We start from the raw sequence: 72,089 nt of genomic DNA on the forward strand, positions 1-72,089 counted from the left end.
ATTAATTTTAAAAAAATATAAATAATTGGATCATTTATTTGAGAAAGTCCATTGGATGAATGGCCCTAGAATTAATTAATTGGATTAATTAATTATGGGATTAATATGTTGAAATTAATTAAATTAATTTATTGATTGGATCAATTAATTAGTGATTGGACTTATGTTTATTTAATTGGATTAAATAAATTTTTGGATTTCTATAAAGTTTGAAATTGATTGGATTAATTTGAAATCTATGGATATTGGTTGGACTTGATTTAATTTATTAAATCAAGACTGGTCAAATCGGTCTATGGCTTGAAGTCCAAGTCGATGGATAAATGCAAGTTGACGCAAGTTGGAAAGGAGTTTCAACTCCTCCACATGGATAGGCCATGATGGCTTGGTGGTGCATATAGTGTGTATGTGTATGTATAGTGTGCATGTTTTACTCAACTCTTTGGCTTGCACTAAACCCATAGCCATTAAAATTCACTTATCTTTTTTACATTTTTAGTTTTTCTTGAATTTGATTCAAGTTAAGAACAAGAGAAATTAGTATACACTGATCAGTAGTGTAATACGGTTTTGTTTCTTCCTCGATCTAGCATCTACCTAATAGTAGATCTAGATTTGTTTTTATAAATGTGGTGTGAAAAATTTAGAGGGGTTCTAATTTAGATCCTAAAGTGAACGGAAGATGAAATAAAAGGTAAACAACTCTCGTTGTAGTTCTTCATAAGAAAACGAAAGGTAATGTTTTGATTTAAATTTCTTCAACCTTGTGTTTTCTCCATTAGCCACACTTTCATGCATACTTTATTTGCTGTCATTATGCATTTGCAAACACCGAATGCTCGAGAATTTCAAAGAAAACACCCGTTTGAACCATTTTACTTAATTATGTTATTTTTCGCTTTCGCGGCGTTCTGGGACCATACCGATTCTTTTAGTGGTATCAGAGCCCGGTTCGGTATTGTGGGTTTAGGATTAATATGGTCTTTAGGTGATAAGTATGATCAACATGTTTAATTTGCTTTTGGAAAGCATGTTTTATGGCTTTGATGCATGGTTATGTGTCCAGAGAATATGTATTAATTTTGCTTTTAAATTATGGATATCTATGCATTTTTTTAAAATTAGATTTTTTTTAATGCATGATTTTATTTTAGTTTTTAATTGCAAAAAATAAAAAAAAAAATTTGTACATTGGATGTATGGGGTTTGATATCCATTTTTAGTTGCATTATTATTATATATTTCCTGCATATAATTTGTTATGATATTGGATATCATGTGAAGAGAATTTCAAAGAAAACACCCGTTTGAACCATTTTACTTAATTATGTTATTTTTCGCTTTCGCGGCGTTCTGGGACCATACCGATTCTTTTAGTGGTATCAGAGCCCGGTTCGGTATTGTGGGTTTAGGATTAATATGGTCTTTAGGTGATAAGTATGATCAACATGTTTAATTTGCTTTTGGAAAGCATGTTTTATGGCTTTGATGCATGGTTATGTGTCCAGAGAATATGTATTAATTTTGCTTTTAAATTATGGATATCTATGCATTTTTTTAAAATTAGATTTTTTTTAATGCATGATTTTATTTTAGTTTTTAATTGCAAAAAATAAAAAAAAAAATTTGTACATTGGATGTATGGGGTTTGATATCCATTTTTAGTTGCATTATTATTATATATTTCCTGCATATAATTTGTTATGATATTGGATATCATGTGAATAAATGCATGGAATGTGTTTATTTGATTTGCATGTTTATATTTTATATAAATGTGTTGTAATTGTTTATTGGATAAAAAATGGGAATGATCACAAAGCCCATGACCCATATATATGGTTTCTTTATACTGGGTGAGGCCTACGGGCCTCTTTGTTTCTTTTTTAGTTTTTTATTTCTCTCTTTCATTTTTAGCCTTAGAATAATAAGGTTTTCTTCCTCCCTTTCTATGTACTCCCCCCAACTTCTGATTGGGATTTCTTATTTCAATTATAATGAGTGTAGTAAGGTTGTGAGGATTTTATTTTTGAAATAAAATGTAAGGAAGCATTTCCATGGTGATGGAAGCCCGAATAAGAGGCCCGTTGGATGGAGCCCATGATGGAGAGCCCAAACAAAGAGGAGTTACAAGGCCCATTAAAATGGTAATGGGTTATAACTTTGTAATAGAGTAGGCTACCCTAGATCGACCATAGATGCATTGCAGGCTCAGTGGATGGCATAGGATTAGGCTTCTGATCATCCAATGGGGGCGTGCTGGAATTATTTTTCATATGTTGTATGTTCTAATATTTGAAGTATGATATATTTGGAATGCATTTTTTTATACTCAATGATCAAAACTGGTACATGCAAAAGTTTTATAGGGATGAGGTCTCAGTTAAACTAAATTTAACTCTCACTTGGATGGTTCAAATTAAATATTAGGCCCATAACTTATTAAAAATTCAAATGGTTTAATTAAATCCAAGCTTTCCACCCATAATAATGTGGTTTGCATGCTACTTTCACCCATTCGTGATCTCACAAGTCATGGCACGTCGGAACGGAAGAAAGTTACACTATTGTTGTCAACGAATGGAATATACTCATGTCCCTATCTCACGAGTCATGGGGGGTGGCAATTGAGATATTCGTTTGGTTGATGGGTCAAGCCTAATGCTGAATAGCTTGATTCACTTGAAGTCCTCGGGATTACGTGAAGAAACAAGGTAAAATAACATGGGGATCTCATTGAATGAGAATGGGATAGGTTACCTCCCATAAAACCTTTTTTCAGTGTGAATCGTAAAAGCGGGGCTTAGAGAATTATATTTGTGGACTCCAAACCCACTAGAAAATGATTTTTTGTAAACCCCACTTGAGAGTGGTGGGATTTTTGAAGAAAGTGGGACAGGTTAATGATTGAAGACCAAGTCTTAAACTTAATATTTAATATTACAATAATCTACTAAATTTCTATTTACATTTGATGTAAATGTCTTAGAATCTCTGCAATTATTGAGGCTAATAAATTTAATGAACAAACTACATCGATTGGCTGCAAAATCTTAGGATTGTCCTAGATTTTGAGAATCAAACCTATGTTCTGGATTCCTCGGGCCTTGCCAAAAGGGTCCACATGCGAATAACGTTTGACGTTCGAGAAATGGCATGAGAGTAACTAAAGGATTCGCAATATCATACTGGCGTCAATGACTAATGACATTTAGAAACAGTACAATAAGGTATGATGATGTCCAATCGATAATGCTCTGTATGAGCCAGGTTTATGCGGTTGTGGACCGGCATATTAGATATGTTGTAACAAAAGCATTTCTCGGTGTCAAGATGATTGAAGGGTCTTTTGTATAGAGCATGGGGTTAAGATGCTATCCCTTGTGGAGAAGCTCAAGGCTGATCTTGAAAAAGAGATGTACATTGACATGATCCTTCAATCACTTCCTCCCTCCTTTGACCCGTTTATTGTGGCCTATAACATAATGAGTTTGACAAAGACCTTCATGATTTGATAAATATATTGGTCCATTATGAGGCAACAATTGAAAAGTCTGCACCATCGGTATTGGTAATGGAGGCTTCGACCTTAAAAACGAAAGGCAAAGGGGTCGAACGCTGGATGAGGAAGAAGGGCAAGACATAATCAACTACTACAAGTGCTCAAAGCACTCCTATTGCCCCGCTGGGCATGGAAAAAGGAAGAGGAAAGCGGTTCGACAGTGATAGATTTCCAAAGATGTTTGCATTAATAGCCGTGAAAAGAGGTAATGGAAGAGGGAGTGTCCTAAACTCCTTTATAATCAAGGTATAATTTGTTATCGAGCCTTAACATAACTACTATTATACTTCTTGGATATTGGATACCAACTGTAAAGCTCATATCTACAAATGATTTGTAGGTGACGAAAAGGAGTAAAAGGCTGAGAGAATGGTCCTGAAACATAGCAATGGCAGGGTTGTTGCTACTGTCGTTATAGGACTAGATAAGCTTAGCTATTATTAATCATGTTAGGAGAAATTTGATAAGATATAATCATGTAACCTAACAAGATCAAATTATATTTTTCTATTGTTGGACAATTTGGATTACATGATGTTGATCTAGGATAGTTATTTCATTTGACAAAGAATGGTTATTCTTGTCTGATAGGTTGTTCACGTAATTATTTCAACACTATCTCGTAATTGAATTATGAGTGCTAAAAAAAAATGGTAAAAATGGATAATCAAGATAAATTCATACATTTGGCATTCGAAGCTAGGTCACATTCCTCTAGTTAGCATAAGGAAGTTGGTGAATTCAACGAATCTAGAAATAGATAAGTTGAGTCTACAAGCATGCATGTCCTTCCTGAGCAAGATGAGGACCGAGAAGCACTTTGTAGGACAAAGTCTGCTTGCCAATGGTATATTGGATTGGATCCAATAAGACATCTATGAGTCATTGAATACACAATGTCAGAAGGGCGTTAACAAGTCTAAGGACCTTTCGACGGTTCGGAGAATTAGACTTGAAGTGAGAAGCAAACTAGTTGCAGAATTAAATTCTTCAATTAGATCGAGGTAGTGTGTAGTTAGTGGGGATTCTTGAAGTATTTGACTAGAATGGAATTCTCACTCAGTGGAGTTCTTCTTTGGAGTGCCACAATTGAACGGTGTCTCTGATAAGGGAGGAATCGAACCTTGTTGGACTTAGATCAATTGTTCTTTCACTAAACTACCTTGACCCATGTAGCATGAAAAGCTTGTTTCCACAATGCACTTTAGTATATGGGATGGTCCTGCATACATTAAGAGACTAGTGGGAGGCAAACTATGTTTGTACAAGTTCATTTGTTAACCTAAGGAAAATGAATTTCATTGGATTACTGACGTGAGGTGTAGCTCCTTGAGAATTAAGTGGAGAGACACCTCAGTCAAACGTAGCAAACATCATTTGTAATGAAATTCTTCCACAAACTTACTATATTGCAGCCTCCCGAGGGATGGCTCGAACACCTAAGTTGCTAATAGGTACAGGTTTTTGAGTTTGACCAGTCAATTGAATTATGATCCAAAGATATAAAGAGAAAGGATGTAGGACATCGGGTCGGATGAATGGCATGGAGCCTCCGACATGGAGTGTAAACTAGTTTTGAAACTTTCGATTTCAAAAATATTCATTTAGACAAGATCTTGAAGGGTATGACTCAGGTCGAAAATGAGTTGGAAGTGTTAGAATAGGTGACCAAAAAGCCAATTGGATTGTCCTTTATGTAATTTGTTTCGACAATTTTGGTGTAATTATAACATTGTTTATGAATAAAGTGAGTATTCATTATCTGGTAATTGTACTTGTTGTGCTCACTGATTATGTTTATAGACTTAACATCACAACAAAGCCCACAATGTAGTTGGGCTGCGCATTGGATTGTGGTCATGAAACCAACTTCTGAAGGTTAGGTTTGAAACGTTTTAAGTCGAGAACCTCAAAACTGGGCATCGAGAGTCCTATTAAGACTTGCACTAAAGTTGCATTCATTGGATGATTTTCGTATTTCATCAACAACATACGTTGGACGTCTATGCAATGTTAGTGGATGGTTGACAAGGTTGTCAAACCAACTGAACTGACTCGCGGAAGTCGTCATATGGAAGCTTTGAAAGCTTGGTCCGTATGACTAGATCTTCCTAGCTCTGATAGTACGGGATTAGTCCTTAGACTTACGGAACCATGACAATTGCATGCATGTGATGGTTGTATCTTGGATTTGATGAAAGATGACCATATCTTGGATGTGGTCATTACAAGTCCTGTTCAGTGCAATCAAAATATGTAGTGAGGACGACGGGTTCCAAAATAGAATCCGTCACCTGTCAGTATTTGACAGTTGGGTCTCTTATGCAATTTGAGATGGTTGGAGCTCTTAGAGTCTGTGGCCACAATGATTGGTTGAGTAGGGAATGGTTTCTACGTCAATCAATGGAGCAAATGCATCTCGAGTTATCGGGCATAGTATCTAGTCCATGGTGGGAACCGATGCCCAATTACGTGCCCTAGACTTAGATCGGGAGATGGATGATGGAAGGACCGTAACTGTACGGTACTCGAGAGCCTAAATGTTCACGCCAACATTCACTTAGTCTCTAGTGCCATGGACCGTTGCTAGACGGCCACCCATGGTGACTGCAATTTTTTATTAATGGTTAGTTAAAAATAAATTAATTAAATTAGATTTAATTAATCATTATGTTGGACACAAACTCAAGTCTAGCTGAGGGTGAACCTAAAAAGTCACACACAAATCACTATGAAATTGGTGGAATTAATTTGGAATTAGTTCAAGATGAAATGAATCAATTTAATTGGATTAAATTAATTCAAGGAGAATATATAAATGAATGGATCATTTATATAGCGATCCATTTGATGGATAGCTCAAGAATTAATCAATTGGATTAATTAATTTTTGGGCTTGACACCTTTAAATTAATTAGATTAATTTATTAGATTTGGCGTAATTAATTGATTGAATCAATTAATTAGTATTTGGGCTTAGATTTGTTTAATTGGATTAAATGAATCAATGGACTTTGGTTGGGCTTGATTTAATTTGATTAAATCGAGCCCGGTGCACATTTGAAGCCCAAGCCCATTTGAGGGTGGTTGGAGCAAGTTAAGAAGGAGTTGAAACTCCCAGCCATGATGAACATGATGGAGGAGTTATTTCATCATGGTTGGAGGTTGTATGAATATGGTTGTATAGGTTACCTTGGAGGCAAACTTAGTGCCCGTTTGGCTGTGTTTTAATTTTCATTTTTAGTTTCTAACAATTTTATTTGTGTAAAAATACTTTATTGGTTTCTATGTGAGAATTGAGAATATGTTTGAATTAGTTATTTCCAAATATAGATATATAGGTGTGAGAATTAAGAATATAGGTATATGTATTTTTTGTTTGATTGAAATTATTATGAGGGTTGACCAAAATCATTGAATATGAGAAATTATAAAATAATCAAAATGCCTCTTACCATTTTCTTTTCGTTTTTCAGTAAATGTTTTTTGTTTTTTTTGCTTCATTTAAGGTACAACAATTTTCTTCACATGATGGGCTAAAGTTCAACATGTGCATTGCTCCTTCCCATACAAATTTGCACAGAATGAAGATAAGAGATACGAGAACACTTTTGTATATAATTAATATGATCGAAAATTAAAACAACAAAAAAATTACCGACTAACAACATTACTAAATTTGAATAGTTAGAAAAATAGACTGATAACCCTCAGAAATCATATGCAAATCACCAACAGAAAATTACGACAACACCCCATATCAATACTACCACCACAAATAAGCACTAAATCATCACGCATTACCGCATAAGGCATATATACATCTAAATTAATCCACAATCGATGGAAAATCAGATGTTTATACTTGGTGATCCAGTAAAAAACCCGCAAGAATTTGAGGATTCGTTCATCTACTTTAAAATGTCAAAATTATCTACATTAATAGTAATTTTGCAATTATCCACTTACAGTAGTTCTGCGAAAATTGAAAATATGATTGGATTATTTATATTAAACCCAAGTATAAAGATGTGAGATTTAAGAATATATTTGGATTAAATATGTTTTTTTTTCTGAAATTAATCATGTGGTTCACGAAATTTGAAGAACATGACCAGTTATAAAAATATGAAATTTCACCTTATCATTTTCTCTTCTTTTGAACAAAAAATGAAAAATTCACCTCATAATTTCACAAAATATAATTCAACTTCATGTCATTGTCAACCCTCACACCATGATCTTTCAATTTCATGTGATTCGAAATTCATAAAGTTGGGGAATGTTGATACATTTCTTCAGTTTTGCATATCTTCATCATTAACTTTACACACATGCCACTACTTCGAATATCTCCTAGGTATAAAAGCTCCAGTTGGATATAAAAGTTGTGATATAACTCTAGTATAACTCTGTCAGAAGTCATTCTAGGATAAAATACAAATAATGGTATATACCAAGATCAAAATGCACTTCTGCCTTATTTCACATTATAATCGAAATTTTTGAGTTATTTTTTTTGTTTCCTTTTGATTCTGCTATTTTTAATGTAAATTCGATAAATCATACTAAGAAGTTTTGTCCCTCTATAATTATAATTCAGAAATTTTATTTTTAAATTTAGAGAGTATGTCCTGTTTCTTGGAATAACTATCATTCGTAAATTAATTTGATAAATTCCTATTTTCCCCCAACCTTTATGTGCAACTAAACAATTTAGGAGAAAGAAAAGCAAGAATATGAAAACGAACATGAACATGAAATTCTTGTACGAATTACGATAGACAATCTAGCAAAATCACTATATATAATAATTTTTTTGTTATATACTTTTAATTGCACACATAAAAATAAATAATATAATATACAAAACTTGTATTACATCTCAATTCGGAGTCCATTATGTCTTGACAGATAAACATAATTTTTTTATGTTGATAATATAAATAAATGAATAATAGGGGAGAATGTAATTGTCAACTAACACTATTTGGTAGTTGTAATTTTACAATCAATTGATGTGATTTTTCTTCACATCAATTTATTGTCAAACATGATGATATATATTTATTTGATGTGAAAATGGTGGTTGGGAGTTATTAGTCATGTGAAGATGGTTATGCATCATCACACGAGTTGTGTTGGTAGTGGAAGCAATTGTTCCCTCTTCAAGCCAGACTGCAGCCACTTCAAATATGCCCGCAATTCATTATAGTTGGTCATGATGTATTTTATTATGTTTTTACTAGCAAGTTCCTACCATTTTGTCTATTTTCCACGCAATCATTGCTTGCTCACTCTCCATAAATACCATCTCCATGCAAACATCCATATGATAGCATGACCTTGCTGTTTTTTTTTTTTTATTTACAATCTTTTGCAAACCTTCTTCAATTTCACCTATTTAATCATGTGGCCGAATGGCTACTACTTCCAATCACAAGTTTTATATAGCTGCAAATGGACACGGAAAATGGAAAACATGCTCATTCAAGCTCTCATGGACCTCAAGAAAGTTGGGATGTTTCAGGCCGCCTCAAACAACATGCACGCCGTACATTCGGCCATTTACGACGTGAACAAGGCTTTCACGCCGCGAATAACGTACAGCTGGGGTAATAGTTGGTTGGACAAACTTCATGAGCGCTTCTACATATTCCAATGAGTGGAAAATCACCCCGGCATCGTTTGGAATCACGACGAGCGCAAGTTGACAGTCGAAGATGGCATGTGGGATCAAAATTGCAAGGTATATGTTTAAGTATTTTAAGTGGTTTGCGTGTATTATTCTTAATGCCAATTTTTTTTATTTATTCTCGAAATTGATAGTCCTAACTGTGCAATGCTAAAAATGAACAGGAGAAAAAGCTAGCCAAATGCTACATCAATGCGTACGAGCCTTTGTGGGATGAACTCTGCCAGCTATTCGATGACGATGAAAACAAGACAATCTGGATCAATGATGAGGAAGAAGATGTTGATGATCCATTCGGTGCAAATCCAGGTTGGGTTGATCCCCCATGCAATGAGCTTGTAACTGTTATTTTTTATTCTGTGTGCGTGCACGTTTCGGATAGCTCGGACGACTCTTTGTCATTAGGTGCGCTTTTCAAAGATCTATACGATTCTGACGCTGAAGCTGAATCTGCTCTCCCGAATCCTCCCAAGAACGACGGCGGAAGCTCGTGAAAATCCTCGACGCCGGACGAGCCACCAAGTGAAGGCTGATGATGCTTGTGTTTATGTTTGCTTCTTTCCATTTTTTGTGTGAATGGTGGACTGTAAAAGCTTTGATGGTGTAAGGGTTTCACTCTTGTAATAGTGATCGGTTTGCTACTAATGGTTATCGTTTATTTTATTTGCTTACGTCTAAAAATGATGTTTGTGTTATTCTTTTTCATTTCGGAACATGTTCATTTACCAATGAAAAAAAATGCATTTATAAATATAAATATACATAAAATATAAATAATTTCTCATAAATTTATATATATACTTTACCTAAGTGTATCCTAATAAAATATGCATTTATTCAAAATTCTGTAGGAATTATTTTATATAATCATGTAGTCAAGATAATTTTTTGTATTATATATAAATATACATAATTTCTCGTATATTTATATATGTAGTTTATATAAGTGTATCCAAATAAAATATCCATTTATTTAAAATTTTGTATGAATCATTTTATACATTCATGTAGTTCGAGTAATTTTTTGTAAAAATATCATTTTCATTTATTTTTAAAAATTATGTACATAAATAAAATGTGCCATACTTACTAGTATTAAAGTAATGATGTGGTACTGCTAACTTCAACCATTACTTTTTTATGGAGAATTTTAATAAAATAAACTCTAAAATTTGACTTTTAAAATTCCTATTACAATAAAATGATAGAAATTATAAGCAGTGACAATATTCAAATTATTACTGTAGTATTTAGGATAAATTATATAGATATTTATAAAATTAAATCTAATTATATAATTTCAAGTATACTATCTATTCAAGAACAACTTTTTACGAGTACATCTCCTGAAATAAGTTGCATCGATGCCCTTTAGACTCTTAGAGGATACATTTTTAATTTTTACAAAGGGCACGAAATATTAATATAATTATATTTAATTCCAGAAAATTTGGATGTAATTTATTCTAAAGATTAAGGAATTTATAATGAAATCTTGGATATAAATTTAGCTAACTATATGAGTATTTGTTTCACTTGTTAAATGAGTTTATTTATTTATTATTTGTTCTTGTGTGTAACTTTTTATTATTGAAAAAATTAAAAGAAAAATATTTGATTGTTACTTCTGATATAAAGACGCAAACATCACCTCCACAGAACAAATTTGTTTCTTCATTTTCTCACTACACTACACTACACTACACTACACTACAGCTATGTGTGTTGGTTATAGACATAATGCATATGTATATATATATATATTATATATAAGTGAAGCAACATTATAAGCAAAACGCAAAAACCCTCTCTCAAAACTAAACGATACACATTCCTCTCTGTTCTTGTGTCTGTGTGTCTTCCCAAACCCACCATTTTTCCCAAACTCATCCAAATTCATTTCTCCTTTCCTCTCTCAATCCGAGCACACCATTTTCCCCAAATCCACAATGTTCGTTTCCCTCTCATCTCTCTCTCTCTCAACCCCAAAAAATAGAGAAGGAAAACCAAGGGAAGAAGACGAAAGACAACAGAGAGGGAGTGAGGGGTTAGGGTTTTGTACCATGGTGGAGGGTGATGTGAAAAAGGGGACTATTAAGTGGTTAAATGGGTTTATTGCCCCGATTCATGGAAGTGGACATGTCTACGTTCACCAATCAGTTATAAATTTAGGATTAAATGCAATTTTGGTCCTCTAACTATAGCCACATCCCATTTTAGTCCTTTATCTATCTAGGGTTTGATTTTGGTCCTCTATGTAATTAAATTGCTCAATTTTAGTCCTATTTTGGCCGGAAAATTACCCAAACCGCCGGAAAATTCCACGTGGAGCCTATGTGGAATTTTCCGGCGATTTGGGTAATTTTTCGGCCAAAATAGGACTAAAATTGAGCAATTTAATTACATAGAGGACCAAAACAAACCGTACATAGATAAAGGACTAAAATGGGATGTGGAAATAGTTAGAGGACGAAAAATGCATTTAATCCTAAAATTTAAGGGTTTTCGCAGCCTCGTTGAAGGAGAGACGGTGGAGTTGGTGGTGGCGGATGGCGAGTCTAGGCGGTGAAAGTGACGAGCCCTCATGGTGCCCCTATGCACACCCCGGTAGAAGCAGCAGAGGAGTTGGGTACAACACAAAAATTCAAGAAAGAAAACCTCGCTGGTAAAAACCCTCAAAACCATTGTTCTCTTCCTACCATTTTATACGAAGCTCCCATCAAACCCACATACACACTCACATGTCTCGATTTTTTAGTTTTTATTTTTATTAGGGTTTTGAAAAAGCAAAGCAGCAGAGAAGAAGGTCAAGAAACAAGGAAAAGAAATTAATTCGACTACTTCTTTTTTTGTATCTATGTAAGTATCTTCTTAGCTTCTTAATTATATTTATGAAATTATTTTATTTTTATGGTGTTATTCAGCTTGCAACATTTTTGGTGGATGCCAACTTTTGTGGATCTATGGTTGCATGTCATTGGTTGTGGATTTTTTGTTTGAATCTGTGAATTTTTTAGCATGAGGAATGATAATTTTGATCAGAAAGAAAGAAACTGATATCAGTTTTCGAGCAAGCATGTGAAAGTCAATTGGTCAATGTTTGGATAAGTTTAATATTTTTGGAGAAAATTGTTATGTATGTTAGTGATATGGTGTAATATTTGTGCTTTTTCTCCACTCTCATCCTATTTATGTGTACTTTTCTTTGGAGTAGGAGATGTAGAATGTTGCATGTTAGTTGGAGTTGGATGCAGGGTATTTGGTAGATTTCTCTAAATCATAAAGTATCGGATAATTTTAGAGGATGATTTTATGTTTGATGTTCAGAGTACAATAATAGTAGTAATAGTATGCTGAAATTTTGCCTACAATAGTAGACATACTACCCGCATATGATTTTAATATTCCCTTCTCTAAATATGAGATGCCAGTTGATATGTAGAATGCAAATCTTATGTACCCAAGTAGACAATTGCAATCCCTGGGTTTTTGGCATCTTACTGTCACGACAAATGAGTTAGCTTCGTTAGTCAGTCGCTGGGGGAATGGAATCTCTGATCCACTTCCAGCGTAATCTATAGTTTGGTCTTATGTAAACGGTACATGTGATATTCCTGTATGTATGAACTTAGTCTGTTTGGGTAAGATTGAAAGTGATGAGCTTTTCCTTAAGTATTGTTTATGATAAAGGATCTGAAACAATGAAAAAATTAACAAGGCTTTTGAATTATTGTCAATTAGTTAAAGTCCCAATTTTATTAATTAGTCATTTAGTTAATTTATTATTTTTTTGTATATTATAAGTTGAACTTGGATAAGTTAATTATGTTTTCATCAATTAATTTACAATTTATCTTCTTTATAATTCGCCTAAATTTTATTAACAAAATTTGAATAGTATGTTAATATATTATTAAACTCATACTTATTTTGTTCTTAGTAATTTTCTTCAATATGAATATGATTGTCATTTAGTTTATAAAAGTAATACTTATTCATTTATTCCCAATTGATATATCTCTTTGTATATATATTATGAGTTTTTTACTTTTTTTTAATATTGATGCACTTTAATTTAAGAACAAAATGTATTTGTATTATCTATATAAAAACATCTCTTTCATTTGACTTCAACATAATTAAAATTTTATTAGATATTAATTATTAATTAATTTAATCCGTGCAAGGGGACTTTCTAGTTTATATATATGTCAAGGTTTATTTATATAGAATTTCTATTTTTTCACTAAACAACCCAACTTTAGACTCTTTGCTTTCCTATTCTTGCTGCTTATTGCAAAAACTCTGGACATGTTTTGCTTCACTATCAATATTCCTCACATTTTATCCTACTTCAAAAGCACAAGTCTTTGCGAACACTACCCTGAATGACTCACACCTTGAGACTCACAGTCTTGACTCTTGAAACATATAAACTATTAATATCAGCAATTTACATCTACATTATTAATTAGGGTTAATTACACTTAAATCTCCTATGAAAATGTGAAACTACACTTCTCCAATCCCCTCCCCAACCCCCCACCCCCCCCAAAAAAAAAAGAGTTCCAAAACTACACTTGCACCCCTAAAAAATTCAAATTTTACACCTAAACCCCTTAGTTATAGTTTGGAAAACAAAATGTTGTTCCTTTAATACAGATCACGTTGGACTGTTGGAACAAAGCTTGTTAAAAATTCACTAGATTGTTATATCTTATATGGTCCCTAATATGCAAGTAAATTTGTTAGCAAATTTTCTTTCCTAGTTCTCCTTTTCGAATAAATTTCTTTTGGTCATGTAGATTTCTGCAGTTGCTAGAATCCGAACTGCCTTGGCATATGCTACCCACACATTCTTCCAGGAGCATGGTTTCGTTTATGTGCATACTCCTATTACCACAACTAGTGATTGTGAGGGTGGAGATGTTTCAAGTTACAATAATAATAAGTGACGCAGAAAAATTAGAGGAGCTAAAAGAGAACCCTCTTCCTTGAGAATCTGACATAAAGGCTGCTGAGCTTGTTGTCAAGGAGAAAGGAGAAGCAGTAGCCAAGCTAAAGTTTGGTAAAGTAAGTAAGGAGGAAATTGTTTCCGCTGTTGCTGAGCTTACTAAGGCTAAAGAGAACCTCTCAAAGCTACATGAAAGGTACAAGTTGGCTGAGAGATAGAAGCTTGGTGGTGGCATTCTCAAGAGGGATGGAAAAATTGATTATGCTGAAGACGTTTTCTCTAGGAAAGCATTTTTTAACTATTGAAACATATGCATTTGCTCTAGTAGTGTGTATACCATCGGGCCAACATTTCGAGCAGAACAATCTCATACTCCCAAGATAGCTTGCTGAATTTTGGATGGTGGTGCACCTGAGATAGCATTTGCTGATATAAAGGTGTGCTAAGTGTAAGCTTTTCTGTGTAGTCGTACATAATTTTGGATACACATGAAAAAGAAAGCAATTCAACTTTTTGTCTATCATGCTACATATTCCACTCCTTGAGAAATACATAGAAATGATCTTATAGGGACAAATGCATGCACACTGAAAACTTTTGTGTGCACTGTAATGACTAATTGTGTAAAAAATCTATCTCGATGCAACATATCCTCATTTTGCTGCTAATATTTTCCTATCCTTTTGGATAGGATAAGTTGATCAAAATCTACTTGTTTTGTAACTATACCAACAGATTCTTTTTCCTCATCTATAGCTACAGTTAAACGGCCAGATTACTAATCCATATTTCTTTAAAAATGACACTGAACAACCATTGTGTTGCTATCCCAGAAACTTGCAATTGGCTATTGTTTTTCTTTTTTAAATTCTTCCAAGTATGCTCTAGCATAGCAGATAATTGAGTTGACACTTTTGTAGGATAATATGAACTATGCGGAAGCATATGTCAGGTTTCTTTGCCAGTGGTTGCTTGACTATTGCTATGGCGATATGGAGATCATGACCAAATTTATTGATAAAGCTGCCCTCCGATGACTTGAAATGGTTGCAAAATCCAAGTTTCACAGAGTCGCTTACTGTGAGGCAGTTGCCATTCTTGAGGAAGCAGCGAAAGTGAGGAAATTTGAGAATAAAGTAGAATGGGGGGTAAATTTAGCTTCTGAACATGAAAGGTAATTTGCCATATCTTCTATCCATCATCTTCAATTCATCAACTCATTCCTTATACGTGATTGATTTTCTCCCAAATTATGATAACAAATATTGTCTATAACCATCCAAAAGCAAGCATAGCCAAAACTATGAAGGTCAATGAAGAAAATAAAACTGTTGCTGCAATGGATGTGCTTGTACCTAAGGTAGGCTCTTATTCTTCTCTCTCCTTTTCTCCCCTTCTCTCTATAATACATTATTTTTCCAAGTAGATTGAAATCTTATGGGTAATTCTTTGATAAAGCTTGTTATGAATTTTCAATAATTTGACCACTTGTGCTTGCTAGATGGGGAACTTATTGGTGGTAGCCAAAGAGAAGAGAATTACGAGGTTCTCAAGCAAAGGTAAGAAAAACTTCGTTAACACAATATCTTGATTTCTGATAGACACTCTGCAAACTCCCTACATGAAGTTTAGGGTTCTGTCATATTGGAAACAATAGTAATTTTATATAGCTAGATTCTTCTTGTGAAACTACAGGAAATTCCATAGAGCTAGCCTCCTTTGTTTCTCTTGTCCTTCTTACGAACAAACTTGTGTAGTCTTTTCACCTTGATTTTTTATTTTTGTTTTAGGGTTTTAAAAAACCAAAGCACCAGAGAAGAAGGTCAAGAAACAAGGAAAGAAGTTAATCGACGACTTCTCTATTTATATCTATGTAAGTATCTTTTTAGCTCCTTAATTTGTTTATATTTATGTAATTGTTTTATTTTTATGGTGTTATTCAAATCGAAATATTTTTGGTGGATGTGAACTTTTGTGGATCTGTGGTTGCATGTGGTTGTTTGCAGATTTTTTGTTTCCACCGTGTGAATCTTTTAGCATGAGGAATGATAATTTTGATAAAAAATAAGAAAACTAATATCAGTTTTCGAGAAAGCATGTGAAAGTCAATCAGTCAATTTTTGGATAATTTTAATATTTTAACAGTTCACTAGATTGTTATATTTTACATGATCTCTAATATGAAAGTATAATTGTTAGCAAAGTTTCTTTCCCTTAATGCACCTATCTCTAATTCTCTTTATTGGAATAATATTTTCTTTTGGGTGTCTGCTGTGTGTTGTGTATTTGTAATGATTCATTCTCTTCTTAGTTATATGATAGCCTTCTTACTTATCTCTTTAATGCAATTCTTTTAAGCATTGCATTGGTGTTTCGCATTTACGTACAGACGTCTTGTGACTCTTGCCATATACATGCATTTGACAGTTGGCTTGTATTTGAATGTTTTTCAACCACATAGGTGAGCAAACTTGTAGACTTGTATAAGGAAAGTTCGGAGGAATAGTTGCAGAAGGCGGTAGAGCTTGAGGAGTCATCAAAGCCTTAGAAGTAAGCCTCTTTGTAATTTATTTTATTCAAAATTGCCGAAAGACCCACAATACACGTCCTCTTATGAACATGCAGTAGTTTTGGTTGAGGAATTGCAAACTTATTTATTTTTCTTCATGCATGGTAGCCACTAATGGAATGTGTATGAGGTGGCAACGAGGCAGAATACTACAGCTGTGTTGGGATGGCTAGGGCTTTGAAAACAATAACACACATGATGATCAAAGAAAGTAGAAAGTCTTTGCAAAGTGATAATGGTGGTAAAATGTTTTCTTGGCTCCCACTCTTCATTTATTTCATTAGACATGTTTCCTTATGTGCGTTTGTAATTTTATCTTGAAATCTTGATATTCATCATTTTTCACTATGGTGCAGTACTTTTCTTTATATCTAACAAGTTTGTTCTTTTGAAAAATATTCTTGGATGGTTTTTCGATGGTTTCCAATTGATTTACTGTTGTGGGTGCTTCTCATCTTTTTGATTCAGATGTACTTCAGTGTAATCTCATTCAAGTAAGCAATATGTATAGCTCTTTATGGTATATCGAGTTTGGTTAGACATATTTGATTGTTGGAATGTCAGTATGAACGTATGATAGTTTAGCATTTTGGGGTGTCAATATGATAGTTTAGCATTTTGGGGTTAGACTCTTGGTTCAATTGAAACTACATGGAACTTATCATATGCCAATTTTGATGTGAAAGAACCCAATAAACCATTTCAAATGTAAGAATTCTACCTTTTTGTCGTCTGTTATACTATCAAACTACTTCCATTTTATGCTCTTTTCTCAGATACTATCAAACTAGTTTTTTTTTTCTTCGGGTTTATTTAGAATGAAAGTTGATAATTTGACGAATAAATGTGGTTTAGGAAGCATAAGATTGAGACATGAATGTGCTCTTGCGTTATGTGATTGTTGCTTTGAGTAAATGTGGAGTAGTTGAGGCCTAATTTCATGCATTTTAAATTGCTGGAAAAAGAGTTGGAATATCTTTGCTTCCACTCAATCATAGGAGTTCTTCTGAAATCATAACTTTTTGTCAAAACGCCACCCAATTGATCCTTATAAGCCTAACATGGGACATGCATCATTTTGAAAAATTGAAAGGCCCTTCCCCGAAGAAATTCCTTTTAGCATGAATTGAAAAAAAAAAGAATAGCAAAAAAAGGAAAATTACATCTGCTCCGCTGGTTTAGGTCACTTAGTAACTGGGTAACTTCATCACAAATGTTGTTATTCACGTAAAATAGTGACTAGAGCCATGAGCATGTAAAGCACTTTAGGTAAAACATTTTTTGGTTGAGTAACCGGGTGCCTTCACCACAAGTGTTGTCATTCGCGTCAAAAGATCAAAATACGGCCTAAAGAACGCAAGTCACGGGCAAAAATAAAGGAAAAAAGAAAGGACATAAAAGCCGTGACAAAACAAAAGGGGAAGAAAAAATAAAAAAAAAATCATTAGTGGCCAAAAGAAAGAAAGAACAACAAAAATCGTCCCAACTTAGGCATAAATAAGGAGATAAAGGGTATTGTCTTGAAGCGACGAATATGGTGACATTTAGAAACCTATGATTTTGTGGAAGCTTGATTGTTCTACTCTCTACTTGGCGAGACAATGTTGTGATGTGATTGGCCTCTTACTCTCGCTACGATAAGTTAGCATTTGCATAACGTGTTGCATTTGTGTTTTGAGATTATCTACGCATAGGTTACATTTGTTATTGTGAATTATTGGCACAAAGTTGAGAACATATTTTTTTGCAGTGTCAGACTTTTGCTTGAGGAAAAGCATTGGTTTAAGTTTGGGGAGTTTGATAAGCATAGCGTTTACATATTTATAATAGGGAATAATAGTATTTTATTTTGTCTGGGAGGCAATAACTTCAAAAAAATTGCAAGAGTCTTTTCCTTATATCTTTAATTTATTTAAAAATTGTCACATTTCTTGATGGCTATCTGAAAAATCCTATGTAAAAGCCTTTATTTTGACATGCTTTGCCTTATCTAACCACTATTTTTCGTTCAGAAGTGATAGATTCTAGACATGATATTATTTTACCAATGACACTGGCAATAATTATAGTAACAAATGTTTAAATGCTATATTGTTATAGTTCTCTTTTATTTTATGGATTATTCCTTTTAGATGGACATATCAGCAGGGTGCAAGTTCAGTATATAGCAGTGGTGCTGCTTACAAGGATCCTTCTCCCCCAAGGGTAAAACTTTAAACTGCAAATTGTGCTTGAGTTTAAAAGTTACAGAAGCCATTCGTGCTGCATATAGACAAGTATATAAATTGTTCAACACTAATCTTTCCTGGCCTATGAATGTGGTTTATCCAGGTACATGGGGCTGGAAATCATGGTTAACTTCCATATCCTTTTTGTCTTCCATCTCTCTTTTAAACTCTTCGAACGAGGTTTATCCAGGTATGCGAGGTTGGCAATCATGGTTAACTAACAAATCATTTTTGTCTTCCTTCTTTCTTTGAACTCTTCTAATGAGAACTTTATAAGTTAATTTCTTTCAGTTACATTTTCTACACTTTACACAAAGTCATATAAATATGCACAATGTGATATTCTTTACGGAGTTTTGTATTTATCATCCATCTCAGATTCTGTTGGAGAACTTCAGTATTTGTAAAGTCTATACAGGAATCATTCTGAAGCATAATATTATGTAAAGGGTTTAATGGTTTTAAAGGTCATGACCTATTGCATATTGTTGTTGTGGGGAAATAAACCAATGTACTTTGTAATAATTGCAAATCACAATTTAATTATTCGGTGCTGGTAATGATGACCACAATCACATCATACATGGAAAGTCTCCTAACACAATCCTTGGTCCAGGTATTTTCTTCTTATTTCACTCAGAAATATGGTCTCTTGAAAATTTATAATTTTACAGGCATACCTTTTCTTGTAAAATTATTGGCTACCTTTTCTAAACTAGTTCGAAGTTCATATTTCATTGAAAATTTGATTGGAATCCTGAATCAATAATGTGTAGGAATCAGGTTTATCTCATGTAACGAGCATTAGCTACTTCTTCTACTTGTGATATTCTATGATTGTTGTATGCCCATAAAGCTGAAAATAACCTTATGGTTATGCAACCATCCCATGAGACTTCATAGCTCCAAAGTTTATGGTGTGAATAATTAAAATGCCTCTTGTTTTGTATATAATATTTAAATAATTAGAATTGGAAAGGCCATTAAAGATTAATTATACAGTCATTTTGCAGAATACTAGTGTTAGGTACTCCTAGTGTCTAATTAGAATTTTTCTGTGCATCATTCAATTTATTGTTTTCAAACTTTCTAATTTTTTTTTCAGTTACTTTTTATTTAAAAATTTTTCTTATGATGATTTGTGGTTTTAATAACTAATATTTAGATGCTTATAATATGGAAGTTGTTATATCCCGAAAGGATAGCGACTCCTATAAATAGGACGCCGGAGCTAGGCCAGGTCATCGGTCCACCCAGAATATGGGGCATGCTTCATATTCTTGGGGAAAGGATCCATCTATTATGGACATTCCTCAAAATCCTCAGAGTCATGCAATTTTGGAATTCTTTCAAAAGGGACGGTTATTGAAGCAGATTAACTCTACGCTTATCTCCTTGATTCTTAAGGTACACAATCCCTTATCTGTTGGTGATTTTCGTCCTATTTCATGTTGTAACATTCTATACGAAGTGATTACTAAGATTCCTGTGAAGCATCTTAGATTGGTACTTGAAAAACTATTTAATCCGGTGCAAAATGCCTTTTTTTTGGGGTGCAAAATTAGGGACAATATCTTACTTGCATAGGAATTACTGACGGGATATAATCAGCAGCATACTCCACCTAGATGTGTGATGAAAGTTGATTTGGGAAAGGCATATGATATGGTGGAGTGCGATTTTCTCTTAGCGACGTTGGAGCTATTCAACTTTTCAAAGATAGTTATTGGATGGATTAGGGAGTGTCTTATGACCACATCCTTCTCGATAGCCCTCAATGGGAGAATCCATGACTTCTTTCCAGGGGCTCATGGTCTACAGCAGGGGGACCCCATGTCCCCTTACTTATTCGCTTTGGTGATGGAAATCTTTGGGTTGATACTCCACCTGCGAATTGAGAGTGACAACGACTTCCTCTATCATCGGCGATGTGGTGAGACAAGACTTGTTCAACTTTTGTTTGCAAATGACTTACTTCTTTTCCGCCGCGCTGATGAGGGTTCCATTCGATTGTTAAGGAGGGATTGAAGTATTTTTGCTACATTATCTAGTCTTAATAGTAATGTAGTAAAAAGTTAGATTATTCTCTCAAAATCGGTTCAGCGTGTTCGAGACAAGATTCTTGGTATTCTTGGATTTCAGGAGGGGACTCCCGGTGACTTACCTTGGTTTTTCTCCAATATCTTCCAGGCTTACTATCTCTATATAAGGCTGGGATGGAGTCCAGTTGTCCTTTGCAGTAAGGATCCAACTTCTCAAATCAGTCCTCAAGGCACTTCAAATATATTGGGCGATGGAATTTATTTTGCCGAGAGGGATCATTAAAGAAATAGAGAAGAGGTTCAGGGGCTTTCTTTAGAAAGGAACCTCGACCATGGGTTATCCCAAAATTGCATGGAAGTAGGTGTGTCATCCAACAGCAGAAGGAGGCCAAGGACTTATGGATATAACGGCCCTAAATCGAACCCTTATAAGCCGACATATCTAGAGGATTGCTACTAAATCACCTGGATATATTTGGGTTACTTGAATTTATGTGATGAGGCTACGGGGCAAATCTATTTGGACGGTGGACCCCACGATAGGCGCATGGGGTCGGCGGAAAATGCTCTTTGCAATAGTTTGAAGCCACATATACATTATGGGGTTGGAGGGAGGGATGATATCCATGTGGCATGATCCTGGCATCCTATGGGGGCTCTTATCGTGAGTTTCCCCAATAGCCCAGCTCATACCCACACTAACGAGGATGCTCTATTACATACGGTCATTCAGAATGGGAAATGGAATTGGCCTCTTACCAGGTCATCCAGAAGGTCTATGATTTATATTGTACACCTACCCAGGTTCGCACCATGGTGTTGCTAGGGCAAAGCCTATCGCCATAGTAGAAGAATGGCAATGAGCAGCGCCTTTAGCGCCTCTCACCATGGGGCACGCCATTCTACGCCATTAACTACTACGGCTCACACCGTAAACTTTGGAGCTATCCTCATGGGATGGTTGCATAGCCAACAGATAATTTTTAGTTTATGGGCATACAATCATAGAATTTCACAACTACAAGAGTAGCTAATGCTCGTTACATGAGATAAACCTGATTCCTACACATTATTCATTATTGATTCAGGATTACTTCATTTGCCAAGCAAATTATCATTGAAATATGAACTTTGATTTAGTTTAGAAAAAGTAGCCAATAATTTACAAGAAAAGGAATTCTTATAAAATTATAAATTTTCAAGAGATCATTTCCGAAATGAACAAGAAAATACCTGAACCAAGGTTTGTGCTAGGAAACTTTGCATGATGTGATTCTGGTCATCATTACCAGCACCCCAATAGTTAAATTTGCTGCAGTCAGTTGACAATAAATAATGAGTAGTTGCTTCTGTCGATCGGACAATAGCAATACAAGCAAGTCACAAAACCCCACAAGTGACACACAAAAATAGACCCTGGAAAATCTCTTTATTTCAGAATCTACCTGCTTTGCATAAGGAGCCCTAGAAGGAACCTCACTACTACACGAAGAAGAAACTGATTTTCTAATCATAGCATCTCCCCTAGCTTGTTTTATTCCCTGCTTTCCATCAAGCAGAAACACATCACGAGCATGATAGCTTGCAGTCTTCAACTCAAGATCAGGAATTGGGTAATAACCTAGATTTGGTTGTCGATTGGAATCCACCATTAGATGTTCCTTTAGTGCAGTTTCCTTTAAGGGTTCTGGTTCACAGAGGGGTTGGTTCAGAGGCTGAGGAGTAGGTCAGACTAGCAGGTCTTCTTCAGTATTTTTGAGTAGAGGCGGGCCTACTTCGATTAGTTCAGTGGAAGATCTATTCCCTCTTGTGCTAATTACGGTAGGAGACATATTGGTGAATGTTTGGGAGCTCAACCAATTGTATGTTATTGTTGCCATCATCCAGGACACATTAGGAGGGATTGTCCTACATGTAGGGATAATTCCAGAGGATCTTAAACTTCAGAGTTTAGCAGTGTGGGAGAAAACTCACAACGGGTAGGTACGAGCAGAGGATGAGGTAGAGGTGGTCGAGGTAGCGGGAATCTTTCCATGACGTCAACAGGACAAAGTAGTCAGCCTCAACCACAAGCCAGGGTGTATGCAATCACAAAAGAACAAGCTCCTACGGCACCCGAGGTATTACTGGTTCCTTCTCTATTTGCTATTCTAGTGCACATGTATTGATTGATCCAGGATCTACTTGTTCATTTATATCACGTGATTTTGCATCTCATGTACATGCTAAAATAGAACCATTTGTACATGATTTATATGTGTCTATGCCTGCTGGTGGATTTGTATTAGTGAATACGGTGGTGAGATCTTGTCCAATAGTGGTGGAGGGTGTTACTTTATATGCAGATCTGGTTGTAATAGACCTTAGGGAGTTTGATGTCATTCTGGGGATGGACAGGTTAGCTAGTTATCATGCTTTAGTTGATTGTCAAGCAAAAGAGGTGATGGTTGAAATCAATGGGCAGATGAAGACGTTATAGTGGGGGAAAGAAGAGTGATACCTAACTTCTTAATTTCTGCTGTGACCGCCTTTAATCTAATTAATGAAGGGTGTGAGGTGTATTTAGCCAGTGTGCACGATACCATGAAAGTTAGTCCGGGTGTACTAGACATTCCAATGGTGAGGGAATTTTCTGATGTTTTTCCTAATGAATTACCTGGACTACCACCTCATCGAGAAGTAAACTTTGAAATAGATGATACTATTCCTGGGGCGGCACCTATTTCAATTGCACCGTATAGAATGGCTCCGTCAGAATTGAAAGAATTAAAGAAGCAGTTAGAAGAGCTATTGGATAAAAGGTTCATCCGACCTAGTATTTCACCGTGGGAAGCACTAGTATTATTCGTAAAGAAGAAGGATGGGAGTATGAGATTATGTGTCGATTATAGACAGCTGAACCGAATCACAATCAAGAACAAGTATCCTCTGCCACGGATTGACGATCTACTTGATCAGCTAAAGGGTGCCACTGTGTTCTCTAAAATTGATTTGAGGTCAGGATATTCGCAACTACGGATTGAGGAAGATTCAATCCCAAAGACAGCTTTCAGGACCAGGTATGGCCACTATGAATTTGTTGTTATGCCATTTGGATTTACGAATGCCCCTGCAGCTTTCATGCCTCTGATGAGAAAAACGTTACAACCATTCCTTGATCAATTTGTCATTGTGTTTATTGATGATATTTTGATATATTCGAGTAGTCCCGAGGAACATGAACAACATTTACGGACAATTTTACAGATACTGAGAGAGAAACAGTGGTACGGTAAATTCAGCAAATGTGAGTTTTGGATGGAGGAAATTGCTTTTTTGGGGCACGTTGTTTCCAAAGAAGGGGTACAACCTGATCTAGTAAAACTTAAGGCTATTTTAGAATGGGAACCACCTAAAAATGTGTCGGAGATCCGGAGTTTTCTAGGATTGGCTGGTTATTATAGAAGATTTGTAAAGGACTTCTCTATAATCGCAAAACCTCTGACGAACTTGTTGAATAAGAATGCACCATTTAATTGGCATGAAAAATGTGCTCAGAGTTTTGAGGAGTTGAAGAAGAGACTCACTTCAGCACCTATCCTTGCTTTGCCGTCTGGGGATGGAGGATATGTGGTATTTACTGACGCTTCACGACAAGGACTTGGGTGTCTTTTGATGCAGCATGGGAGAGTTATAGCTATGCTTCGAGGCAGTTGAGGCCACATGAGATAAACTATCCGACCCAAGATCTGGAGTTAGCAGCCATAGTACATGCATTGAAGATCTGAAGGCATTACTTATACGGGGAGACATTTCAAATATTTACAGATCACAAAAGTCTAAAGTATATCCCAACACAAAAAGAGTTGAATTTGAGACAAAGAAGGTGGATGGAGCTTTTGAAGGATTATGACTGCACCATTGACTATCATCCCGGAAAGGCAAACATTGTAGCAGATGCTTTGAGTAGAAAGACGGTGGACCAACTTGCGGGTCTGATCTGCTATAACATGGAGTATTTGACTGCCCTCAGAGCTATGGATGTACACTTTAGCATTTGTGGTGATATTCTACTGGCTACGACACAAGTGAAGCCCTCCCTTAAGGATAAAATTAAAGATGCACAGGCTAGAGATCCATATCTACAAAGGATGAAAGCTAAGGTGCAAAAAGAAAAGAGCGATCAATTTATAATCCAAGAAGATGGTACATTGTTCAATGGAAAACGTATATCCGTGCCAAACGTAGAGGAGTTGAGAATGGGATTATGCGCGAGGCGCACTGCGCACCGTATGCTATGGATCCTGGCAGTACCAAGATGTATCGGGATTTGAGACCTTATTACTGGTGGTGCACAATGAAGAAAAATGTGGCAGAGTTTGTAGCGAAATGTTTAACTTGTCAGCAGGTAAAAGCAGAAAACCAAGCACCAGCTGGTAAACTTCATCCTTTGACTATACATGAATGGAAGTGGGAAAAGAATACGATGGATTTTGTCATTGGGTTACCACATACGTTCAGAAGACATGATGCTATTTGGGTGATTGTTGATAGACTGACTAAATCTGCACATTTCTTGCCAATCCGTCAAAATGATTCCTTGGATAAGCTTGCCGAATTATATGTTTCAAAGGTTGTGAGATTACATGGCATTCCTACCTCTATAGTTTCTAATAGAGATCCTCGATTTACTTCTCATTTCTGGGGAAGCTTGCAAACGGCTCTAGGTACAAAATTGCATTTCAGTACAGCGTTTCACCCTCAAATCGATGGACAGTCAGAAAGAACGATTCAGACATTAGAAAATTATGATGAGAGCCTGCATAATTGAATTCAGAGGAAATTGGGATGATCATTTACCACTGATGGAATTTGCTTATAATAACAGTTTTCATTCTAGTATTTGTATGGCTCCATATGAAGCTTTGTATGGAAGGACGTGCCGAAGTCCAATCTGTTGGGATATTGAGGGATTTAGCTTGAAGGGCCAGAATTAGTTCAAGAAACAGTCGACAAGATAAAAACAGTTAAAACGTTTTTGAAGGCAGCACAGGATCGGCAGAAGAGTTACGTCGATAAGCATCATAGAGAGATGGAATACGAAGTGCGGGAAAAAGTCTTTCTAAAAGTATCACCATGGAGAGGAATCTTAAGATTCGGGAAGCAGGGAAAAAGTTGAGTCCGAAATATATTGGGCCATATGAAATTTTGGAGCGAATTGGACCACTAGCCTATCGGTTAGCATTACCGACTGAATTATCGCAGATACATGACGTGTTTCACGTATCTATGGTATGACGATACCGATCCTGATCCTAGTCATAATTTGCATGAGCCAGAGATGGAGATATCAGAGGGATTGACATATGTGGAAGAGCCAATGGAAATTTTGAACCGGAGTATAAAGAAATTAAGAAATAAAGAAATACCAATGGTGAAGGTCAAATGGAGTCACCACTCTCTAAGAGAAGCCACTTGGGAAGTTGAGGAGAACATGAGAGAGAAATACCATATTTATTCCCTGAACCGGTAAGTTAGTTAAATTTCGAGAACGAAATTTTTATTAGGAGGGGAGAATTGTGACGCCCTAAAGATTATAATATATAATTGGGGGATTAATTGGTAAATTTTTATGAAACTTAGTTAATTAGTACATAAATTATGGGCCATAATTAGAATATAATAAAACTTGAACGGATTAAATTGGAGTTTGTTATAATAATTTGGGAGCAACTTATATTAATTAAGGAAATTCAGGAGGGACGTAATGGATATTTTGAGAAAAGTCTAATTAATTAAATAAAATTATAATAGTATTATATATATGTAAATAATATCTATATATATTAGTAGGTAATATAATGGACATATATATATTAGTAAGTTATATATATATAAACATGTGAAGAAACAAAGAGAGAGAATTGAGGGCCCCACCTCTCACTGCCTCACTCCCCTCTTTCTTTTCTTGTTATTGTTTTGTTTACACACATAATATACACACACATACAAATTGTGAGAATTTCAATTATCGGCCGAAAATGAAAAATAACAGAGGTACGAAAATTGTCATTTTATTTTCTATTAATTTATATAATTATATAATTTAATTAGTTCTTTTATTAAATATTGTTTATATTGAGCGATGTACTATTTAATCGGAATATTTTACGTGTTTAACTATTTAAAATAATGTCGAATTAAATATCAAATCGGATATAAAAATGATATCGTTGGTTAGTTAGATTATTAAATTTATTAGATTTGAATATTACTATAGCTAATTTATACAATTCCATCGGAATTGTTAACGAAATACGCAATTCTACGTATTGTATGTAATTAAAGTGTATAATAGCAAAAAATTGATAGAAAATTCATAGAAATATTCCGAGAATTATATTTAATAAATGGTATGTTAATAAAGAGGAAAAACGAAGATTTGTACTTCGATAGAAGTGGGATATTAAAGAATTAGTAGAAATTGTACGAATAATATTTAATATTGTATTTAAATAAAAATATGATATTCTCGATATATTAACTGTATGTGGTATAATTCAATATAGGATACGGGGGTAGAGTGAAAAGACCAAACCACTACCTATTGAATAGATAAAGGCGTTGTAAGGTCGAGGTAAGTAAATAATTAGTATTATCTATATATATATCTTTAATTGTGATTTACTGTTATCTGAATTTGCGGTTCATGCTGATATGGATTTATCTGAAAGTATATGAGTGATGGATGATTTGATTTGATTTATGGTATTGTGTGCATGGAATGAGAAAATACGTTGAAATATTATGTTTGTTGTTTGATGTGTTGTGGATGTCTGAAAATGAGAATATATGGATATACTATTTTACGTTACTAGTTGCTTACAAGAATGGTGATATGTGAAATGAGGGAGTGGTGGAAATTGAATATATATTGTGGCGTGAATACCCTTTGATGTGTTGAAAAGCCTATAAGGAGAAATGAAATGAAAAGAGCTTTGATGCGATATGAGAAAGAAATGAAATGAAAAGAGCTTTGATGCGATATGAAAAAGATGTGATGTGAAAAGAGCTATGATGCGAAATAAGAGAGCTATGATGCGAATTGAAGAGCTATGATGCGAAATGAGTTGATGACCCGATTGTCAAGGGGATTCACTTAAATTTATATAACGGTGAGATTGAGTTGACGGAAAAAATACGATATCACCTTCTGCTAAGCAAACTAGGAAAAAAAAAGTTTAATTGATTATTTTATTGTGATATGTGGTGTACTACAATTAATTATGTTGGAATTAAATTGACTATAATCAATGCATGTTGCCTACTTGTCCTGTTTGGGCTGTGTTTCATATACATATATAGATAGGGCTGATTATTTACTTACTGAGTGGTAGGCTCATCCCTTTGTTGACATTTTCTTTCAGGAGTAGACTTTGAGGTGTCTGACTGTTGAAGAATAGGTCTATGCGCTATACTCAGGCAGGTCGGGCCAGTATACTGTTTTCTCCTCTTCGTCAGCTAGAGTACAAATCTTATTTTATTTGTATGAAGAGAACATAGGCGTAGAGATCAACTGTGGTGGATTACCTGTGGTGTTTGATTTGTATATATGTAATGTTGTGGGTTGACTATGTCGTTATGACATTGTGATTACGTATGCATATTGATTAGATGATTATGTGCATTTATATATATAAAGACAGGGATTACTATAAATATGACGTTTAGGGTAGATATAGCCCTTGTAGCGAAGGGGGTGCTACACGAACATTCTTAAAATTTCACGAAACTTGACCTAAACATTCGTCTAGACCTATGCAATTTTGTGGTAAATTTTCTAAGCGTAATAATATCAATAATTTAGTATGAAAGGAAACAATCTTTCTTTAGTAAAACGATGCAAAACAACTATATTTTAAACGTTCTTAGAATTCTACGAAACTTGACCCAAATGTACGTCTAGACCCAAGCATTTGTGTGGTAAGTTTGGTAAGCGTAAAAAGAACTACAAGTTATTATAAAAGGCAAAACAAACTTATTTTAATAAAACCGTGCAAAACAGCTAAATTTTGAAGGTTCTCATAATTCGACGAAACATGACCCAAATGTTGGTCTACACCCAAGCATTTGTATGCCAAATTTTCTAAGTGTAATAATAACTACAAGTTAATATAAAAGTAAAACAAACTTGAATTATTAAAACCATGTACAACAGCTAAATTTTGGACGTTATCAGAATTCGACGAAACATGACCTAAACGTAGGTCTAAACCCTTCTATTTGTGTGGTAAATTGGCTTAGCATAAAAATAACTACAAGTTAGTATAAAAGGGAAACAAACTTTCTCTAGTAAAACCGTGCAAAACAGCCAAATTTTGAACGTTCTCAAAATACCACGAAACTTGACCCAAACTTTAGTCTAGACCCGTGCAATTGTGTTGTAAATTTGCTAAGCGTAATAATAACAACAATTTCGTATGAAAGCGAAACAAACTTTCTTTAGTAAAACGGTGCAAAACAACTATATTTTAAACGTTCTCAGATTTCCACGAAACTTGACCCAAACGTAGGTCTAGACCCAAGCATTTGTGTGGTAAGTTTGCTAAGCATAATAATAACTACAAGTTAGTATTAAAGGAAAAACAAACTTGTTTTAATAAAACTATGCAAAACAGCTAAATTTTGAACGTTCTCATAATTCGACGGAACTTGACCCAAATGTAGGTCTAGACCCAACCATTTATATGGTAAATTTTCTAAGCGTAATAACTTACAAGTTAGTATAAAACGGAAACAAACTTGCATTAATAAAACAGTTCCAAACAGCTAAATTTTTAACGTTCTCGGAATTCGACGAAACTTGATCCAAACGTAAGTCTAGACCCAAGCATTTGTGTGGTAAATTTGCTAAGCGTAAAAATAACTACAAGTTGGTATAAAAGGGAAAACAATCTTGCTTTAATAAAACCGTGCAAAACAAGTTTTTGAACGTTTTCAAAATTCCATGAAACTTGACACAAAAGTTGGTCTAGATCCAAGCATTTGTATGGTAAATTTCCTAAGCGTAATAATAAGTACAAGTTAGTATAAAATGGAAACAAACTTGCTTCAATAAAACCGTATAAAACTATTAAATTTTAAATATTTTCAGAATTCGACGAAACTTGACCCAAACATATGTCTAGACCCAAGCATTTGTGTGGAAAATTTGCTAAGAGTAATAATAACTACAAGTTTGTATAAAAGGGAAACAAACTTGGTTTAATAAAATCGTGTAAAACAACTAAATTTTGAACGTTCTCAAAATTCGACGAAACTTAACCCAAATGTTTGTCTAGACCCAAGCATTTGTGTGGTAAATAAGCTAAGCGTAATAATAACTACAAGTTAGTATAAATGAAAAACAAACATGCTTTCATAAAACCGTGCAAAAACAGCTAAATTTTGAACATTTTCACAATTCGACAAAACTTGACCAAAACATAGGTCTAGACCCAAGCATTTGTATGGTAAATTTGGTAAGCGTAAATTAAACTACAAATTAGTATAAGAGGGAAACAAACTTGCATTAATAAAACCGTTCAAAACAGCTAAATTTTGAAAGTACTCAGAATTCGATAAAGCTTGACCTAAACGTAGGTCTAGACCCAAGCATTTGTGTGGTAAATTTACTAAGCGTAATAATAAATACAAGTTAGTATAAAAGGGAAAACAAACATGCTCTATTAAAACCTTGCAAAATAGCTAAACTTTGAACTTTCTCAGAATTCCAAGAAACTTGACCCAAAAGTTGGTCTAGACCAAACCACTTGTATGGTAATTTGCTAAGCGTAATAATAACTACAAGTTAGTATAAAAGGGAAACAAACTTGCTTTAATAAAATCGTGTAAAACAGCTAAATATTGAACGTTCTCCGAATTCCACGAAATTTGACCCAAACGTAGGTCTAGACCCAAGCATTTGTGTGGCAGATTTGCTAAGCAAAATAATAACTACAAGTTCGTATAAAAGGCAAACAAACTTTCTTTAATAAAATCGTGCAAAACAGCTAAATATTGAACGTTCTCAGAACTCCACAAAACTTGACCCAAACGTAGACCTAAACCCTTGCATTTGTGTGGTGAATTGGCTTAGCATAAAAATAACTACGAGCTATTATAAAAAGGAAACAAACTTCCTTTAGTAAAACCGTGCAAAATAGCCAAATTTTGAACGTTTTCAAAATTCCATGAAATTTGGCCCAAACGTTGGTCTCAATCCATGCATTGGTTTTGTAAATTTGCTAAGCGTAATAATAACTACAAGTTAATATAAAAGGGAAACAAACTTGCTTTAATAAAATGATGTGAAACAGTTAAATTTTGAACACCTCAGAATTCGACGAAATTTGACCCAAATGTAGGTCTCGACCTAAGCATTTGTGTGGTAAATTTGCTAAGTGTAATAATAACTACAAGTTAGTATAAAAGGAAAACAAACTTGCTTTAATAAACACGTACAAAACATCTAAATTTTGAACGATCTCAGAATTCGACTAAATTTAAACCAAACGTTGTTGTAGACCCAAGAATTTGTCTGAGAAATTTGCTAAGCGTAATAATAAGTACAATTTAGTATAAAAAGAAAACAAACATGCTTTAATAAAGACGTACAAAACAGCTAAATTTTGAACGTTCTCGGAATTTGACAAAACTTGACCCAAACGTTGTTCTAGGCCCAAGAATTTGTATGGTAAACTTGCTAAGCGTAATAATAAGTACAAGTTAGTATAATAGGGAAACATACTAGCTTTGATAAAACTATGCAAAACAGCTAAATTTTGAAGGTTCTCAAAATTCTACGAAAGTTGACACAAACGTTGGTCTAGACCCAAGCATTTGTGTGGTAAATTTGCGAAAAGTAATAATAACTACAAGTTAGTATAAAATAGAAACAAACTTGCATTAATGAAACCGTGTAAAACAACTAAATATTGAACGTTCTCAGAATTCAACGAAACTTGATCCAAATGTAGGTCTAGACCCTTGCATTTGTGTGGTAAATTGGCTTAGCATAAAAATGACTACAAGTTAGTATAAAAAGGAAACAAACTTTCTTTAGTAAAACCGTGCAAAATAGCCAAATTTTGAACATTCTCAAAATTCCACGAAATTTGGCCCAAAAAATTGGTCTCAACCCATGCATTGGTTTTGTAAAGTTACTAAGCGTAACAATAACTACAAGTTAGTATAAAAGGAAAACAAACTTGCTTTAATAAAATGATATAAAACAGTTAAATTTTGAACATTATCAGAATTCGACGAAACTTGACCCAAATGTAGGTCTCGACCTAAGCATTTGTGTGGTAAATTTTGCTAAGTGTAATAATAACTACACGTTAGTATAAAAGGAAAACAAACTTGCTTTAATAAACACGTATAAAACAGCTAAATTTTGAACAATCTCAGAATTCGACGAAATTTAAACAAAACGTTGTTGTAGACCCAAGAATTTCTGTGGGAAATTTGCTAAGCGTAATAATAAGTACAAGTTAGTATAAAAGGGAAACAAACTTGCTTTAATAAGGACGTACAAAACAGCTAAATTTTGAACGTTCTCAGAATTCGACGAAACTTGACCCAAACGTTGTTCTAGACCCAAGAATTTGTATGGTAAACTTGCTAAGCGTAATAATATGTACAAGTTAGTATAAAAGGGAAACAAACTTGCTTTAATAAAACTGTGCAAAACAGCTAAATTTTGAAGGTTCTCAAAATTCAACGAAAGTTGACCCAAATGTTGGTCTAGACACAAGCATTTGTGTGGTAAATTTGCGAAGCGTAATAATAACTACAAGTTAGTATAAAAGGAAAACGAAATTGCATTGATAGAACCGTGCAAAACAGCTAAATTTTGAACGTTCTCAAAATTCGACGAAACTTGACCCAAACGTAGGTCAAGACCCAAGCATTTGTGTGGTAAATTTGCTAAGCATAATAAAAACTAGAAGTTAGTATGAAAGGCAAACAAACTTTCTTTAATATAATCGTGCAAAACAGCTAAATATTAAACGTTCTCAGAATTCTACAAAACTTGACCCAAACGTAGATCTAAACCCTTGCATTTGTGTGGTAAATTGGCTTACCATTAAAATAGCTACAAGCTAGTATAAAAAGGAAACAAACTTTCTTTAGTAAAACCGTGCAAAATAGCCAAATTCTAAACGTTCTCAAAATTCCACGAAATTTGGCGCAAACGTTGGTCTCAACCCATGCATTGGTTTTGTATATTTGCTAAGCGTAATAATAACTACAAGTTAGTATAAAAGGGAAACAAATTTGCTTTAATAAAATGATGTGAAACAGTTAAATTTTGAACATTCTCAGAATTCGACGAAATTTGACCCCAAATGTAGGTCTCGACCTAAGCATTTGTGTGGTAAATTTGCTAAGTGTAATAATAACTACACGTTAGTATAAAAACTTGCTTTAATAAACACGTATAAAACAGCTAAATTTGAACATTCTCAAAATTCGACGAAACTTGACCCAAACGTTGTTCTAGGCCCAAGAATTTGTATGGTAAACTTGCTAAGCGTAATAATAATTACAAGTTAGTATAAAAGAGAAACATACTAGCTTTAATAAAACTATGCAAAACATCTAAATTTTGAAGGTTTTCAAAATTCTACGAAAGTTGACCCAAACGTTGGTCTAGACCCAAGCATTTGTGTGGTAAATTTGTGAAGCGTAATAATAACTACAAGTTAGTATAAAATGGAAACAAACTTGCATTAATGAAATCGTGCAAAACAGCTAAATTTTGAATGTTCTCAAAATTCGACGAAACTTGATCCAAATGTAGGTCTAGACCCAAGCATTTGTGTGGTAAATTTACTAAGCATAATAACAACTACAAGTTATTATGAAAGGCAAACAAACTTTGTTTAATAAAAATCGTGCAAAACAACTAAATATTGAACATTCTCAGAATTCCACGAAACTTGACCCAAACGTTGATCTAGACCCATGCATTTATGCGGTAAATTTACTAAGCGTAATAATAACAACAATTTAGTATGAAAAGGAAACAAACTTTCTTTAGTAAAACCGTGCAAAACAGCTAAATTTTGAACGTTCTCAAAATTTCACAAAACTTGACCGAAACGTAGGTCTAGACCCAAGCATTTGTATTGTAAATTTGCTAAGCGAAATTATAACTACAAGTTAGTATAAAACGAAAAATAAACATGCTTTAATAAAACCGTGCAAAACAGCTGAATTCTGAACGTTCTCAGAATTCAACGAAAACTTGACCAATGTAGGTCTAGACCTAAGCATTTGTATGGTAAATTTGCTAAGCGTATTAATAACTACAAGTTAGTATAGAAGTGAAAACAAATTTTTTTTAATAAAACCGTGCAAAACAGCTAAATTTTAAACGTTCTCAGAATTCGACGAAACTTCACCCACACGTTTGTCTAGACCCAAACATTTGTATGGTAAATTTGTTGAGCGTAATAATAACTATAAGTTATTATAAAAGGAAAACAAACTTGCTTTAAAAAAAACCGTGCAAAACAGCTAAATTTTGAACGGTCTCAAAATTCCACGAAACTTGACCCAAACATTGATACCCATGCATTTATGCGGTAAATTTACTAAGCGTAATAATAAGAACAATATTATATGAAAGGCAAGGGAAGCCACCCGTGGTACTTCAAACCTCTCTCTCTCTAAAACCAACCCCGACCTACTGTTGTTTGCCCCACCCACGAGCACTGCCATCTGCATCCACACTCCCCCATCTCACAAACAAGACTTTTGTTTAAAATTGTGAAATCAAGTCACTGGTTAAGCGAACAACGGAGATAGCGGGCTTCACCTCCATTGTCTGCGACTTCACACACTCATCACCGTCGCCGTTCTCAGCAATTGTCACCGGCAATCCTTGCCGGCGACAGCTCTGTAGTGGCCGGCGACCTCCCCTCCTCCGTCAGTGTTCCTTGCCGGCGGCCCACGCGCTCGCACGCGCCATGGACAGCAGCACCTCGCTTCCCTCTTAGCTTAACCCACAACCTCCGATCTCTGCCGCCCAGCACCGGTGACGACTGCTTTGGCCAGCATTCGGATCTTCTCACTCCTGCGCTCATTACCACCCTCCTTTCGCCGGCGATTAGACCTCCGAACAGCCATTACTCGTCTCCAACCTTTTCTGCTACTTTCCGAACCGACACCACCTCTTCTCTCTACCTTCGGTTTCATACCCATCACTCACCACACCAAATGGGTCCGCTTTGAACTGTCTCGGCGGAAACTCTCTCTTGTTAGAAGCTTGTTTGCTCATTCCTGAAAATGACGGAATCTCAAACTGCTGCTCCAACACTCTCCATCCCCAATTCTTCTCAAATTGCAGTCAAAGAGCAACCCCCTAGGATCACCTACGCCAAGGTTGTCGAAAATCCATTGGTGTCGCATTTTCAGCACGACCCAGCGCGAGCTGCAAAGAAAACGTTCCAAGATGATGAAATCCACACGACTGGATCCGACTCTAGCTACAAGGGCGAACCAGGCATTATCTATTCTTCTGAGGAAACGGCTCAACTAGCTTCTAGGTTGAAATTCACGTTGGTCGGTAAGTTTTCCCACGGCCTCCCGAATCTTAATTTTTTGTGTAATAGAATTATTAGACTTGGATTGAAAGGTAATGTGACTGTGGGTTAAGCATGTATTGATTCGACTAGCTAATGAAGAAGATTTTGCTAGAATTTGGCTTAGAGGTGAATGGACATTTGATAGCTTTTATATGAGAGTGTTTAAATGGACTCCTAACTTTGATCCCAAAATTGAATCAGCTATTGCACCGATTTGGATTAGATTACCGAAAATTCCTGTCCATCTATTTGAAAAAAATGCTTAGTTCACCCTTGCGTCTACAATTGGTAAACCTTTAAAAATGGATGAACCAACTGCGGACCTCTCTAGGCCTGACTTAGCTCGTGTTTGTGTCGAACTAGATCTTACAGCTCCTAAAGTGCATGTCGTTTATCTGAATATTGAGGGAAAAACCTATAGACAACAAATCCTCTATGAAAACTGCCCACCTTATTGCTCCTCATGTAATCATCTTGGACATGACATTGCTACTTGCATCGTTAAACTCAATAATGAGAAAAGTCAAGCTGATTTGGAACCAATGCTCCTGAATAAATTATCGAATCAAATGGAGGAGATTAGGGATCTTAGAGAACTTATTAATAACAAAAGAAAGGGAAAGAATATGTTAATTGCTAATGACTCTGCTGCAGCTTTGAACATTAATCAAAATAGTGATCAGCTATACACCGAAAAAACTAGGAAATTATCTTCTGATGATTTTCCTATTAATGCTAATGCTGTTGAATTTCCTACTTCGCATGTACATGTACCTGAATCACTTATCACATCTGAGAGCAACCTAGAGGGTAAGACTGTGGTGGCCAGCCCCAATGACCTCACCTATGAAGATCGTCTGATTGCTGAACTACTTGATAAAGATTGGGATGCTGACAAAACAAGCCAAAACAAAAGGCATCCCACAAACATTGATGATGTGAAAGTTATCAACAATTGAAGTGAACAGCAAGAAATCAGTAGACAATCTCAACACGAACACATTACTGAGGTCCCAAAACCCCAATCCAAGGAATTAACACCACAGGCGTCCGGATCAACCAAAAAGATTCTTCATGGAGAAACTAGCAGACAAAGGAACAGGATGGAGCATTCCCAAAAATAGCCATTCTACGAGGTACAGACAGCTCCCTTAGATAGTGAAGGAGAAGATGAGCACACGCCCATATTTAATCGATTCCAAAGCTTGGAGGACCTAGAAACGGAGGACACTTTGTAGAAACTTGAGCAGAACATCACACTTCCCGCTGACACTAATGTATCAGAACGAGGGAATGAAACAATCAATATCACCCACACCTTTGAAATCAGGAGTGAGATGGATGGCCACAATCAAGAAGGGCAAGAAGTACAACAAAAAGTCATTTTTACAGACTCCAAAGCTTCAAACAAGCACAAAAGGAACAAGTCCGTAGAAGGCAACACCATATTAGCAAAATCACCAAAAACTGGAGGTAAAGGTAAAAAAATCAAAGGTAACATCTCTCCTAAGCCACTCACAAGACGCAAAACAAGGTCCGCCTCCTCCTCCTCTCCACAATTTTAATGATTAAACTCATTATTTGGAATGTCAGAGGTATAGGTAAACTGGAAAAACAAAAAATTCTCTCAGATTTTCTTCTTGAAAACAAACCTGATATGTTAATACTACTTGAACCCTTTGTACAGTTAGATGCCGTTTACTTTACTCGCAAATTTGCCTTCCATTCTGTGTTTTCTAACTCTAACAATAAGATCTGGTGTTTTGCTAAGCTTGGTGTTGACATCCAGATTATTCAGGATCACACACAATTTTTGCATGTTAAGGTCAACTCAGGAGCTCTTCCAGAGGACATCTTTTGTACTTTCATCTATGCCAAGTGTTACAGAACCCCGAGGAGAATTCTTTGGGATGAATTGACACGAATTTCTCATCAAACCGTACCATGGCTCATAGGAGGAGACTTTAATGCTATCTTACTTCCGAATGAAAACCAAGGCGGAGATATGAGAAGAATTGGTTCCATGGACGACTTTAATGATATGATGTTCGACACCGGCTTAATTGACGCTGGCTTTGAAGGGGAACCATTTACCTGGACAAACAATAGAGTTTGGAGGCGACTGGATAGGGTTCTCTATTCCAAGGAATGGACTGAAAGTTTCAATACCACTAGAGTTTTACATCTTCCTAGAAGGCTATCAGATCATCACCCACTCCTCATCAATGCCGCTAACGTAGAGGACAAAAAACCTTCTTCATTCAGATTTCAAAATATGTGGTTGAAACACCATACCTTCTTAGACACAATCAAGCAATCATGGTGCCTACCAACAGAAGGATACGGGATGTACAAGCTACAACAGAAAATCTACAGAATTAAGGTGCTACTCAAACTATGGAACAAGGATACTTTTGGAAACGTCTTCACAACAGTCGAACAGGCAAAGCAAAATGCCACTGAAGCAGAAAAAAGATTCGATATGGACCCCTCCGAGGCCAACCTCATCGACCTCAAGAGAAGTAATGCTGCTCTTGTTCATGCACTCATATTAGAATCTGAATATTGGAAGCAAAAGAGTAACTGCAAGTGGCTCGAGGCAGGAGAAAGGAACACAAAATACTTCCATTCATTAGTGAAGAAAAAAAGGGTAAAGTCCACAATCCACAGAATCATGGAAGAGAACCAAGAAGTTACTATTCCGGACCGAATCAGAGAATCTGCCACTGCATATTTTAAAAACCTACTCTCTTGTAATCCGGCCAGAAACAATGCCCCAGAATTCCCATTTCAATTTCCCCAAGTATCAGAAGAATGCACTCGCATTATCGGTAGGCTACCAACAGACGAAGAGATTAGAGATATTGTATTCAGCATAGATAAGGACAGCATAGAAGGCCCAGACGGCTTTTCATCGGCTTCTATCAAGCCTGCTGGGATTTCATTGCTATAGATATTTTTGAGGCAGTCAAGGACTTCGTTCATGGCACCCCAATGCCCAGGAGCTTCACAGCCACAACAATCATGCTTGTCCCTAAAGTCGAGTCCCCTCGGACCTAGAATGATTTTAGACCCATCTCCTTGTGCAATGTCACCAATAAAATTCTAAACAAGCTCATTTACAACAAGCTTCACAACACACTTCTGGACCTTATCTCCCCTTCTCAAAGCGGCTTCGTTCCAGGAAGACTTATTGGAGACAACATTCTTATGGCTCAAGAGATGATTCACGAGCTTGATCTTAGATATAACAAAGGCAACCTGGTCATCAAACTGGACATGTCTAAAGCGTATGACAGAGTTAACTGGAATTTCCTCCTCACAGTCCTGCAGAAGATGGGATTCCCTCATAGATTCCTCACTCTTATCAAGCATGCCATCCAAAACTGCTGGTTTACTGTGCTTATCAATGGAGAAACGACAGGATTCTTCAAATCATCCCAAGGTTTAAGACAAGGAGACCCAATCTCCCCAGCTCTCTTTATTCTAGCAGCAGAAGCTCTCTCAAAAGGCCTCGATCTCCTCTCTAATGAGAACTCGGGTATGTTCTATCACACTAATTGTGAGGTTAAGGTATCACATCTTTCATATGCAGATGATGTCATCCTGTTCACGAATTGTGAGGAAGAAAGTTTGACCAAGCTTATGCAATTCTTGCGTAACTTCGAGGAATCCTTTGGGCAAAAACTCAATCATCCTAATAGTGCCTTCATTCCTGGAAAAAAAGCTAACCTCATGGCACAACGAATCAAACATATCATCGGATTCTCAAGGAAGGCACTTCCCATTACATACCTAGGTGCCCCTCTATACAAGGGAAACAAGAAGAAAATTCTTTATGGAAATCTGATCGATAAAGTCAGAAACAAAATTGCGGGATGGGAACACTACCACCTCTCCATGGGGGTAGACTTCAACTCATCAAGACCGTGTTTTCTTCTATGCCGATCTACCTCCTCCAAGTTCTAAACCCTCCGGTGGGAACCATTCAGAAACTTGACAATTTTTCGCTAAATATTTCTGGGGTAGCACATCAGAACAAAGGAAAATCCACTGGACAAAGTGGCTAAACATTTGTTATCCTATCGAAGAAGGCGGACTCGGAATTAAGAACCTTCAGGAGATGACCACAGCATTCTCTTAGAAATTGTGGTGGAGATTGAGACTCAACAATTTTCTATGGTCTAAATTCTCCATAAGTAAATACTGTGGAGGATACTTTCCAACGCTCTCCAAAATCTTCATAACTGATTCAAGTACCTGGAAAAGACTCGGAAAAATTCGAAGAAGCACAAACAAATATCTTCTGGAGCCTAGGGGCTGGTACTATCTCTTTCTGGCATGCCTGGTGGCTACCGGAAAGCACTATAGCGAATATCTTGGGCACTCACTGCAATCTTCATGTTCCTGTTAACTGGTTCTGGAACAACTCTGCGTGGGACGTCAACAAACTACAACAAGCTGTTCCACAGCACATAATCGATTTGATCATGAATGTCCCCATTACTGATAGCCAAACTGACTTTCTACATTGGAAACTGTCCAAGAATGGTATGTTTACCACTAAATCAGCTTGGAATGAAATTAGAAGCCACCAATCTCCTCAGCCCTTCTATCGTACTCTCTAGTCCAAACTGATTATCCCTAATATCTCAGTATTTATTTGGAGATTGAATCATAACTGGGTACCTGTCGATGAGAGGCTTAAGCAGAAGGGGATTACAATGGCCTCCAAATGCTATTGTTGTGAAGCAGAAGAAACCATACCGCATCTCTTCTTACATAACAATAAGTCTTTGGAAGCTTGGGGTTATTTCGCAGCTAAATTCCAAATTAATATCCCCCAAACAAATGACATCACTATTCTCATCCAATCCTGAAAAAATATAATCGACGCTAAACCACACATCAGAGATATTATCCCAATCTTGATTCTCTTGAACATATGGAAGCTTCGGAATGATGCTGAGCACAGGGGAGTCGAATTCAAGGCCAACACCATTATTCACAAAACACTAGCGTACCTCCACAACCTCTATAAAAGTGAGTTGCTTAAATCGGAGCACGTGCAAGGGGATTTTTTCGCTGTAAACACTATCAATATCCCTCTTCAGCCGAAGACTAAGCGGCAGAAAGCTTTTATTGTCCATTGGAGAAAGCCTCAAGAAGGGTGGTACAAACTGAATACAAATGGAGCGTCTAAAGGTAACCCAGGTATTTCCAGCGCGGGCGGAATCCTCAGAGCGCATCTCGGTCAAGTGATCTTTGCCTTTCAAGAACCTCTTGGCATTACTTCTAACACCCAGGCTGAACTTCGAGCTATACACAGAGGACTGAAAATATGCATCGAAAAGGGATTTCACAATATTTGGATTGAAACGGATGCAATGGTTATTATCAAGCTCATCTCCTCACCACGACAAGGGGCATGGGACCATCAGATCACCCTTCAAAGCATTCGAAAACTGTTGAGGCAAATCGAATATAAAATATCTCACATCTTTAGAGAAGGAAACCAAGTGGCGGCCTTTCTAGCCAATCAAGTATGTACATCTCAACAACTTAGCATCCTTACCAAGGAACACCTCCCAAGTAAAGTGAAAGATATTGTTAACCTTGACTCATGTGGCCTCCCACACGTTCGACTCAAAATTGTTGTTGACCCCTCTTGAGTAGCTTACTTGTTACCTTGCCTTAGCTTCGCGTGAATGCTGGGTAGGCTGCTTTGTTGTTTTCGTTACTGCATTGTTGTTTGCCTACTCTATAACTTAATTGTGTGCTTCTATTTTGTGGTTGTTATGTGCAATCTCATTTCTTTTTGTCTTGTGAGCATGCTTAGATTGTGCCACAATTTGGTACACACGCTGATATTGCATTGTTGCTCATACTTTGACTTGTTTTGCTCCATCATTTTGACTTAAAAGCTGAGATTTCATGTGACTAATATTCAGTCAGCTTCTCCCCTATTTTTCTATTATAACTGGTGATGATGCATCACTTTTGGTGACAATCTTTGGATTTCTTGTATAGCCTGATCTACAAATGCTAGTTGGAATCGATGATTCGAGTGTAGTGGCAGAAACGTTTTGAAACACTGGATTATCGTCTCCAACTTTTTATATCACCTTAGCTACTATTACTTTTGTAAGGGAGTAGTACTCCTTATTTATGCTTTTGCGATTTAATATAAGGGAGTAGTACTCCTTGTTTATGCTTTGGGCGAATATTTGTAAAGGAGTAGTACTCCTGATTTTACAGCTTTGTTAGAAATGATAGGGAGTCAGCACTCCCCGCTTTAAATTTGCTCACCTTTTTTAATAAAGAAGGATCGGGGATTCCGAAAAGCTCCCCATCCCCCTCCGGGTGGTTTCAATTAAAAAAAATAATATTGTATGAAAGGCAAACAAACTTTCTTTACTAAAACCGTGCAAAATAGCTAAATTTTGAACGTTCTCATAATTTCACGAAACTTGACCCAAACGCTGGTTTAGACCCAAGCATCTGTATTGTAAATTTGCTAAGCGAAATAATAACTACAAGTAAGTATAAAAGGAAAAATAAACATGCTTTAATAAAACGTACAAAACAGCAAAATTTTGAACGTTCTCAGAATTCGACGAAACTTAACCCAAACGTTTGTCCAGACCAAAGCATTTGTATGTTAAATTTGCTAAGCATAATAATAACTACAAGTTAGTATAAAAGGGAAACAAACTTTCTTTAATAAAACCGTGTAAAACATCTAAATTTTGAACATTCATAGAATTCGACGAAACTTGACCCAAACATAGGTCCAGACACAAGCATTTGTGTGGTAAATTTGCTAAGCGTAGTAATAACTACAAGTTAGTATAAAAAGGAAACAAATTTTAATTAATAAAACCATCTAAAAGAGCTAAATTTTGAACGTTCTCAGAATTCGACGAAACTTGACCCAAACGTTGGTCTAGACCCAAGTTAGTATAAAAGGAAAAATAAACATGCTTTAATTAAATCGTGCAGAATAGCTGAATTCTGATCGTTCTCAGAATTCAACAAAACTTGACCCAAACGTAGGTCTAGATCTAAGTATTTGTGTGGTAAATTTTCTAAGAGTATTAATAACTACAAGTTAATATAAAAGTGAAAACAAACTTGCTGTAATAAATCCGTGACAAACAGCTAAATTTTGAATGTTCTCAAAATTAGATGAAACTTCACCCAAACGTTTGCATGGTAAATTTGTTGAGCGTAATAATAACTACAAGTTATTATAAAAGGGAAACAAACTTTCTTTAATAAAACCGTGCAAAACAGCTACATTTTGAACTTTCTTAGAATTCGACGAAACTTTACCCAAACGTAGGTCTCGACCCACCCATTTGTGTGGTAAATTTGCTAAGCGCAATAATAACTACAAGTTAGTATAAAACGAAAACGAACTTGCATTAATGAAACCGTGCAAAACTGCTAAATTTTGAACGTTCTCAGAATTCGACGAAACTTGATCCAAATGTAGGTCTAAACCCAAGTATTTGTGTGGAAAATTTGCTATGTGTAATAATAACTATAAGTTAGTATAAAAGGGAAACAAACTTGCTTTAAAAAAACCGAGCAAAACAGCTAAATTTTGAAAGTTCTCAAAATTCGGCGAAACTTGACCCAAACGTTGATCTAGACCCATGAATTTATGCGGTAATTTTGCTCAGTGTAATATTTACAACAATTTAGTATGAAAGAGAAACAAACTTTCTTTAGTAAAACCGTGCAAAACAGCTAAATTTGAACCTTATCAGAATTTCACGAAACTTGACCCAAACATAGGTCTAGACCCATATATTTGTGTGGTAAATTTGTTAATTGTAATCATAACTACAAATCATTATAAAAGGGTAACAAACTTGATTTAATAAAACCGTGCAAGACTGCTAAATTTTGAACGTTCTCAAAATTCGATGAAACTTAACTCAAACGTTTGCTAGACCCAAGCATTTGTATGGTAAATTTGCTAAACTAAATAATAACTACAAGTTAGTATAAAAGGGAAACAAACTTGCTTTAATAAAACCGTGTAAAACAGCTAAATTTTAAACATTCACAGAATTCGACGAAACTTGACCCAAACATAGGTCCATACAGAAGCATTTGTGTAGTAAATTTTCCCAGTGTAATAATAACTACAAGTTAGTATAAAAGGGAAACAAACTTGGTTTAAAAAAAACCGTGTAAAATAGCTAAATTTTGAACGTTCTCAAAATTCTACGAAACTTGACCCAAACGTTGATCTAGACCCATGCATTTATGCGTTAAATTTGCTAAGCGTAATAATAACAAGAATTTAGCATGTAAGGGAAACAAACTTTCTTTAGTAAAACTGTGCAAAACAGCTAAATTTTGAACGTTCTCAAAATTTCATGAAACTTGACCCAAACGTAGGTCTTGACCCAAGCATTTGTATTGTAAATTTGCTAAACGAAATAATAACTACTAGTTAGTATAAAAGAAAAAATAAACATGCTTTAATAAAACGGAAACGAACTTCCATTAATAAAACTGTGCAAAACAGATAAATTTTGAACGTTCTCATAATTCGACGGAACTTGATCCAAACGTAGGTCTAGACCCAAGCATTTGTGTGGTAAATTTGCTATGTATAATAATAACTACAAGTTACTATAAAGGGGAAACAAACTTGCTTTAAAACAAACCGTGCAAAAGAGCTAAATTTTGAACGTTCTCGAAAATTTAAGAAACTTGACCCAAACGTTGATCTAGTACCATGCATTAATACGGTAAATTTGCTAAGTGCAATAATAACAACAATTTAGTATGAAAGGGAAACAAACTTTCTTTAGTAAAACCGTGCAAAACAGCTAAATATTGAACGTTCTCAGAATTCGACGAAACTTGACCCAAACGTTGGTTTAGACCCAAGCATCTGTATTGTAAATTTGCTAAGCGAAATAATAACTACAAGTAAGTATAAAAAGAAAAATAAGCATGCTTTAATAAAATGTACAAAACAGCAAAATTTTGAACGTTCTGAGAATTCGACGAAACTTGACCCAAACGTTAGTCTAGACTCAAGCATTTGTATTGTAAATTTGCTAAGCGAATAATAACTACAAGTTAATATAAAAGGAAAAGTAAACATGCTTTAATAAAACCGTGCAAAATAGCTGAATTCTGAACATTCTAAGAATTCAACTAAACTTGACCCAAACGTAGGTCTAGACCCAAGCATTTGTATGGTAAATTTGCTAAGCGTATTAATAACTACAAGTTAGTATAAAAGTGAAAACAAACTTGCTTAAATAAAATCCTGCCAAACAGCTAAAATTTGAACGTTCTCAGAATTCGACGAAACTTCACCCAAACGTTTGTCTAGACCCAAATATTTGTATGATAAATTTGCTGAGCGTAATAATAACAACTAGTTATTATAAAAGGGAAACAAACTTGCTTTAATAAAACCTTGAACAAAATGCTAAATTTTGAAACGAATTTTGAACGTTTTCAAAATTTGACGAAACTTGACCCAAACGTAGGTCTAGACCCACCCATTTGTATGGTAAATTTGCTGAGCGTAATAATAACTACAGGTTAGTATAAAATGGAAAACGAACTTGCATTAATAAAACTGTGCAAAACAGCTAAATTTTGAACGTTCTCAGAATTCGACGAAACTTGATCCAAACGTAGGTCTAGACCCAAGCATTTGTGTGGTAAATTTGCTATGTGTAATAATAACTACAAGTTAGTATAAAAGGAAAACAAACTTGCTTTACAAAAATCGTGCAAAACAGCAAAATTTTGAACGTTCTCAGAATTCCACGAAACTTGACCCAAACGTTGATCTAGACCCATGCATTTGTGCGGTAAATTTGCTAAGCGTAATAATTACAACAATTTAGTATGAAAGGGAAACAAATTTTTTTTAGTAATACCGTGCAAAACAGTTAAATTTTGAACCTTCTCAGAATTTTACGAATCTTGACCCAAATGTAGGTCTAGACCCATGTATTTGTGTGGTAAATTTGTTAATTGTAATAATAACTATAAGTCAGTATAAAAGGGTAACAAACTTGATTTAATAAAACCGTGCAAAACTGCTAAATTTTGAACGTTCTCAAAATTCAACGAAACTTAATCCAAACTTTGGCTAGACCCAAGAATTTGTATGGTAAATTTGCTAAGCGTAATAATAACTACAAGTTAGTATAAAAGTGAAACAAACTTGCTTTAATAAAACCGTGTAAAACAGATAAATTTTGAACATTCACAGTATTCGACGAAACTTAACCCAAACATAGGTCCAGACACAAGCATTTGTGTGATAAATTTGCCAAGCATAATAATAACTATAAGTTAGTATAAAAGAGAAACAAACTTGCTTTAAAAAAATCCGTGCAAAACAGCTAAATTTTGAACGTTCTCAAATTTTCACGAAACTTCACCCGAACGTAGATCTAGACCCAAACACTTGTGTGGTAAATTTGCTAAGTCTAATAATAACTACAAGTTAGTATAAAAAGGAAAATAAACTGGTTTAATAAAACCATTCAAAACAGCTAAATTTTGAACGTTCTTAGAATTCGACGAAACTTGACCCAAACGTTGCTCTAGACCCAAGCATTTGTATGATAAATTTGCTAAGCGTAATTATAACTACAAGTTAGTATAAAAGGGAAACAAACTTGCTTTAATAAAACCGTGTAAAACAGCTAAATTTTGAACGTTCCCAGAATTCAACGAAACTTGACCCAAACGTAGGTATAGACCTAAGTATTTGGGTGGTAAATTAGCTAAGCGTAATAATAAATACAAATTAGTATAAAAGGGAAACAAACTTTCTTTAATAAAACCGTGTAAAATAGCTAAATTTTGTACGTTCTCAGAATTCGACGAAACATGACCCAAATGTTTGTCTAGTGCCAAGCATTTGTGTGGTCACTTTGCTAATCGTAATAATAACTACAAGGTAGTATAAAAGGGAAACAAACTTGCTTTAATAAAACAGTGCAAAACAGCTAAATTTCGAATATTCTTAGAATTCGACAAAACTTGACCCAATTGTAAGTCTAGGTCCAAACGTAATAATAACTACAAGTTAGTATAAAAGTAAAACAAACTTGCTTAAATAAAGACGTACAAAACAACTAAATTTTGAACGTTCTCAGAATTCGACGAAACTCGACCCAAACGTTGTTCTAGACCCTAGAATTTGTGTGATAAATTTGCTAAGCGTAATAATAAATACAAGTTAGTATAAAAGGGTAACAAACTCTGTTTAATAAAACCGTGCAAAATCCCTAAATTTTGAACATTATCAGAATTCGACGAAATTTGACCCAAATGTAGGTCTGGACCCAAGCGTTTGTGTGGTAAATTTGCTAAGCGTAATAATAACTACAAGTTAGTATAAAAGGAAAACAAAGTTGTTTTTAATAAAACTCTGCAGAACAGCTAAATTTTGAACGTTGTCAGAATTCGACGAAACTTGACCCAAACGTTGGAGTAGACCCAAGAATTTGTATTGTAATTTTGCTAAACGTAATAATAACTACAAGTTAGTATAAAAGGGAAACAAACTTACTTTAACAAAATCGTGCAAACAGCTAAATTTTGAACATTCTCATAATTTCACGAAACTTGACCCAAACGTAGGTCTAGACTCATGCATTTGTCTGGTAAATTTGCTATGTGTAATAATAGCAATAAGTTAGTACAAAAGGGAAACAAACTTGCTTTAATAACCGTGCAAAACAACTAAATTTTGAATGTTCTCAGAATTCGACGAAACTTCACCCAAACGTTGGTCTAGACCCATGAATTTGTATGGTAAATTTGCTAAGCGTAATAATAACTAAGGGAAACAAACTTGCTTTAAATAATCAAGCAAAATAGCTAAATTTTGATCATTTTCAGAATTCCACGAATCTTAACCCAAACATTGGTCTAAAGCCAAGAATTTGTGTGGTAAATTTGCTAAGCGTAGTAATAATTACAAGTTAGTATAAAAGGGAAACAAACTTGCTTTAATAAAACCGTGCAAAACAGCTAAATTTTGAACGTTCTTAGAATTTGACAAAACTTGACCCAAATGTAGGTCTAGGTCCAAGCATTTGTGTGGTAATTTTTTCAAACCTAATAATAACTACAAGTTAGTATAAAATGGAAACAAACTTACTTTAATAAAGACGTACAAAACAACTAAATTTTGAACGTTCTCAAAATTCGACGAAACTCGACCCAAACGTTGTTATAGACCCTAGAATTTGTGTGATAAATTTGCTAAGCGTAATAATAAATACAAGTTAGATAAAAGATAGGGGGGATCTATTCGGTTCTTGAAAAAATCCCAAGAAGGGTGACTTATCTGTCAACTTTTCCACTATCACCCCCAAAAAACCAAACTCTGCCTTACGTAAAGTTGCCAGAGTACGATTAACCTCTGGATTTGAAATCACTGCTTATATACCCGGTATTGGCCATAATTCACAAGAACATTCTTCAGTCTTAGTAAGAGGGGGAAGGGTTAAGGATTTACCCGGTGTAAGATATTACTTGTTTCTTTCTCTTGTTTGAGACAAGTTGTGAAGATAGAATATTCTATTCCTTTACAGTGAAAGAATGCTAACATCAGGAAATTAAATAATCGAGAATCTCGAGTAACTGGCCAAGCCGCTAAAGTAGCTAAAGTAGTGATGAATCCCGTCAGTAAAATGGGTCCTATAGAGAGTCCATCTATTCCCAATCTCCAATGGAAATCAAAAAAATTGATCCATTCATAATCCTCCTCCTTACTACCCGGCTCCGGAAATACCAATCATAGCCGTCTTGTCTAGTATCGATCCTAATACCTTGTAGTTCCCCAATAGGCAAGTGTTTAGTATAAAAGGGTAACAAACTCTGTTTAATAAAATCGTGCAAAACAGCTAAATTTTGAACGTTCTCAACATTCGACGAAATTTGACCCAAACGTAGGTTTAGACCCAAGCGTTTGTGTGGTAAATTTGCTAAGCGTAATAATAACTACAAGTTAGTATAAAAGAGAAACAAAGTTGCTTCAATAAAACTGTGCAAAATAGCTAAATTTTGAACGTTCTTAGAATTCGATGAAATTTGATCCAAACGTAGGTCTAGACCAAGCGTTTGTGTGGTAAATTTGCTAAGCTTAATAATAACTACAAGTTAGTATAAAAGGGAAACAAAGTTGCTTTAATAAAACTCTGCAGAACAGCAAAATTTTGAACGTTCTCAGAATTCGACGCAACAAGACCCAAACGTTGTACTAGACCCAAGAATTTGTGTTGTAGTTTTGCTAAACGTAATAATAACTACAAGTTAGTATAAAAGAAAAAACAAATTTGCTTTAATAAAATCGTGCAAAATAGTTAAATTTTGAATATTCTTAGAATTCGAAGAAACTTGATCCAAACGTTGGTCCAGACCCAAGCATTTGTATGGTAAATTTGTTAAGCGAAATAATAACTACAAGTTAGTATAAAAGGGAAACAAACTTTCTTTAATAAAATCGTGTAAAACAGCTTATATTTGAACGTTCTCAAAATTAGACGAAACATGACCCAAATGTAGGTCTAGGACTAAGCATTTGTGTGGTAAATTTACTAAGCGTAATAATAACTACAAGTTAGTATAAAAAGGAAACAAACTTGCTTAAAAAAATCATGTAAAACAGTAAATTTTGAACGTTCTCAGAATTCGACGACACTTGACCCAAATGTTTGTCTAGACCCAAGCATTTGTGTGGTAATTTGCTAAGCATAATAATAACTACAAGTTAGTATAAAAGGGAAACAAACTTGCTTTAATGAAACCGTGTAAAGCAGCTAAATTTTAAACATTCTCAGAATTCGACGAAACTTGACCCAAACATAGGTATAGACCTAAGTATTTGTGTGGTAAATTGGCTAAGCGTAATAATAACTACAAGTTAGTATAAAAGGGAAACAAACTTGCTTTAATAAAATCGTTTAAAATAGCTAAATTTTGAACGTTCTCAAAATTCGACAACATTTGACCCAAATATTTGTCTAGACTTAAGTATTTGTGTTGTAAATTTGCTAAGCGTAATAATAACTAAATGTTAGTATATAAGGGAAACAAACTTGCTTTAATATAATTGTGCAAAACAGCTAAATTTTGAACGTTCTTAGAACTCGACGACACTTGACCCAAATGTAGGTCTAGACCCAAGCATTTATATGGTAATTTTGCGAAGTGTGATAATAACTACAAGTTTGTATAAAATAGAAATAAACTTACTTTAATAAAGACGTACAAAAGAGCTAAACTTTAAACGTTCACAGAATTCGACGAAACTTGACCCAAACGTTATTCTAGACGCAAGAATTTGTGTGGTTAATTTGCTAAGCGAAATAATAAGTACAAGTTAGTATGAAAGGTAAACGAACTTGCTTTAATAAAACCGTGCAAAACAGCTAAATTTTGAACGATCTCAGAATTCGATAAAACTTGACCCAAACGTTGGTCTAGACCCAAGCATTTGTATGGAAAAATAAGTATAAGTTAGTATAAAAGGAAAACAAACTTGCATTAATAAAACCGTGCAAAACAACTAAATTTTGAACGTTTCCAGAATTCGATGAAACTTGACCCAAATGTAGGTCTAGACCCAAGCATTGTGTGGCAATTTGCTAAGCGTAATAATAACTACAAGTTACTATAAAAGGAAAAACAAACTTGCTTTAGTAAAACCGTGCAAAACAGCTAAATTTTGAACGTTCTAAGAATTCGACGAAACTTGACCCAAACGTTGGTCTAGACCCAAGTATTTGTATGGTAAATTTTATAAGCGTAATAATAACTACAAGTTAGTATAAAAGGAAAAAAACTTGCTTTAATAAACCCGTATAAAACAGCAAAATTTTGAACGTTCTCAGAATTCGACGAAAGTCGACCCAAACGTAGGTCTAAGCCCAACCATTTGTGTGGTAAATTTGCTAAACGTAATAATAACTACATGTTAGTATAAAAGGGAAACAAACTTAATTTAATAAAATCCTGTAAAACAGTAAATTTTGAACGGTCTCAAAATTCGACGAAACTTGACCCAAATGTTTGTCTAGACCCAAGCATGTGTGGTAAATTTGCTAAGCGTAATAATAACTACAAGTTAGTATAAAAGGAAAAAAAAATTGCTTTAATAAAATTGTGCAAAACAACTAAATTTTGAACGTTCTTAGAATTCGACGACACTTGACCCAAACATAGGTCTAGACCCAAGCATTTCGGTGGTAATTTTGCTAAGTGTAATAATAACTACAAGTTTGTATAAAAGGGAAACAAACTTACTTTAATAAAGACGTACAAAACAGCTAAATTTTGAACGCTCTCATAATTCGACGAAACTTGACCCAAACGTTGTTCTAGATCCAAGAATTTGTGTGGTCAATTTGCTAACCAAAATAATAAGTACAAGTTAGTATATAAGGGAAACGAACTTGCTTTAATAAAACCGTGCAAAACAGCTAAATTTTGAACGTTCTCATAATTCGATGAAACTTGACCCAAACGTTGGTCTAGACCCAAGCATTTGCATGGTAAATTTTATAAGCGTAATAATAACTACAAGTTAGTATAAAAGGGAAATAAACTTGCTTTAATAAAACCGTATGAAACAGCAAAGTTTTGAACGTTCTCATAATTCGATGAAACTCGACCCAAACATAGGTCTAGACCCAAGCATTTGTGTGATAAATTTGCTAAGCGTAATAATAACTACAAGTTAGTATAAAAGGGAAACAAACTTGCTTTAAAAAACCGTGCAAAACAGCTAAATTTTGAACGTTATCAGAATTCCATGAAACTTGACCCAAACGTTGGTCTAGACCCATGCATTTGTGTGGTAAATTTGCTAATCGTAATAATAACTACAAGTTAGTATGGAAGGCAAACAAACTTTTTTTAATAAAACCGTGCAAAACAGCTAAATGTTGAACGTTCTAAGAATTCCACAAAACTTCACCCAAATGTAGGTCTATACCCTTGCATTTGTGTGGTAATTTGGCTTAGCATAAAAATAACTGCAAGTTAGTATGAAAGGGAAACAAACTTTTTTTAGTAAAACTGTGCAAAATAGTCAAATTTTGGACGTTCTCAGAATTCCACGAAACTTGATGCAAATGTTGGCCTAAACCCATCCATTTTTGTGGTAAATTTTCTAAGCGTAATAATAACAACAATTTAGTATGAAAGGGAAACAAACTTTCTTTAGTAAAACCGTGCAAAACAGCTAAATTTTAAACGTTGTCAGAATTTTACGAAACTTGGCCCAAACGTAGGTCTAGACCCATGCATTTGTGTGGTAAATTTGCTCAGCGTAATAATAACAACTAGTTAGTATGAAAGGGAAACAAACATTTTTTAATAAAACCGTGAAAAATAGCTAAATTTTGAACATTCTCAAAATTTTACGAAACTTGACCCAAATGTAGGTCTAGACCCATGCATTTTTATGGTAAACGTTCTAAGCGTAATAATAACTACAAGTTAGTATGAACGGGAAACAAACTTTCTTTTTTAAAACTATGCAAACCAACTAATTTTGAACGTTCTCAGAATTCTACGAAACTTGACCCAAACATTGGTCTAGACCCATGGATTTATGTAGTAAATTTGCTAAGCGTAATAATAACTACAAGTTGTTTAGATAGGAAAATAAATTTTGCATGCAATGTTAATATGTGATGAGGTCTCGGTATAAAACTCAATATTAACTCTCACTTGGTTGGACCGAGTTACAGTGTTTGAGCCCAAAATAGTCTTGGATCAAAATGATTTGATCTATCCGTGGTTTTCATCCATGATGATGTGGTGAAGAAGCTGCCACTACCCAAATATGGTTTCATGAGTCGTGGCACATTTGGCCTAGAAGCAAGTTGCACTATTAATGTGAACAAAGGAACACGCTCATTGTTTCCTTGTCTCACGAGTCGTGGGGGGTGACAGTTGAAGTGTAATTTGATTAATGGGATGAGACTCACACTAATTAAATATTAAGCCCATAAATGGACTTAGATCGAAATGGCATTTTGATCTGTCTAAGCCTTCCATCCACAACAATATCATGAGGAAGCTACTGCTATCCAAATGTGGTCTCACGAGTCATGGCACATTTAGAATTGAATGTGAGCTGCATTATTGTTATGAACAAAGGAACACGCTTGTTGTTTCCCTTTCTTACGAGTCGTAGGGGGAGACAATTGATGTGTGATTTGGTTGATGGGGCCAAGTAGCATGGGTCGGGAGCATGATTCCCCAACTGAATCTAGTCATAAGCCTCCCCCAAATAATATTTCTGTCGAGCTCCCCGAGTCTACGAAAATTTGCCCTAATTCGTAGTTAGCTTATAATATCATGATTACCATAGCGTCGTTGTGAGAGTTTTTTGTTACAATAAGTGCCCATAAGCCAATCAGAATGGCCTAAGATATATTTTATTCTGAAAATTCAATCGATATCATGTAATATTATTTTGAGTGAACAAAATGAGTATTTGCTTATCTTGGTATCCTCTTTGTTGTGCTCATTTTGTATGTTCACATTTTACATAAACATCACAAGAAAGCACACAAACCAATTGACAACCGTGCAGTTGGGCCACGCATTGGATGTCGATCATAAAACCAACTGCCAAAAGGTTGGATTTGAAACGTTCCCAATCGAGGACCTCGAGAATGGGCATCATGAGAAGTCCTATGGAGATTTACAGTAAGAGTCGCATTCAAATTGGTGAGTATCGTGTTCCATCAGTGACAGACGCAGAGCGTCTATGCAATCTTAGTGGGTTGATTGACTAGGTGTCGAATCAACTGAACTGACTCGCGGGGATCATCATATGAAAGCCTTGGAGGCTTGATCGATATGACTCGAATCCTTATCTTCGATAGCACAGGAGTAGTCCTCAGACTTAAGGAATCACAGCAATCACGCGTATATGATGATTGTATCTTGGGTCTGTCCAAGAGGTGACTGTGTCACAGACACGATTATCATAAATCTTATCCAGTGCAGTTGGAGTATGTAGCGAAGACGGTGAGTTCCAAGGAGAGGATTCGTCCCCTGTTAGTATATGATAGAAGTATCTCCTATGCACTTGAAGATGCATTAACAGTTTATAAAACTGTAGCCACAATCGTTGATCGAATAGAAAAATGAGGTTTCTATATCAAGAAACTTGGCGTAACGCGATCGCAAGTATTAAGCATAGACACATAGTCCAAGATGGGAACCGACAACTAATTCCATGCCCTAGACTAAAGCCACGAGACGGTAGACAGAAAGACTGTACCCGTATAGACTCGAGAGCCTAAATGTTCGCACGGTAATTCACCTAATCTCTAGTGCCATGCACCGTTGCTAGACGGCCACCCATGCTGATGGGCTTTCTTGATTAAGGGTTAATCAAGATTTATTAATTAAATAGAATTTAATTAATAATAGTTTTAGACACTAGTCCAAGTCTAGCTGAAAGGTGAACTAAAGAGTCACACACAAATTATTGAAGAGGAAAAAGAATTCCACAAGTAATTGGATTACTTACAAAGAGAGAAGAGGCCCAAGAATAAATTAGTGGCACTAATTTATATTAGGCTTGTCCTTATGATTTAATAAGTTGGATCTTGTTAAATAATAAGGATAGTTTGGGTTTATGTATGTAATTGAATTAAATACAAATTAGGCTCAATAAAATTAGATTTTTTATTAAATTGGATTTAAATAAAAATTCAATGGGCTTATGATTTTAAAGGTAAAATCGGCCAAGCCCACTAATTTTGAGCCCAGAAAAAATTCAATGGAAGGAAATAAATGGCTAGCAAATTGCATTTTTGGAAAGTGCAACTCTAACTATCTTTGGGGATCTCTTTATTTAGAATAAAGACAAATATGCCTTGTAGATAATAGAATGTATTTAGAAACATTGTTAATAATCAAACAAGATATATATATGTGTAATATAATTATTTGAAAATTAATTATAATCATAATCACACAACACAAAAAAGAAAAAAAAATCCCCTCCTCTCTTCCTTGCACTCGGCTGCCCTCTCTCTCTCTCTCTTGCACAAGGTGCAATTTCTTCTCCCATTCTCTTCTAGCAAAGAGGACATAAAGATTCTGACTTCTGTATGGTGTGAATGAATTAGAGGGCTGCTATATTGGAGCCTCAAGTGAAGAACATTTCAAACAACCGTGAAAAATGAAGGTATCATTTTTCACTCTCTCAATTTCGTTTTTATGATTCAAACATCAGTTCCATCTTTGCGCTTTATGTTTGTACATCAAATGTCCGGGAACTCCAAGGGTACACTCCTTGGATCCGTTTAATTTTGCATTTACTTTTTGTTATTGCGCGTTTTCATTCACTGCTTTCTCTAGCACGTTCCCGGGCCATACCACACGATATTTCATTTTTAGGTCCTAATCGTTCTGCCCGTCCAAATTGGATGAGTGGGGTATCTTCCAACACCTCTCATCCATCACCTCTCTTCCAACACCTCTCATCAAGGTTATATCATATGCTTCCCTTATGTGCAATTTTCTCGAATGGTGGGAGTCAACCCCAATAGGTCCTCTAGCTATCACTCGTATAACTCCTTTGCGAGGGGGATCATTGATTCTGATCTTACTTCCAGATGCAAATCTGGCTCCCTCCTTGGGTAGAGGTTCCAAGCTAGAAACCTTTACTTCCTTTAGTTTATCAACTTCTTAGTTTTGGTAGGGTCCTGCCCCTCGAGTTTTCTCCCAACACACATATTCCTGAAGATATTCATTTTGGATAAGTCTTTCGATTTCATTCTTGAGGTATCGACATTCTTCAATGGTATGACCATAATCATTGTGAAAATTACAGAACTTGTTAGATTTAGGGCAGTAGGGGACATCCTTCCATAACTTGGGATGAGCCAATAGACCTTTCCCTTCTACTACCATGAGAGCTTGGCTGATGGGCACAATTAACGGGGTGTATACCGCATTCACTTTCTGGAAAGATGGTTTTTTTTTCTCGAAAATCAGTTCAAAGTTTCTTCGAGAGGGTCTCCTTCTTTGTTTTCTTCCTCTTTTCTCCACGACTCTCCCTCTTCAAGGCTTGGCCATCCTCAATGTTATTAGGAGGGCATCGAAATTAGAAAGAAAGTACTAACTTTTATTTCTTGGTTAGTAGAGCGCACCTCCAAGGCAGCTGCATTGAATCTTTGGAGGTACTCCTTCGAAGCCTCATTCTCCTTTTGTCGAACAGCAAAGAGACTGAGTTCCATCTTCCGTAGCTCGGCTACTGGCAAAGTGGCGCAAAAAGAGTGATTGAAGCTACTGGAAACTTCCTATTGCGCCTGCGGGCAATAGATTGAACTATTGTTGAGTCATCCTAGTCAATGTAGTGACGAAAACACGGCAATTAATCTCGTTCGTGTACTTGCAGAGGAGGGCTGCATTCTAAAAGCGCGAGAGATGCTCCTGCGGATCAGTAGTGCCATTGTATTCAACAATAACCGGGGTATGACAACTTGTTGTGTACGAAAACTTACTGGGAGTTCGTCGGACATCACCATATCTGTGAAGGGGACACCCTACTGGTCATGTTCGGGGGGCCCTACAATCTGATATTGGACGTCTTGGAAGCCCTTCCTAACGTGTAATCCACTACAGGGGGACCTCCTAGGAGGCCAATGGGAGAGGTCCCTGTGTTTCAACCACTAAAGGTACGGGGATGCCTCCCTCAGCTTCTTCTTCAAGGGTGTCCACATCGAACCAAAAATAGCATGAGTTCAACAAGTTTGGACTTGGGCCAACAAGTAAAAGGACTTGAAAGATAGGACCTACAAAACAACACGTTAGCACTCCAAAACTCAAGTTAGTATCAAATTTAAGTGAAAATAATTGCGAATAGTAAATCGTAATGAGAAATCATGATATATGATCAAATTCGTAAGAGAATCATATGAAGAGTGAAATTAGAATGCAAAAGAAGAGTTTGACAATAATTTTCCAAAATCAGGAAAGCATCCCCAGCCTAGGGGATCCAAACTGTATTTATCGGGCCCGTCCCACTTTGATGGATTCTGCACGTCCCCTCTATCTTAGCGAAGAATGGATAAAAATTGTTCGGATAAGCTGTAATTTGCTTTTATCTTCTGCTAATTTTGTTGAAAAAGTCTATCTCTAAGTTGGGAGGATCCTTCGCCGATGAGGATTCTTGTCCAACAAGGAGTCCTCCTACGCTTTGAGTCCAGGGCTTGAAGGGAACCTCCCTTATCTAGCGTTCTACATGTTGGTGATCCAAGTGTCTGCCACGTCGGGATGACTGGACATGGGCTCTGGGCTAATCATCTCTTGATGGGTCATACTCTTAGGCCAAATCTACAAATATTTTGAATTATTACCCCTTCATGTGTTGTTGGGTTGATGAAGGAGACTCCTGGGTGTTCTTATTCTTCCTTCGGCCATACTTCTTTGGGCCATATGCATTATTATGCATTATGTACTTTCACATATTTATTTATTTTTATTTTTCTAAATAATTTATTTTATGAAATATATTTCATATATTGAATTTCTAAATACTACATAGTTATTAAGAAGCTATAAATTTTAAATATTATTTTTGAAATGATATTTAATTAAAATTTTAAATTACTAAAAGTAGTTTTGGGAAAGATTTTTTTATAAAAACATATTTTAGGGAGTAAATAAAAAGTGTAGTGGGTAAGTGATGACGTATTTTTGTTCTGTCAATCCCAACTTATTAATTTTTTTTTCTTTGGAGGGAGGAGGTGGGAGGGTTAAAAACAAATATATACCTATATAGGAATTGAAAATGTATTTAACCCTAATTAAACATATACATTTTAAAAGTTTAGCTATGAAAGATTCTGAATTAAATTAAGAGCTTTGTACATTAATTACTTTAATTATGAATGAAAGATAAAATAAAGCCATAATAAGTCTAGGAAGGATGAAATATTCTCAGAAAATTAAAAGAGATCAAATTTAATAATGCGCTTAGACTTTATAAGGGTAAAAGATCATTTTTGGTCCATCAACTATGTTATTTATTCAAATTTGGTCTCTTGTGTTTCCCTCTCATCAGACTTAGTCCCTCAAATTTATATTTCATTATTTTTTGTCCCTTTCATTATCTATCCGTTTAAACTAACAAATTTCTTAAAAAAAAAGATTTTGTTGAAAGAATTCGAAACGGGATCTTGTGGAAGAATTCAATGTTTTTACTACGCCACCAAGTGTACTTGTTTACGTTCTTAAATAAAATATTACTTACCTACTACCCAAAGGACTTGAAATCAAAACCTTGTGTAAAGCATTCAATGCCTCTAACACTCCACCAAGTGCACTACTTAGTTATTTTGTTGAATAAAATAGTACATGACATAACTGTAGAATAGAAACACGTTAAAAATATTTTAAAATTATATTAAAAAATCTCAAAATCAACCAACATCGTCATTGTCATCCTACATATATTGATAATAAAAATTAAAATATAACCAACTAAAATAATACTAGCACCTAAAATGTCATAAATTGCAATAAAAAAAGATATGAAAGTTATAAATAAATACATAAATGTGATGTCATCAAATACATAAAAATAATCTCAAAAATATTCTAAACATTAGTTAAAAAATAATAAAAAAAAAATTCATCATAACAAGAATATTTATTGCTTGTCTTTATTCGTCGCCGCGGCGTTGGTGCGTGTCCTCGTCTCAGATTTAGGTCGTAAAAATTTGCCCCTTTAATTGTGGTTGAATATTTGGGGATTAATAAGGTAATTCTTAGTTATTTGTTTTAAGTAATGTTTCATTTAGAAAAATAAACATGTAATGCATTTGTTGGAGCGGTAAAGGTATGAAAATTTTCCACAAAGTCTTGGTTGTGAATCCTTTCGGCAGCGAGAATGATTCTTCTTTTCAAGAAATCTGTTAGTTTTAATGGATAGATAATGGAAGGGACAAAAAATAATGGAATATATAAGTTTCAGGGACTAAGTTGGGAAAATTGCAAAATTTATTCTGTAATTTGGGAAAGGTGGCAATTTTAATCCTGTACGATTTATTTTAGCAGTTTAGTCCTTTAATTAAAAAAATTGGCAATTTTGATCCTTTTTGGCCAGAAAATGTCGCCTAACACTTAAATTTAGGGCTTTTCGATGAAAATGCTTTATATGACATGTTTTTTATTTTAATTTATGAAATGACATGGAAAAAAGAAAAGACCAACTTGGAAACGCTTGCCACTCCATTAAGTTTTTCCCCTACAAAACTTGCCATGTTGGCAAATCTTGGAGGGAAAAATTGCAGATGTTCCCCACTCCTCATCTCCCCTTTATTTAGCCCCAATTGCAAGAAAATGTACCCTAGAAATAGCGTCTACCATTTTTCATGCCAGTAGAAGCCTTCTTTGATTGATCTTTGAAAATGTCTAGTGTAGAAGGGTCAATCCAACGCTATTGTGGTAGAAGAGCCATACTTCCAACTTCATGGACTCCTGAGAATTCCGGAAGAAGATTCCATTCGTGCCCATGAGTTTAATGTATGAAAAGTTCATGTTTTTACAGTCTAACATTGCAGTTTGTTTGAGGACCCTCAAATGTGCCGAAGGATTCCCGGTTTATTTCGAAGAATTAATGCAACTGAAGAAAACATGAAGAGGTTCAAGCAGAAGAAAACCAGATTGTGGAGAAGGTTGCTCATTCTTGGGTTGTTGTTTGTGATTTTTTCTTTTCCTTCCTTTATTCTTTTGGGTGTAACTTTTACTTTGGTGTATAGCAACTGTAATCTGAAGAAAAGAGATATAGGCTTCAAGGTCTCTCCATCCTCAAATTTGCGAGGTTTAATGCAATCCCTTGAAACTCAAGATGTGTAGAAAATGAGCATAAGATAGAAACTTGAATTCTATATTACTTGGTATGGAAGATGTACATAACATAGTGGCCTTAATTCTGTTAGCATATTGTTTGCCTATAACCCTGCTAAAAAAAAATACATCCGTTCACAACCAAAAACAAACTTAAATTATGTTCAAAACCAAGAGCAAACATTCAGACCAAGTCAAAAACATTAAAACTAAGTCAAAATATAGAAACCAAGTCAAACACATCAAAACCATGTCACATCTTGTTAAAGAAGGCCACTTAGAAATTTCTACATACTTCTGTCCTCCTTGCATGATAGATTTTGATGCTTCAACCATTCCTGCAGGTTTGTATGAGAATGATAGCATGTACAGTGTGCCAGTCATGGGTGGGGGTGCCCTGATGTTCAATCTTGTGTGTAATGGTGATTGTGATTCTGGGGGCATAGGTGGTTGACTCATTTGCAGCTGATTATACATTGAGGGGCCAGGCATACTTAGGGTTGTTCACTTGGAATCTCAGCAGCATTTGTAACAAATTCAGTCTCCTCAGGTTCATCAATTAGTCTAGCAGGTGGTGTTATGGGTGGTGGTGCAGACAATTGAGTGCCAACTAAACCTGTTTTTGATTAAAAAAAAAAAAAGGATCTGTAACATAAACTAAAACATGTAATGGCGTGTCAACTGAAAGAGTGTCAATAGGGCTTACAGTTTCATTCTTTATCTTCTTAACAGGTGCTTCATTTTGTTTGGTAGTGTCACCTCTGCTTCTTTTTCTCAACTGATAACACAAACACAAAAAAGTAAATATTATATAGTGTCCTGATACTCTGTTATGGAAACTGAAAGTAAACTGCACCTTTTGTTTATAAGAGTTATTCATTGAGCTTTGACAGGTTTTGTTGGGTAGTCTTTTGCCCTTCTTTTTCTGATAAACGATACCAAGTCAAAACAAACATTGTTGGAACATATATAAAACTACTTACCTGTTGCACATTTTCATGGATCTCCTCCAAACCTGGAGTTGGAGCTTTTTCAGGACAAGCTTTCAGAAGTGGCCTGGTTCACCACAGGCACTGCAGTGAACTATGGTTTGTTGTCTCTTGAGCCTCAGGATCTTTCTTCCTCTTGTTTTTGCAGATTTGCTTGTAGACTCATCAAGCTCCCTCCTTCGTGCATTGGATGGTCTACCAGGCTCTCTTCCAAAATTAGGAGGTAGTGGAGGTATGTATGATGACTTTTCCCACAACATTTCCCCACTTATCCCCATGATAACAGGTGCATAAACCCTTTTATAAGTCTCCACAGGAATAGTACTCATGTACATAATCTTCAGGCATTCCATTTTGATTGAAAATGGCACTTATTGCATGACTGCACAGTATGCCACAAATTTTCCATTTCCTGCATGTGCAACTCCATTACTCTAAATCAGCACAAAACTGAGAACCGTCAAAGCAACTAATTTGGTAATGCTTATCATCTGCCTTAATTGGAATGCAGTCCCCAACTTTGTCAATGTGTTTCTGTTTCTAGATTATCTTCTCAATCTTGGGACACAATTTCCCCTTCCATTTTTTTTCAGCCCAGTCCCTGTTTTCCTATAGTCTTTTCATTAAGAACTCTCTAATCCACTCCAACATTGTGATGACAGGTTTCTCTCTAGCCTCTAAAATGTTGCTATTAAATGATTCACAACAGTTATTAAGCAACATGTCATACTTTGGCCCTTTAGTGATATGCAGAAACATCTAAAATTTTCAATTCTTCCATCCTGCATTTAAATTCCCCCATAGTGCTGGCCCTGGAAGCCTCCATAATGCATTTTTTAAATGCTAGCCCGTGATATCCAGCTGTTTTTGCATGAAATTGGTCGAGGACATGTGTGTTCAGAATTGTAGTTCACTCGAAATGTGCATTCATTTATCACCTTCAAAGCAGTTATTTTCCACTCACATCTCTCCCCTGTGCACACTGCATATACCCTCAACTTAAAAGTAGGATCAAAGATCTCCACAGGGTTAAAAACTGGGACTATAGACCTATCTCCCTCTCCATCAGACAGTTCTTTTAATCTAAATCATTCTCACTGTCAACTAAATCTCTCTCCCCAGAATCTTCACTAGAAATATCCCCGTCAACCCCAACGTTTTGTTCTACATTTTCTAGCTCTATCTCATCATCCACAAAATTTTTTAAGAAGATCATCACCTCATCTGCGTTAGTCTCATCCATGTTATAATTACTATCAAGCAAAGAATGAGGGGTCCTCATTTTCAGACACCATATGTTCATTATCATTATCCACATATTGCATTTCAGACCCACCATTATTATCACCATGTTCCACTTCATTATTATCACTGTCAAGCTCAACAAAGACTTCAATTTCAGGCCAACCCGCATGTTGAAATGCTTGTTTCCTTATATCTTGATCGTCAATTAACAACTTAAAACCCTTATTCATAATAATATAATAGGTCTTTTGCCTGGACCTATTCCAGCTTTATCACAAAACAAGTCCAAATTAACCTTATCCATTCGTGGGGCCTCAGCAAAATCAAATTTTTTCACATTACCACTCAAATATTTGGCCTCAGGTAGGGGTGGCAGATGAGTCGAGACCTCGCGAGCCGGCTTGATTTTGAGCTCGACTCGAGCTCAATTGTGTCTGTTCATAAGCTCGCGAGCCAGCTCGAGAGCTTTTTCTATTTTTTTATTTTTTTATATATATTTTTATTTTTAAATTTTTTATATATTGAATTTTATATTTAATATTTGATCAATTTTATAATCAAAATTGACCATATATTATAATTATTAATCAATATCATAGATTTTATTTCGGATAATAATAAATTATGCTACTTTTATTTATACATTTAATCTTTATACAAAAATAAATTTAATCAACAACTTACTAAATCATACTATTTTTTGTAATTAAAAGTATTGTTTAATATGACATATATAAACTTTATGTTATATTTTAATATATATTTGTATTACGTTATACTTTTTTTAAATTGACAAGTAATTCACTTATGATTTTTTATCTAATTTTTAGTTTTATATTTATATCAGGATACATACTATGCATTATGCAATCTATTTTATTATTTATAAATTTATGTCAAAATTTAGTGATTCATATGAATTAATCTAAAAATAATGATAATGATAATAATAGCGATGGTTGAACAATTTTAATTATTTTAATTATTATTTTATTATATATATAATGAGATCAAAAAATTTAATCAACAATTATGATATCTTAAAATTCGGACACCCGATTCACATCAAATTTATATTTATATATATAAGACTGTGTCCATTAGATCATATCGGATAATTTGATTAAAATTATATGGCCTGATTCTACGATACACCGACCTGAAGAATTATTCTTATGTTCCGAGTACAATATCTTGACATTTGTATATCCAATAAGTTTAAAACTTTATCAAGTGTATTTTTCTGTAAGTTTGATCATATCTAAAGGTCTGATGAATTTTGATGGTCTGATTAACCCATGTTGTTCAACAATATAAGATAATAGTTATATCAATGTAATACTAACATTTATAAATATATAAATGTACTGCAGATTGTGAACATATATTAATCTCAACTAAAAGTATTTTTATGTTTCAATTGCATTGTTTCAGATAATTGATACTTTTCAATAACTTTAAACTGTTCAAAATGATTTTTATTCTTTTTGTACATTTTACTAATTATATTACTACTAAACTAATTAGTAGTTTATATTTATAACAATAAATCAGAATTTCATACTATATTTTGGTATATTTATAATATAGTATACATTATACAATGTATTTTATTACTTATAAATTTATGTAAAAAATTGGTGATTCCCATTATTTAATATAATAATAATAATAAATAAAAATAAAAATAAAAAATCAGCTTGAGCTCGAGTTCGAAATTACAGAATCGAGCTCGAGTTCGAAATTACAGAATCGAGCTCGAGTTCGAAATTACAGAATCGAGCTCGACTCATTGCCACCCCTAGCATGATGAATGTTAATAAATTGACCTCCCCAATACAATACCCAAGTAATAGACTGTGATTTAGGATCTGCATACAAACAAACACAAACAGACAAAAATAAGAAACATTTGAAAAACCAACAAAATAAACAAAAACTGATAACACAAACAATAACATATGGGGCTCTTTCACACTTGAACTTATAATAAAAAATTAAAAAATAAGAAAAACCACAAACAACCAAAGAAACATGCACTATATTTGGATTTATATTTTTGCATTTTTGGATACAAGATAATGGAGTTTCAGGATTTGAACATGTGGGTACACCCCCACTAAAAATATAAGCATGGACCACACATGTAATACCTTCCCATAGCATCAAGCATTTTTAAAACCTGTTAAAATACACACCTTAGTCTTAGGAAACACAGTAACAAACATATAAACAAATACATTAGCATTAGTTAGAGAAACTCACGGTATCGACCAACATGGGAAGGTGGGCTATCATCTTGAGGATTGCTCATTTCCACTCTTGCTCTTGCTTTCTGTGGGCTCGGGAGTTCTTGCCCATTCCTTACCCTTGCCTTTCCTCCTCCTCTTGGTGCCTTGCTGGTCAGAGACCTCGACAACTTCTACTTGCACGTGGGAGGAAGGATCCTCGATCTCGATATGGGAAGGGGGGCCTGTTCGGAAGTAGTGTATATCGCAAAGGGAGGAGCAGAAGATCCAACAACTTTGGATTTTTCCTTGGTGGTGGCAGCAGCAGCACATGCCAGTTCACGATCAACGGAGGGGGGCAAGGTGCCTTTTTCGGCTCTAGCTTTGTTCGCGATCCTGGCAAGCATGATCTCTGATTCTGTACAAAGTAATGAGAGAAGTTAGGAGGTCGTTTCAAAGGACAAGAAACAAAAGAAAAGATGATTAAAATCACCTAGAGTGCCCTTGACAGGAATAAGGGTAGGGAAAAGGCCCGCGAGCTTCAACACCTTCTCTTGTAGCAGTGCTTTTGGAAGGTATCAAAATAGCGTAATGTAGTTTATGAGGTCGCTCTCGAACCCCTCCCCATAAGTTTTCGATTTGGGTTTTGACTCACGCCAATCAAGACGAAAGTTCCAGGACTAGCCAGGTGGAGGTTGGATAAAACAAAATCTTTCACGCCAAGGACCAACATTGGACTTCAGGTCGTCCAAATAACGACAGTCCTTGCGCGTGGTCAAATAAAACAACCAGTTTCGCCCGACCTCTTAGAGGCAGTAATATTATACAGCGATCAGAAATTATCAAAAGTAGGAGGGAGATCAAGGTGCTTAATAACTATGATAAAGAGAAGAATGTGACTTATGGAGTTAGGGGAGTGTTGCATAGGGCAGACGTCCAACCTAACAAGGATGTTATTCACTTCGCGAGGCAAAGAAAAACGTAACCCTGTATCTAAATGGAGGAGTGACAATGAGCAACAACCCTCAGGAGGTTAATGCATTCTATCAAAAGATCGAGGAAGAATGATCTCATAATTATCAGGGATGTAATATCTTCGTTTTAACTGTACTATGGGTGTTTTGACAGTACTTACAATTCCTAACCAGGGTTATTGCTGCATCATATCAGAATATTTTTGAAGAATTGGTACATCATCCGAATCGGCAGTTTCTTTCGGGATATGGGAATGAGAAGAGTCGGGTGCGGGGGAAACGGGGTCGTGATATGTGCCAGCGAGGTCGCGGACGATCTCGACATCGAACTCGAACTGGACCTCAATGTAGATTCAGAAATGGGATCAGAGACGCTCCTACACCTAGAAGACATGATATTAAAAGCAGGAATCAAAGAAGGGTTAGAAGTACCTGAAGAAAGGAGGAGGGAGCTCGCATGAGGAGATCGAAAGCGAGGTGCGGTTAATGAAGTTCAAATGAGGGACTATATAGGGGGATATCTGAGGCAACGCGCCTTTTCACATGCCACGAGATGATGATACGTCAACAATTCTGACGGCGGTGATTCAACTGCCTGACAAGCGCCTGTTTCACTTCTCTTAGTGTCATTAATGACACTAAAAGAAGTGGGGGGAATAATGATGAAGGAAATTACTAAATTACTAAAATACTCCTATCTTTTAATGCATTTTTATATGTATGACAGGACCCGTGCATCTGAACACGCCCGACCCGACCCGTTTGATCCATGCCCACAGTCAACCCTTGCAATGGCCTTTGGATTAGATGACGTGGCAACATCTCAACGATGTTGCGTGTCGCACAGCCAGACAGTACCGTACAACTATATATATCTTCATTTATGATTATTCCAAACGACACATTTATTACTTTTACCGCTCTTTTTCTTGGTCTCATTCGACCTCTTTTCACCACCCGCGACCTATCATTTCTAACTTAGGCATCGGAGGGCCTTTGCTGGAGGCTAACCGGCTAGTCTTACGTTTGCTTTGTTCCCAAGACTCACTAATAGGAAGCTCAAAGAAGGATCTTGGGACCCGACCTCAGGACCTACATCAGCGACCCGATCCGATTTTGTGTGACCTACATCAGAGGAGAAGGAAGATTGACATGCCTTTTGCTTCGAATCTTCACCATTTTTTCTTCTCTTCTACACCGCCTCTACCAATGTATGTAGATATCCACTACAGTCTCAGAAAAAATCGCGATGAACCTTCCCTGAATTTAAGTGTAGGTGACATTTTCCGACAAAAAATTATCAAAATTGCCCATTTTTTTAATTACAGGACTAAATAGCGAAAAACAAATCGTATAGGACCAAAATTGCCACCCCCTAAATTACAAAACGAATTTTGCAATTGTCCTGATTGAGTCTAATGAGAAGGAAACATGAGCGACCAAATCTGGACAAGTGACACAGTTGAGGAACCAAATGTGATGTTTACCCGAATTTATAAATAGTACAGGTATAGCTTGTTAACAATGAGCAGAGAAGACAGTTTTAGCTCATAATCCCCACAGATCACTCACTGCTACATAAAAGCAGGCTCAACATTTCAAACATTGATATATGCTCTGTGTACAGGTTAACCGCATTGTCTCATCAATACTTTCAAATGTATCTACTGCTGCAATTTCAATGGAAAGAACACATAAGTGAATTAAACCAATTTATTGTATAAGAAAAGAAGTCTCACATGGATCAACAATTTTACCTATTTACTGTATCCCCTGAATCTAACCTCTTCTTGTGGAATAATTTCACTACATTTTAGTGAATATTATTTCGGCTTTCTTAATACACTTTACCGGTCTAGAACCTCAACACTTTGCTTTTCTTGGTTATTAACAGTCAAGTTTCAGGTCTTCTGGCCATCCGAATTCCTCCAAGAATGCTAAGACGACTCCGTTCGACCAGCCAAATCCCGTCTGCACCGGAACATAGACAAATATGGCTGAATGTAAGTTGGAAGAGTGTTATAAATTTCCTTTTCAATACAAGAAATTGATTCAGTGCCTGTTATAGCATAATTGAGTTTATAAGCTCTTAATATTTTTTGGAGGGGAAAATGCAAGAAAGCCCCTTGTGATATTGCAAATGAGTAAATTACAATAAACCCTTTTATTTTTTGATCTTACAATCTTCTTTTTTTTTCTTAAAGAACAATATCACACTTTATAACGAAATGCAACATCACTTACTTGGGGTATATATTCCCCGCCCCCTCCAAAGCCTCCACATTTTTCCACGTCGTACTTTTCATGCATCGCTCCAGTTTTCTTATAAGCCACATAGTTTGTCCTGGTCCACTTAACAACAATATCTTTGGCAACACATCTTGCGTGTTTTGACCCTGACCTTACAAGGCCTTCGGCGATCATGTGCTGGAGAGGAGCCCAACCATTAGGAAAATCCCTGAAAACAATGTGTAGGAGTAAAATTTTTAAGCATACAGAAAGAAAATCAAGTCGAGAACAGTGCAAAACCGACTTACCATTGTTGTCCCGAGTCTGTCAAAGAAGTCGCAATCCCAAACGAGCGAACCAAACCAGAATTTTGTAGACTTAGGACGACATCATCCACCATCTTGACATCTTCATGCATGCAAAACAGGAAAAGATTCCGTTACACTTCTTCGGCAAAGATGAGATGTATAATTAGACAAATGAAGTTCTTGGATGACCCGTATGCGAGTTAATGTATGTAGTGTAAAAACTTGTAAATGATATGAGACAACAAAAATATGAGATCCAAAGCCTCAATCAATTGTCACTTTGATGGACGAATTTGGACTTGAGCCAAGTATTCGGAAAAAAAGAAGAATTTTAAATGACAACACAATTAATGGATTCAAAATCATATGAGTGTAGAAAGATTTATGAAAACCTTTGTCACATAAAATTATCCAAACATGTACAATGAATTCATTGTAATGAATCTGGAAAGATCAAAAATTCCAAATCGTCAATCCAAACACTAACATAAAAGCTTCTGCATGCACAGAAGTAGCATTTGGAAACCAGACATAAGAGATTGAACAAAAATAACCTGAATTAAACAGTTCAATCCACAAGGGAATGAAGTTTGACGCAAATAATTTCTGATTCTGGCCTGAACGTCTCCATGTATACACCTCCTCCTGAACCCCAAATGAAGATCAGGAACAGAAAGACTAATTACTATCAAGCTAAGCACTGATAAATCACCTTCGATGGGTTGGAGTCACTCAACCAGTAATCGAGCCACTGTTGCATCTCCGCACAAAACAGAGTAGAGTTTATGGCCTTTTTTCTAGCCTGAGAAGCTTCACTAAAGCGTCCAGCCGTTACAGCATCTCCGACAACATGTGCCAGAAAGGATATATCGAGCTCCATCTAAACCACAAATGTAATATTACACATGAAACACGACAAGTCATGCAATCCATTTTATCGGGAATTTCTTGATCCTACCTTCAAAATGAATACATTCAAATCCACAGGTATAATTGATGTTGTAGTTAATGTTGCTAGATCAGACTCATTCCTGCAAATTATTATAATCAATAAAAAAGCTCAATATCCAATATGCAAAAAAGTATGGCAAGAATGTTAACATAATTGAGAACTGTTGAAAAGAGCTGATGAGGAGATATACTACCTCATCCATCGGGTACTGAAATCCCACCCAGATTCAGCAGCGGACGCTAGTTCACGATATAGTTGTGTTTTATCACAGTTATTTGAGAGTTTCGAAGCTGTTTCCCTGTCCTGCAAAGTGAATATCTGTTCAAGCAAATGGGAAATGTAATTTATCATCATGCTCCAGACAACAAACTTTCTGAAATAAGATCGTACGGTAGTTGATGACTCGGGCCTTGGTTGATTCCACAATGCGTAATATCGACTTAGACTGTGATTCGTACCATCAGCATCCATGATATTCACCTGATGCATCCCTTCAAGAATGAAAGTATAGCACAAAATGAGTGAACAGATCTTTGTTTCACAGAGACACACACATAGACATACTTCGTTTCAAGAAAGCACCCCAAACATGTGCCAGCATGATGACTAAAAGGAATAAAAACAGAGGACAACTGTATACAGCAGATCAAGCGACGAAATATTCTTTACTTCTACCTGAATTCCAAAACTCGTGCTCCTTCACCAATGCAGGAAGTGATCTTATAACCAAGGTTTCGTCATGTGTGCGATTGTATATATCTATAACCATTGAGCTCAGCAAAGGAGGTTGGCTGCAATTTTCACAAGAACTTTAAACAAGATATAGAATTAAAGAAAGTTTCGGTTGATAGGATTTACGATTTTGATCATATGAGTGAAGCGTTTTATGCACTTAGAAAGGGTCAGATGAACTAACATATGAAAAAAAAAAAAAAAAGAGGTAGGCTGAGAAATAAGATGATCGTTGCTCGGATTTTGAAAACAACAATTTACCTTCGATTCGTGTAGTATGCCCTTGCACCATTGAGAACATGACCGAATTCATCTATGAGGGAAATGAGATTATACACAATCCCTTTTGCCGTCTCGTACATTTTACTTGCTAACAACCCCCTGCACCACAATATATCTTCTTATGATGCACTCAACCAAAAGAAACAGACTACAGAAGATCCATGCATTCAACCGATGTAGCACGCATGCCAAACTGCATTATCATACGTCTAAAAGAAAATAAAGTAGAAACTACTAAGATAAGTAGAGTAAACGTTCCACATAGATAAGACCCAAACACAAGACCTCTTGTTAAATAATATAATTCAATTTATACTCTATTCCTTATCACGGATTGATCATCACCAAAACGCAGTAAAATTTGTAAAAGACAAACATTAAAGAAAAAGGAAAAATAAACCAACCTGATCACCCAGTAAGAATCCCAATAGTAAACCTCCCTGAACCTTGACCCGGGAATAATAACAGGGTTCTCCAAAGGGAGCAATGTATAGAAATCGGGCTTCTCAAGGACCTGGCCCGAAACCTTCCTACTCAAATTTTTCCAGAGGCTATGCACCTCCAAGGCCCAAGCCCTCACCTCTGGGCTCTTCACTTTAGGCAAGAAGTCTTCGGGCTCCGCCACAAAGTCAACGGGGTCTACATACACCAAATCCTCCGCCGCACCACCCAAATATTTCTCCAGGAAACCATTCAATTCTTCCACTGAAATCGAACCATTCGCTGTTCTGGTTAGTTTGTCAAAGGCTGCGACTGTTGTTGAGAGGTTTTGCTTCAGTGACATATCGACGTACAGTTTTGGATCAAAGCCCTTGTGCCCATAAGTCTTCAGAGCTGCTTCTTGAACCCCTTCGAGAAACGTGATCAGAGGAGTCGTGGGAATCACAGGGCCCGAGTCCTTCGGGGTGCAAGCACCTGCTGTGACCATAGTATTGCTCATGATCAGCGTAAATGAGAAGATGAACAGAGTGGTGGTGATGATCGGATTCAGTGATACTACTCTGTCCATCTACGAATGAGGGCTGCCGAAGATTTGGCCGATGACATCTATATATACACCTAAATATATATATATACATACAATTCTGCGTATGTGCATGTGGGGCAGTTGGCGGTGGGACAGGGAGAATCGTTTGCAGAGGTGAATGAAATGGCGCAAGAAGACGGGCCGGCTGTTTAGATAACGCAGTTTACGTTTTAGCGAACTGATGCGTCGATGTCCACTATGTTTAACGGTTTTAGCGAATTCTTATTTTTGTAATTATCTTGTTTGAGAAATATATAATTAAGCAACAATGTCTAGGACTAAAAGGAAATGGAAACTCAAAGGGGAGGGAAAGGAAAAACCAACCTGATCACCCAATAAATTTTAAATTGTTTGGATAATTGAAAGGTGATTAAATTTTAAATATTTTTTTATATGAAAAAAATAGATTAAAATAATTAATTTTGCAAAAATTTCAAAATTGGTCGCTTCAATTGGCCGAATCGAGACTGGCCAATGGATATAGATTGGGCTACAAGAAAATGGAGAGGGCAACACATTATTAATCTGGCTTATCATGCGCTACTGGCTTCATGTGTGTAATATTTGAAAAGAATGGAACTTAAGACGTTTTGAATAGTTTGAGCGAGAACCGACTCCACTTGCTGGACTCAGAACCGACTGCACTTGCTGGACTCATTGTGGAAGAGGTTAGACAGAGGATTCTTAGTGCTTTTTTAGCTCGCTCTGTTAGTTCTTGTGCGTTATATAAACTTTGGCGTATCCCTTGGCCTGTCGAGGGAGACGCCACTCATTGAGCACTGTTATACTATACGATTGTACAATTTATTTAATGAAAATTATATTTACCTAAAAAAAAATAATCGATTTTTATATTCTATTGAATAACCCTTTTTTTTATTGAATTAAAAATAAACAAGTTAATATTATAACTAAAATAAATTTTAGTACGTAAAAAGATGTGAAATCTTATAATAAAAATATTTTTCAAATAATAACAAAAATAATTTTTTATCAATAATAATAGAAGGAAAAAATTTCGTCCCTCGTTCAACTTTAGTTTACTAACTACGATAATTATCACATGTTGTACAATCTATATCTGGAAATTGCTTCAATTAGATCCAATTTAGGATTTTGGTGTCAATTTTTCAATCAATTGAAAGAAAATTAATGATGTTGTCAATTAATTGCTTATTTACCCGGCAAAATAAAGCCATGTCATGTCTGACGTAGTTAATAAGTACACTGGGCGTACTCCATGACTTAATTCTATTTAAATACATACATAATAATAAAATAAAATTATTTTATAATTAATATAAAATTAAAAAAAAATCCCTACACCTACCACCCCCTTGTCCCGATCCATCTACGCCATTGCCCAACTCACAACTGGGTGACTCCAGTTGGGCGCCAATGTGGGTGTCGACGGCGGTCGCCCAATGGTGTTACGGGGCGATGGTGCGGGGGGTGGGGAATGGCACGGGGGGCGGCGTCAGTCCCTTCTATGGTGGGCGAGGGCAGGGGTTGGGGTGGGAGTGGGGGCAAGTGATAGTAGGGGTTTGGGGGGAGGGG

General features: G+C 35.6%; 2 protein-coding genes and 1 pseudogene across 4 annotated transcripts; 2 read left to right on the forward strand and 1 right to left on the reverse strand.

Annotated features, from left to right (window-relative positions):
- On the forward strand, nt 13,979-19,138 carry LOC105164518 (annotated as a pseudogene).
- On the forward strand, nt 37,323-38,618 carry LOC105164519. The gene has a single exon (XM_011083171.1). The coding sequence runs from the start codon at nt 37,323-37,325 to the stop codon at nt 38,616-38,618; it is 1,296 nt and encodes a 431-aa protein (XP_011081473.1).
- LOC105164499 (probable trehalase) lies at nt 66,465-70,738 on the reverse strand. Of its 3 annotated transcripts, none has more exons than XR_002287340.1 (12): nt 69,910-70,738; nt 69,485-69,604; nt 69,167-69,282; nt 68,882-68,982; nt 68,685-68,794; nt 68,498-68,570; nt 68,252-68,419; nt 68,094-68,184; nt 67,540-67,639; nt 67,247-67,460; nt 66,760-66,973; nt 66,465-66,669 (listed from the first exon to the last, which is right to left on the reverse strand). XR_002287340.1 is itself a non-coding variant. In XM_020695027.1 (11 exons), the coding sequence occupies exons 1-11, from the start codon at nt 70,512-70,514 to the stop codon at nt 66,890-66,892; spliced, it is 1,782 nt and encodes a 593-aa protein (XP_020550686.1). In that variant the 5' UTR covers nt 70,515-70,738; the 3' UTR covers nt 66,685-66,889. The 3 variants fall into 3 exon arrangements, 1 of the variants encoding a protein (XP_020550686.1); XR_002287339.1 differs by having other exon boundaries at nt 66,465-66,672; XM_020695027.1 differs by lacking the exon at nt 66,465-66,669 and having other exon boundaries at nt 66,685-66,973.

This window comes from Sesamum indicum, linkage group LG6, assembly GCF_000512975.1.
Source record: "Sesamum indicum cultivar Zhongzhi No. 13 linkage group LG6, S_indicum_v1.0, whole genome shotgun sequence".
Classification (NCBI taxonomy): domain Eukaryota; kingdom Viridiplantae; phylum Streptophyta; class Magnoliopsida; order Lamiales; family Pedaliaceae; genus Sesamum; species Sesamum indicum.

Coding starts and splice junctions, on each gene's coding strand:
- LOC105164519 (XM_011083171.1), top strand. CDS start 37,323: ATGTTAATACTACTTGAACCCTTTGTACAGTTAGATGCCGTTTACTTT.
- LOC105164499 (XM_020695027.1), bottom strand. CDS start 70,514: ATGGACAGAGTAGTATCACTGAATCCGATCATCACCACCACTCTGTTC. Junction 68,185..68,251: donor GTGACTCCAACCCATCGAAG/GTGATTTATCAG, acceptor TTTGGGGTTCAG/GAGGAGGTGTATACATGGAG. Junction 66,974..67,246: donor GCGGGGAATATATACCCCAA/GTAAGTGATGTT, acceptor GTTCCGGTGCAG/ACGGGATTTGGCTGGTCGAA.